This window comes from Oncorhynchus gorbuscha, linkage group LG24 (genome assembly GCF_021184085.1).
Source record: "Oncorhynchus gorbuscha isolate QuinsamMale2020 ecotype Even-year linkage group LG24, OgorEven_v1.0, whole genome shotgun sequence".
Lineage (NCBI taxonomy): Eukaryota > Metazoa > Chordata > Actinopteri > Salmoniformes > Salmonidae > Oncorhynchus > Oncorhynchus gorbuscha.
This window is the reverse complement of record NC_060196.1, coordinates 31,549,047-31,621,135: the sequence shown is the minus strand read 5'-3', so window position 1 is coordinate 31,621,135 and position 72,089 is coordinate 31,549,047. Positions and strand designations below refer to the sequence as shown.

General features: G+C 43.7%; 2 protein-coding genes across 2 annotated transcripts; both read right to left on the bottom strand.

Moving 5' to 3' along the window:
- Positions 1-16,393: 16,393 nt before the first annotated feature.
- LOC124012212 lies at positions 16,394-22,986 on the bottom strand. Its single transcript, XM_046325689.1, has 19 exons — positions 22,944-22,986; positions 22,236-22,279; positions 21,913-21,990; positions 21,714-21,779; positions 21,515-21,601; positions 21,241-21,318; positions 21,036-21,116; positions 20,831-20,917; positions 20,417-20,521; positions 20,089-20,187; positions 19,916-19,963; positions 19,722-19,802; positions 19,400-19,624; positions 19,040-19,086; positions 17,863-17,932; positions 17,686-17,775; positions 17,141-17,233; positions 16,712-16,816; positions 16,394-16,528 (listed from the first exon to the last, which is right to left on the bottom strand). The coding sequence occupies exons 4-19, from the start codon at positions 21,747-21,749 to the stop codon at positions 16,394-16,396; spliced, it is 1,467 nt and encodes a 488-aa protein (XP_046181645.1). The 5' UTR covers positions 21,750-21,779; positions 21,913-21,990; positions 22,236-22,279; positions 22,944-22,986.
- A 14,977-nt stretch (positions 22,987-37,963) lies between these two features.
- Positions 37,964-52,197, bottom strand: LOC124012211. Its single transcript, XM_046325688.1, has 20 exons — positions 52,002-52,197; positions 48,676-48,759; positions 44,509-44,625; positions 43,802-43,845; positions 43,479-43,556; positions 43,281-43,346; positions 43,082-43,168; positions 42,808-42,885; positions 42,603-42,683; positions 42,398-42,484; positions 41,984-42,088; positions 41,658-41,756; positions 41,485-41,532; positions 41,291-41,371; positions 40,969-41,192; positions 39,433-39,502; positions 39,256-39,345; positions 38,711-38,803; positions 38,282-38,386; positions 37,964-38,098 (listed from the first exon to the last, which is right to left on the bottom strand). The coding sequence occupies exons 1-20, from the start codon at positions 52,195-52,197 to the stop codon at positions 37,964-37,966; spliced, it is 1,968 nt and encodes a 655-aa protein (XP_046181644.1).
- Between the last annotated feature and the right edge of the window lie 19,892 nt (positions 52,198-72,089).

The following is a 72,089-nucleotide window of genomic DNA, read 5'->3' as shown; positions in this document are numbered from 1 at the left end:
CGACAGAGAGTATAGTCTACCTCGAGGAGGAGTGGTCCCCGGAAGGAGATCAATACTACAATCATACGACCGGTGAGGAGGAAGGGAGTTGGCTCGGGACCGACTGAAGACCGTGCGCAGATCATGATATTCCTCCGGCACTCCTGTCAAATCGCCAGGTTCCTCCTGAGAAGTAGGGACAGAAGAAATGGGAGGGATGGCAGACATTAAACACTTCACATGACAAGAAACGTTCCAGGATAGGATAGAATTACTAGACCAATTAATAGAAGGATTATGACATACAAGCCAGGGGTGACCCAAAACAACAGGTGTAAACGGTGAACGGAAAATCAAAAAAGACATAGTCTCACTGTGGTTACCAGATACTGTGAGAGTTAAAGGTAGTGTCTCAAATTTGATACTGGGAAGATGACTACCATCTAAGGCAAACATGGGCGTAGGCCTGTCTAACGGTCTGAAAGGAATGTTATGTTTCCGAGCCCATGCTTCGTCCATGAAACTACCCTCAGCCCCAGAGTCAATCAAAGCACTGCATGTAGCACCCGAACCGGTCCAGCGTAGATGGACCGACATAGTAGTACAAGATCTAGATGAAGGGACCTGAGTAGTAGCGCTCACCAGTAGCCCTCCGCTTACTGATGGGCTCTGGCCTCTTACTGGACATGAAATAACAAAATGTCCAGCAACTCCGCAATAGAGGCACAGGCGGTTGGTGATCCTCTGTTCCCTCTCCTTATTCGAGAAGCGAATCCCTCCCAGCTGCATGGGCTCAGTCTCAAAGCCAGAGGGAGATGGTTGCGATGCGGAGCAGGGAAACACCGTTGATGCGAGCTCTCTTCCACGAGCCCGGTGACGAAGATCTACCCGTCGTTCTATGCGGATGGCGAGAGCAATCAAGGAGTCCACATCTGAAGGAACCTCCCGGGAGAGAATCTCATCCTTAACCACTGCGTGGAGTCCCTCCAGAAAACGAGCGAGCAGCGCCGGCTCGTTCCACTCACTAGAGGCAGCAAGAGTGCGAAACTCAATGGAATAATCCGTTATGGACCGTTCACCTTGGCATAAGGAAGCCAGGGCCCTAGAAGCCTCCTCACCAAAAACTGAACGGTCAAAAACCCGAATCATCTCCTCCTTAAAGTTCTGGAATCTGTTAGAGCAATCAGCCCTTGCCTCCCAGATAGCTGTGCCCCATTCTCGAGCCCGGCCAGTAAGGAGTGAAATGACGAAAGCAACCCGAGCTCTCTCTAGAGTATGTGTGGGGTTGGAGAGAGAACACAATCTCACACTGCGTGAGAAAGGAGCGGCACTCAGTGGGCTGCCCGGAGTAGCAAGGTGGGTTATTAACCCTGGGTTCAGGAGGCTCGGCAGGCCAGGGAGAAACAGGTGGCACGAGACGTAGACTCTGGAACTGTCCAGAGAGGTCGGAAACCTGAGCGGCCAGGTTCTCCACGGCATGACGAGCAGCAGACAATTCCTGCTCGTGTCTGCCGAGCATGGCTCCTTGGATCTCGACGGCAGTGTAACGAGCGTCTGAAGTCGCTGGGTCCATTCTTTGGTCGGTTCCTTCTGTCATGCAGGTGAAGGAGGACCCAAACGCGACTTAACAGAAACAGAGTTTATTAATGCTCAAAAACCGAGTAACTGAAATCCTCTAGACAGTAGAGGGGAAAACGACTGGAGAAGCGGCCACAGACTGCAGGTCGCTTCGGGTAGGCGCTGGCCGTAGTCAACTGTGACACCTGCTCACACGCAGCGTCTGAAGAAGGCACAAAACACGACAGGACAGGGTGATACACAATCACGGCAAAAAACACGACAGGACAGGGCGAAACGCAATTACAGCATGGAATACAAAACAAGGAACCGATGGATCAGGAACGGATCACAAAGGAATAAATAGGGAGTCTAATCAGGGGAAAGGATCGGGAACAGGTGTGGGAAGGCTAAATGATGATTAGGGGAATAGGAACAGCTGGGAGCAGGAACGGAACGACAGAGAGAAGAGAGAGCGAGAGAGTGAAAGGGGGAGGGGGAGAGAGAGGGATAGAACCAAACAAGACCAGCAGAGGGAAACGAATAGCATGGGGAGCACAGGGACAAGACATGACAATAAATGACAAACATGACAATATGGACTTGTGGAACTGTCCATGAACAAATTAGGTGCAAAAAACTACATTTAGAGGCTGAGTCATTGTGTAAAAGCCAAGTTTACACATTTGGGGCTTATCCAAACATTGACAATGCAACTGGGTGTCCATAGGCATGATCTCACCCAAGGTAATAGATACAGTTTGTATAGCATAATAAGTTTCCTTCTTGAGACCTGAAGTATGGTCTGACCATGTGCTATTGGCTAAACCTATGCCTCATCCAGTCACTTGTTGAAAATCATTAAGCATCAGCCAATCAAGGCAGCCAACCATCTCCCATGTCCATGTCTAGCACAGTCCAAGAATAATTGACTGCTTGTTGTTTTTGGCATTACTTCACGTTTAATTGTCAAATATATTTTGTGTAAGATTCGATTCCTACTTCAAACACTTTGAAACAAGTTTCTCCAGAAGGATGCCAACACAAGGTCATGTTGCAAATTGAAATTGTCAGCCTTCTTGTTTGAGCTTCTCAGACAGCTGACTATTAGCTCTGTCAGCTTTAGCTTACATTGACCCACCAGGAAATTTGACCTTCACTGTTTGAAGGAGTGTGTCATCTGAATGTTTGAGGCCATGCCATTTTGAGCCATGGGAAGACAGTTACAGCATACAGAGCACTGGTAGGCAACTTCTTCTATTTCATTTGAATAATGTCTCCTTCTTATGGCTGTTTCACACAGGAAGTAAGACTCTGTGCAAGTAGAGATACTGGTGTGCAAAAGAGCAGAAAAGTAAATAAAAACAGTATGGGGATGAGGTAGGTAGATTGGGTGGGCTAATTACAGATGGACTATGTACAGCTGCAGCGTTGGTTAGCTGCTCAGATAGCTGATGTTTAAAGTTGGTGAGGGAAATAAAAGTCACCAGCTTCAGCAATTTTTGCAATTCGTTCCAGTCACTAGCAGCAGAGAACTGGAAAAAAAGGCGGCCAAATGAGGTGTTGGCTTTGGGGATGTGTCTGAACTAGACAAAGCCTCACACCTGAGATCCACATTACTTATTTTATCAGGGTCTATTCAAATCAGAAGAGGAGCAAATAAATCGATGCGGTGTCTGTAACCTTTCCCATGCAAAACAGACAGTTACTGATGGGTGCGGAAAATTGATATGTTTTGCAAACCCAGAAGCGTAACCATTAGATATGCAAACTTGAAGGAATACGAATGCGAGTTTCCAGAGTGATTTCCCACATACAGTCTCGGACCTACTTAACAGTCTGATGGCCTTGAGACAGAAGCTGTTTTTCAGACTCTTGGTTCCAGCTTTGATACACCTGTACTGACCTTGGCTTCTGGATGACAGCGAGGTGAACAGGCAGTGGCTTGGGTGGTTGTTGTCCTTGATGATTTTTTTGACCTTCCTGTGACATCGGGTGGTGTAGGTGTCCTGGAGGGCAGGTAGTTTGCCACCGGTGATGCGTTGTGCAGGCGCTGTTGCGCCTTCTTCACCACGCTGTCTATGTGGGTGGATCATTTCAGTTTGTCAATGATGTGTACTTCAAGGAACATAAAACCTTCCACCTTCTCCACTACTGTCCCGTCGATGTGGTTAGGGGGATGCTCCCTCTGCTGTTTTCTGAAGTCCACGATCATCTCCTTTGTTTTGTTGAAGTTGAGTGTGAGGTTATTGTCCTGACACCACTCTTCGAGGGCCCTCACCTCCTCCCTGTAGGCCATCTCGTTGGTAATCAAGCCTTCCACTGTAGTGTCATCTGCAAACTTGATGATTGAGTTGGAGGTGTGTATGGCCATGCAGTCATGGATGAACAGGGAGTACAGGAGAGGTCTGAGAACGCACCCTTTTGGCGCCCCAGTGTTGAGGATCAGCGGGGTGGAGATGTTGTTTCCTACCGTCACCACCTGGGGGTGGCCCGTCAGAAAGTGCAGGACCCAGTTGCACAGGGCGGGGTCTCGAGCATAATTATCAGTTTAGGGGGTACTATGGTGTTAAATACTGGGCTGTCATTGATGAACAGCGTTCTAACATAGGTATTCCTCTTGTCCAGATGGGTGTGATTGCAATTGCGTCGTCTGTGGACCTATTGGGGCGGTAATCAAATTGGAGTGGGTCGAGGGTGTCAGGTAGGGTGGAGGTGATATGATCCTTGTCTAGTTTCTCGAAGCAGTTCATGATGACGGAAGTGAGTGCTACGGGGGGATAGTCGATTAGCTCAGTTACCTTAGCTTTCTTGGGAAGAGGAAAAATGGTGGCCCTCTTGAAGCATGTGCGAACAGCAGACTGGGATAGGGATTGATTGAATATGTCCGTAAACACACCAGCCAGCTGGTCTGGGCATGCTCTGAGGATGCGGCTAGGGAAGCCGTTTGGGCTGGCAGCCTTGCGAGGGTTAACACATTTAAATGTTTTACTCATGTTGGCTGCGGTGAAGCAGAGCACACAGGTTTTGGCATTGTATTGTCCTCAAAATGAGGAAAGAAGTTTTTTCATTTGATCACTGTCTCTGATTGAGAATCATTCTTAGGTAGCCTTTTCCCACCTGTGTTTTGTGGGTGATTGTTTTCTGTTTTGTGTCTTCACTAGACAGGACTGTTTCGTTGTCGTTTCATACTTTCACTTTGTTGTTTTGTTATTCAGTGTTCAGTTGATTTTTAAATGTTAACATGGACACATAGCACGCTGCGCATTGGTCCGATCTTGACTACTCTTCCTCAGATGACGAGAACAATCATTACAGAATCACCCACCAACCAAGGACCAAGCAGCGTGGTATCTGGCAGCAGTGATCTCCGGACTCATTTACATGGGAGGAGATTTTGGACGGAAAAGGACCCTGAAACAGGCTGGGGAATATCGCCACCCCAAGGCAGAGCTGGAGGCAGCGAAAGCTGAGTGGCAGCGATATGAGGAGTTAGCACGGCAGCGCGACAAGCACGGGAGGCAGCCCCAAAAATGGCACACGGGGTGGCACACGGGGAGTGTGGCAGAGTCAGGTTGGAGACCTGAGCCCACTCCTCGTGCTTACCGTAAGAAGTGCAGTACTGGTCAGGCACTGTGTTATGAGGTCAAGCGCACGGTGTCGCCAGTATGCGCTCATAGCCCGGTGGGCTATAGGCCAGCCCCCCGCAAGTGCCAAGCGAGAGTGGGCATCCAGCCAGGGCGTGTTGTGCCAGCCCAGTGTGTTTGGTCTCCAGTACGCCATTTCGGCTGCCGGAGTCTCCCTTCACTGCGGTGCTGCCGGAGTCTCCCTTCACTACGGCGCTGCCGGAATCTGCCGTCCATTCGGCAAGGGTACACAGTCTGAGGTCGGCGGCGCCACTTAAGTGGGCCGAGACTATCGTGGAGTGGGGTCCACGTCCCGCGCCAGAGCCGCCACCGAGGACAAACGCCCTTCCAGACCCTCCCTATAGATTCAGGTTTGGCTGCCGGAGTCCTCACCTTTGGGGGGGGTTGTACTGTCACGTTCTGACCTTAGTTCCTTTGTTGTGTCTTTGTTTTTGGTTGGCCAGGGCATGAGTTGGGGTGGGTGGTCTAGTATGGTCCTCAATCAGAGGAAGGTGTCGTTCGTTGTCTCTGATTGAGAATCTAACTTAGGTAGCCTTTTCCCACCTGTGTTTTGTGGGTGATTGTTTTCCGTTTTGTGTCTCCACGAGACAGGACTGTTTCATTCTTTCACTTTGTTGTTTTGTTATTCAATGTTCAGTTGATTTATTAAATATTAACATGGACACATACCACGCTGCGCATTTGTCCGATTATGACTACTCTTCTTTAGATGACGAGGAGAATTGTTACAGGGCGAGGGAGGGCTTTGTATACGTCCCGGAATTTAGAGTAGCAATGATCCAGAATGCTGCCAGCACGGGTCACGCATTCGATATGATGATACAATTTATGGAGCATTGTTTTCAGATTAGTTTTGTTAAAATCCCCAGCTGCAATAAATACAGCCTCAGGACATGTGGTTTCCAGTGTACATAGATTCCAATGAAGTTCTTTCAGGGCCATCGAGTTGTCTGCATGGGGGGGATATACACTGTTGTGATTATTATCGAAGAGAATTCTCTTCGTTGATAATGCGATCGGCATTTGATTGTAAGGAATTAAAGGTCAGCTGAACAAAAGGACTTGAGTTCCTGTATGTTGTTATGAACACACCACAACTCGTTAATCATAAGGCATACACCTCCGCACTTCTTCTTAGCAGAGAGATGTTTATTTCTGTCAGCGCAATGTTTGAAGAAACCGGATGACTGTACCGACTCCGATTACTACCGATTACTACCCCGAGTGAGCCATGTTTCTGTGAAACAGAGAATGTTACCATCTCTGATGTCTCTCGGGAAGGCATCCCTTGCTCGAATTTTGTCTACCTCGTTGTCAAAAGACTGGACATTGGCGAGTAGTAATTCAGAATTCGGAATTCATGTAAACTCAAAAAGTAGGTATCTTGGCACGTACACCTGACATGGGGTTAATCCGCCTACACATTTCTGTACTGATTGAAATACTGTATTACCACTACTTTTTTAAAACCATGTCGACATTTATTTCCCAAACAACTCAACTCAACTCAAACATTCAACCTGTTAGATTCTGAGTTAAACTTGGAACATTGTTATAATCAGAAGTTAATGGTTATCTGTAGGAGCCAGATGGCTTTGGAATGTGTAGGGGAGACGGGTGGAGATCTTAGAACCTAACAATGTCACTGACGGTGAGAGGGTAATGTATAATGTTTACATTATGTCAGGATATGTTACTGTTAGCCATCAGGGATCTTATGGGAGGGATTCTCTGGGAGGAGAAGACACAGTCTGGTATCAATCACCATTACACCCTTGTGTTTGGGAGGAGTAAGCACTATGGGTAGAGGTCAGGTTAGATGAAGTGAGGAAGAACAGATATCACTAAGGTTCTGTCAAGCAACAGAGATGCATTGGCTGTTTAGATTTGGAGGAGGAGACTCATCCTAGGAGAAAGGGTTAAGTATCAGTGCTTGTTTGAAATGTCGTTGTCTGAATGCAGCTGTATTGACCCTTTGGGAAGAATTAAACATGGTTAAGCTTTTCTAGTGTCTGTTGAGTTATTTACTCTGAGATTGAGAACCTAACAGACCCAGTCACAATCATTTTTTTTTGTATTTTAATAATTTTATGCATTTTCTAACACAGGTTTAACACCTAACAAACACATCTATTATTATAATTTTTTACCCCTTTTACTCTCCAATTTCATGATATCCAATATCCAGTCTTGTCCCATCACTGCTACTCTCCTACGGACTCAGAAGAGGTGAAGGTCGAGAGCCATGCATCCTCTGAAACACGAACCCGCCGAGCTTCTTGACACACTGCTCGTGTCACCAGAAGCCAGCAGCACCAATATGTTGGAGGAAACACTGTACAGCTGGCAACTGAAGCCAGCGTGCATGCGCCCGACCACCACAAGGAGTCGCTAGAGCGCGATGGGACAAGGACATCCCAGCCGGCCAAACTCTCCCCTAACCAAGACGACGCTGGGCCAATTGTGAGTCACCTCATGGATCTCCCGGTCAAGGCCGTCTGCGACACAGCCCAGATCTGAAGTGACGCCTCAAGCAGTGATCAGAACCTTAGACCGCTACACCTCTCGGGAGGCCACTTTGTACTTATTTTAAACACTTTTTACATAAGTCAGTCCTTGTAGTTACCTCATACCCAAGCAATAATGCCTTGCATTACACCTGGGAAGAAAATTCTTCAGTTTGCTCAACTTTCCATTGGCTCAGTCATTGGCTCAACTTGTCTCATAGCCATTGGTTCAACTTCCCAAAAGGAAAACATTTAGACTTGATTTGCTGACACAGCTACAATGATGCACTTTCATGACAGGTTTAGGAACTCATATTAAAGTTTCTAGAGATCCCAACTGATGTATAGAACAATCTTAAAGTGATCTTCTTTGGTTTAGAGACAAGCATAATGAAACCTCTAACACATTACATTAATTTGACTTAGTGAAAATCTGTTGATGGACCTTATTTGCTTATCTCTTTTTCCATGTGGTTTCTTTCTTCATAGACTCCATGAAAGGATGACCGTTTCCTAATTATTTGTCAAATGATTCATTTTGTGTATGGTTTCCTCAAAATAAAGGTGGCTCAACTTACCCCTTTGGCTCAAATGACCCCACTCTCCCTTATGCAGATTTTGAATAAACATGGGGTTCAAATCATCATTGGTCATCTGAGTTTAGATTACAAGCCTCTGCTCTGATTCAAACAAGAGGGATTAAATTATCATCCTATCTAATGGATGTTGAAAGAATAATTCTGTCCAACCTGGTACAAGATGAGTAGGGCTCCCACCACACAAGAAGTAGATTATTTTAGGACTTATTGTATCCATCTATAATATTAATACAGTTGTCTATGTAATAATACTGATTGTATATTCATCAGATTTGAAAGAAGCAACATGAATTTCTGGACAACTCCATGAGCCAGTAAGTAACCCTCCTGCAGGTGCAATAAGACCTCGAGCCCATTAGAGGACAGCATTGATTTATTTTTCACAGCTATGTCTCTACTAATAGGATAACCTGTTACAGTAATGTCATATACTGTAACTGGATTGACTAGTTCATCAATGTCAAGAACAATGTCTGCATATCTAGTCTCACAATGCAAGCAGGTGATACATGCTCGCCTCCTTTCCTGCCTGAGAGAGCTGTCTTTCTGACAGCTGTTTCCTTCTGTGTATAAAACGTTGTGGTCTGAAGTTGAACAAAACAGATGACTCATAATAAGTCATCAAGACTGATAGATATAGACTATATTTTGGCCCGTAAGTCCTTAATTTTAGATATTCACTTTTAAATGGTGTACATCTAAGACAGTTATAGGAGACATATAGCTTGTAAAGGGGTAGGGAACACCATTAGAGTTTACTTGCTTTGTGATTCTGTTTCTCCTGTGGAAAGTGTTATGGTTCATGGCCAATTATTGCCTCATTCTACTACCATTGCACAACACCCACTAAGTACTACTGCTGAAATACTTCAAACTTTTTAATAAAATGTTGTTTACACATACTCTTGCACTGATATCCCCACAATCACATCGTGCGATCTTAACACACTCATAAAATAGCAAATAGAATCTTTGTAGTCAATAACAAAGCTTTTTCTGGTTCTGACCTTATCTCCTAAATTGGATTATCTGTGAAACAGCACAGTTAAAAATACATGGCAAATAGAAATCAAACTGGATGGACATCAGAAATAGATGAGAGAGGTTGACGGTAGAGGAAGGACAGGACTAAAATCAAACAAAATATAACTATTGTAAAGTAGTATATAGTATGTATAACCTGGAAGTAGAGGCCTACGTGTTATTGATCTCAGGTTTACTCCAATTATGGGGAGGGGTGGTAGGGTTAGAAATTAATAAAGGAAAATATATATGAAATATATATATATGCGTTTGTGTGTATGTATACGTATGTAGTTGATGTCGGAAGTTTACATACACTTAGGTTGGAGTCTTTAAAACTTTGCATGACACAAGTAATTTTTCCAACAATAGTTTACATACAGATTATTTCACTGTATCACAATTCCAGTGGGTCAGAAGTTGACATACACTAAGTTGACTGTGCCTTTAAACAGCTTGGAAAATTCCAGAATATGATGCCATGGCTTTAGAAGCTTCTGATAGGCTAATTGACATAATTTGAGTCAATTGGAGGTGTACCTGTGGATGTATTTTAAGGCCTATCTTCAAATGCAGTGCCTCTTTGCTTGACATTATTTTTAAAAAATCAGCCAAGTCCTCAGAAAAACTATTGTAGACCTCCACAAGTCTGGTTCATCCTTGGGAGCAGTTTCCAAAGGTACCACGTTCATCTGTACACACAATAGTATGCAAGTATGAACACCATGGGACCACGCAGCCGTCATACCACTCTTGTCTCCTAGAGATGAATGTACTTTGGTGCGAAAAGTGAAAATCAATCCCAGAACAACAGCAAACAACCGTGTGAAGATGCTGGAGGAAACCAGTACAAAAGTATCTATAACCATAGTAAAAACGAGTCCTATATCGACAATAACCTGAAAGGCCGCTCGGCAAGGGAGAAGCCACTGCTCCAAAACCGCCATAAAAGCCAGACTACGGTTTGCAACTGCACGTGGGGACAAAGATTGTACTTTTTGGAGAAATGACCTCTGATCTGATGAAGCAAAAATAGGACTGTTTGGCCATAATGATCATCGTTATGTTTGGAGGAAAAAAGGGGAGGCTTGCAAGCCAAAGAACACCATCCCAACCGTGAAGCACGGGGTGTCATGTTCATTGTAATGAGGATGTCATGTTTTGTCATTGGTTATCATGTCTTGTCTCTGTGCTTCCCTTCTATTCGTTTCCCTCTGCTGGTCTTATTAGGTTGAGGTGGGCGTGGGAGCCATTCTATCCCAGCGCTTCCATTCTGACGATAAGGTCCATCCTTGCGCTTATTTTTCTCATCGCCTGTCGCCATCGGAACGCAACTATGATGTGGGTAACCGCGAACTGCTCGCCATCCGCTTAGCCCTAGGCGAATGGCGACAGTGGTTGGAGGGGGCGACCGTTCCTTTTGTCGTTTGGACTGACCATAAGAACCTTGAGTACATCCGTTCTGCCAAACGACTTAATGCACGTCAAGCTCGTTGGGCGTTGTTTTTCGCTCGTTTCGAGTTCGTGATTTCTTATCGCCCGGGTAATAAGAACACCAAGCCTGATGCCTTATCCCGTCTCTTTAGTTCTTCTGTGGCTTCTACCGACCCCGAGGGGATTCTCCCTGAAGGGCGTGTTGTCGGGTTGACTGTCTGGGGAATTGAGAGACAGGTAAAGCAAGCACTCACTCACACTGCGTCGCCGCGCGCTTGTCCTAGTAACCTTCTTTTCGTTCCTGTCTCTACTCGTCTGGCTGTTCTTCAGTGGGCTCACTCTGCCAAGTTAGCTGGCCACCCCGGCGTTCGGGGCACGCTTGCTTCTATTCGCCAGCGGTTTTGGTGGCCTACTCAGGAGCGTGACACGCGCCGTTTCGTGGCTGCTTGTTCGGACTGCGCGCAGACTAAGTCAGGTAACTCTCCTCCTGCCGGTCGTCTCAGACCGCTTCCCATTCCTTCTCGACCATGGTCTCACATCGCCTTAGACTTCATTACCGGTCTGCCTTCGTCTGCGGGGAAGACTGTGATTCTTACGGTTGTCGATAGGTTCTCTAAGGCGGCACATTTCATTCCCTCGCTAAGCTTCCTTCCGCTAAGGAGACGGCACAAATCATCATTGAGAATGTGTTCAGAATTCATGGCCTCCCGTTAGACGCCGTTTCAGACAGAGGTCCGCAATTCACGTCACAGTTTTGGAGGGAGTTCTGTCGTTTGATTGGTGCTTCCGTCAGTCTCTCTTCCGGTTTTCATTCCCAGTCTAACGGTCAAGCAGAAAGGGCCAATCAGACGATTGGTCGCATATTACGCAGCCTTTCTTTTAGAAACCCTGCGTCTTGGGCAGAACAGCTCCCCTGGGCAGAATACGCTCACAACTCGCTTCCTTCGTCTGCTACCGGGCTATCTCAGTTTCAAAGTAGTCTGGGTTACCAGCCTCCTCTGTTCTCGTCCCAGCTCGCCGAGTCCAGCGTTCCCTCCGCTCAGGCATTTGTCCAACGTTGTGAGCGCACCTGGAGGAGGGTGAGGTCTGCACTTTGCCGTTGCAGGGTGCAGACTGTGAGAGCCGCCAATAAACGTAGGATTAAGAGTCCTAGGTATTGTCGCGGCCAGAGAGTGTGGCTTTCCACTCGTAACCTTCCCCTTACGACAGCTTCTCGTAAGTTGACTCCGCGGTTCATTGGTCCGTTCCGTGTCTCCCAGGTCGTCAATCCTGTCGCTGTGCGACTGCTTCTTCCGCGACATCTTCGTCGCGTCCATCCTGTCTTCCATGTCTCCTGTGTCAAGCCCTTTCTTTGCGCCCCCGTTCATCTCCCCCCCCCCCCCGTCCTTGTCGAGGGTGCACCTATTTACAAGGTACGTAGGATCATGGACATGCGTTCTTGGGGACGTGGTCACCAGTACTTAGTGGATTGGGAGGGTTACGGTCCTGAGGAGAGGAGTTGGGTTCCATCTCGGGACGTGCTGGACCGTTCGCTGATTGATGATTTCCTCCTTTGCCGCCAGGATTCCACCTCGAGTGCGCCAGGAGGCGCTCGGTGAGTGGGAGGGTACTGTCATGTTTTGTCATATATTGTCTTGTCCTTGTGCTTTCCCTTCTGTTCGTTTCCCCCTGCTGGTCTTATTAGGTTCGTTCCCTTTTTCTATCCCTCTCTCCCCCTCCCCTCTCTCTCTTCTCTCTATCGTTCCGTTCCTGCTCCCAGCTGTTCCTCATTCTCCTAACTCACTCATTTACTCTTTTCACACCTGTCCCCTATTTTGCCCTCTGATTAGAGTCCCTATTTCTCCCCTTGTTTTCCGCTTCTGTCCTTGTCGGATCCTTGTATGATGTTCGCTGTGCTGTGTCCTTGTCTCGCCCTGTCATGTTTTGTCTCCTTCAGATGCTGCGTGTGAGCAGGTGTCTTAGTCTGCTACGGTCGGTGCCTTCCCGAAGCAACCTGCAGTCAATGGTCGAGTCTCCAGTCTGTCCTCGTTACTACGAGTGGAATTAAGTTTTTTCCTGTTTTGTTTTCTTCTTGATTTTTCCAGGATTATTACTTTTGTCATATACTGGAATAAAGACTCTGTTTTCGTTAAGTCGCTTTTGGGTCCTCATTCACCAGCATAACAATGATAATTGTGTGTCTGCAACGTTCTCACTCATCATTATTGACGATTAATTAGTAGTCACTGGGTGAATTGGTACACCAGCCAGTGTAACTAATAACTTCACAATGCTCAAAGGGATATTTAATGTCTGCTTTTTTTTACCCATCTACCAATAGGTGCCCTTCTTTGTGAGGCATTGGAAAACCTCCCTGGTCTTTGTGGTTTAATCTGTGTTTGAAGTTCACTGCTTGATTGGGGGACCTTACAGATAATAGGGAGGAGGACAGAGGTCAGAGACCTGGCAGTGTGGTACCAGGACAACAACCTCTCTCTCAATGTGAGTAAGGCAAAGGAGCTGATTGTGGACTACAGGAAATGGCGGGCCAAACAGGCCCCCTATTAACATCGACGGGACTGAAGTGGAGCGGCTCGAGAGTTTCAAGTTCCTTGTTGTCCACATCACCAACAAACTATCATGATGCAAACACACCAAGACAGATGTGAAGAGGGCACAACAACACGTTTTCCCCCTCAAGAGACTGGAAATATTTGACATGGGTCCCCAGATCCTCAAGAGGTTCTAGAGCGGTGCCATCGAGAGCATCCTGACCATAAGGCGCTACAGAGGGTAGTGTGTATGGACCAGTAAATCACTGGGGCCAAGCTTCCTGACATCCAGGACCTATAAACTTGGCGGTGTCACAGAAAGGCCCAGTCATAGACTGTTCTCTCTGGTACCGCATGGCAAGTAGTGGCGGAGAGCCAAGTCTAGGACCAAAAGGTTTCTTAACAGCTTCTACCCCCAAGCCATAAGCCTGCTGACTATCTATGCATAGTCACTTTACAAATGACCTTGACTATCCCGCACATTGACTCGGTGCTGGTACCCCCTGTATATAGCCTCGTTATTGTTATGTACATTTCATTTGATTTTAGTTAGTTTGTTTAGTAAATATTTTATCAACTTTATTTCTTGAACTTCATTGTTGGTTAAGAGCTTTTAAGTAAGCATTTCACTATAAGGTCTACTATACCTGTTGCATTCGGCGCATGTGACAAATCAAATTGATTTGATAATTGTATGTGTAGGGTACAGAGATGAGGTAGTCATTGAAAAATCATGTTAAACACCATTATTGCACACATGGAACTTATTATCTGACTTCTGTGATAGAAAAATTACACATTTACCTGATTTGTTTGATATTAATAGTTACCAATTAACACTTAACAAATAGGAGGATATTTCTGTTCTGTTAGTGTCTGTGTTTTTATTGTCTCCAGTTCCCTGCAGCTAATCTGGGCGTATGGTCACTGGAGATGGCTTGAGCTGACAACTCAGTGCGTGGCCATGCACGCCTCCAACTCAATCATCAAGTTTGCAGACGACACTACAGTGGCAGGCTTGATTACCAACAATGATGAGATGGCCTACAGGGAGGAGTTGAGGGCCCTCGGAGTGTGGTGTCAGGAAAATAATCTCACACTCAACGTCAACAAAACAAAGGAGACAATCGTGGACTTCAGGAAACAGCAGAGTGAGCACCCCCCTATCCACATCGACGGGACAGTAGTGGAGAAAGTTTTAAGTTCCTCGGCGTATACATCACGGACAAACTGAAATGGTCCACCCACACAGACAGCGTGATGAAGAAGGCGCAACAGCGCCTCTTCAACCTCTGGAGGCTGAAGAAATTTGGCTTGTCAACGAAAACACAAACTTTTACAGATGTGCAATCGAGAGCATCCTGTCGGGCTGTATCACTGCTTGGTACAGAAACTGCTCCTCCCACAGCCGTAATGCTCTCCAGAGGGTAGTGAGGTCTGCACAACATATCACTGGGGGCAAACTACCTGCCCTCCAGGACACCTACACCACTCGATGTAACAGAAGGCCAAACAGATCATCAAGGCCATCAGACTGTTAACTTCTCTAGGGTAGGGGGCAGCATTCGGAATTTTGTATGAAAAGCGTGCCCAAATTAAACTGCCTGCTACTCAGCCATAAAAGCCAGAATATGCATATAATTAGTAGATTTGGATAGAAAACATTCTGAAGTTTCTAAAACTGTTTGAATGATGTCTGTGAGTATAACGGAACGCATATGGCAGGCAAAAACCTGAGAAGAAAAATCCAACCAGGAAGTGGGAAATCTGGGGTTTGAAGTTTTTCAAGTCATTGCCTATCGAATATACAGTGTCTATGGGGTCATATTGCACTTCTTAAGGCTTCCACTAGATGTCAACAGTCTTTGATGCTTCCACTGTGAAGGAGGGGGAATGGGAGCTGAATGAGTCAGACTGTTACGTTCTGACCATAGTTCTTGTGTGTTTTCCTTGTTTTAGTGTTGGTCAGGACGTGAGCTGGATGGGCATTCTATGTTGTGTGTCTAGTTTGTCTGTTTCTGTGGTTGGCCTGATATGGTTCTCAATCAGAGGCAGGTGTTAGTCATGGTCTCTGATTGGGAACCATATTTAGGTAGCTAGTTTTGTGTTGGGGTTTGTGGGTGATTATTTCTGTGTCTGTGTTAGTTTCAACACACAGGACTGTTTTCGGTTTTCACATTTATTGTTTTGTATATTTGTAGTGTTTTCTCGGTATTCGTCTTAATTAAAGATGTTTAACCCTAACCACGCTGCGTTTTGGTCCGCCTCTCCTTCCCAGGAAGAAAGCCATTACACAGACATCTGCCAGAGTGGCATGAGCTGATCACGCACGTTCACGTGAGAGTTAGCTTGCGTTCCACTGCATTTCTACAGACAAAGGAATTCTCCGGTTGAAACATTATTGAAGATTTATGTTAAAAACATCCTAAAGATTGATTCTATACATTGTTGACGTGTTTCTACGGACTGTAACGGAACGTTTTGACTTTTCGGCTGCTCGTGCCTCATGAATTTGGAATACTGGGCTAAACACGAGAACAAAAAGGAGGTATTTGGACATAAATGATGGACATAGAACGCTAGCGACCCACATTCCCTAGTGAGGTTAAGCAGCCATCACTAACATTGAGTGGCTGCTGCCAACATACTGACTCAAATCTCTAGCCACTTAAATAATAAAAAATTGGATGTAATAAATGTATCACTGGTCACTTTAAACAATGCCACTTTATATAATGTTTACATACCCTACATTACTCATCTCATATGTATATACTGTACTATACAATCTACTGCATCTTGCCAATGCCACATGGCCATCGGTCATCCATATAATTACATGTACATATTCTTATTCATTCCTTTACACTTGTGTGTGTATAAGGTAGTTGTTTTGAAATTGTTAGATTACTTTTTAGATATTACTGCACGGTCGGAACTAGAAGCACAAGCATTTCGCTACACTCGCATTAACATCTGCTAACCATGTGTTTGTGACCAATAAAATGTGCATTGATTTGATTTGACATGATGTAAAAATAGTTTGAGATTGACAGATAATGTTTAAATGCAAAATACTTTATTTTGTGTTTGGGATCCTTGGCTGTTTGGGACCCTTAATCCAGGCTGGACAGGAGGAAGTCAACCTGCATTTCTAGATTCTCCATCACCTGCCACGAGAGCCTTTGTGGGCTTTCATAGACGGACTCATCGAGGTTGAAGATGGAGTCCAACAACGCCTTCATCTGATCCTGAAGACAACAGACACATCATCAACAAATAGATTATGACCAGCTACAAAGATAAGGATGACAAACCATCACACACAGTTAGAGAGGGAGAGAGAGAGAGAGAGAGAGAGAGAGAGAGAGAGAGAGAGAGAGAGAGAGAGAGAGAGAGAGAGACGGTAAATAAATAAATAAATGAATATGCACCTTAATGAGAAGGTAGAAGTTCCCAGCAGACTCTGTCCAGGCTCCTCCAGGAGGGCGAATCCTCATCATCACTTCCATGAGCAGATAAAAGAAGCTACCAGGCCTCTGGAGTAGGAACAGGGGACATGAGTGAGTGTCTACAGACCTGGTATGGCTACAGTGTGGATGGGGTAGATAAACAACAGGATGTTTACATTATTAGGGTCACTTACAGATGTTGGAAGAGATGTTTTTCCCTCAAGAAGGCTCAGTAGAACGAATTCATAAAATACATCCGTGAAATTGATGTGGTTGATCTGAAGTCAAACAAATAAGATAATTACATATTTTTCATTGACAAGCACTTTAGAAAGTCTCATTGAGTAGATGTTGGATGAGCAGACGGTGCCTGCAGCTAACGCTCAAGCTTGCATGTAAACCTACTCCTACAAGAGCCATCTCCAGCTCTAGTTGCTCCCTGTTTGCTGGCTCATTAATGAAGTTCACCAGGATGTCGTAGGTCTGCTGAAACTGCCTCACATCCTCAAAACAAAACAATCATAAAATTCCTTAGAACTTGGATCATAAACTCAAAGCTTCATGTCTGTAATTCAGAGGGCCTCTGATTGTTTGGCTTGTAAGACATTGGAACTTTTCAACTAAACCTTATGAATCACTATTGCCTAAATGTAAGCCACTGGGCAAAGACTGGTTGAATCAACTTTGTTTCCTTGTCATTTCAACAACAACAATGTAATGTGATGATGTTGAATAAACATGGAAAACTGATTGGAATTGAAAAGAGTTATCAACATATTTTTTTCACCAAACTCTTAACCTAAGTCCAATGACATGGTACATTTCTTTGATTGAATTCACATTAGTTGACAACTCAACCAAATGTAACTAAACACGACACACTGAAATTACATCTGTGCCCAGTGGGAACTATATATCTGGTCTGATGAATGTTGTACAATTATTTGAATGGTTACCTGCTGGTTGAGCTCGGACAGTCCACTCAACACCATCCTCCCAGCGTGGGTGAGGTAATTAAGGGAGGTACTGTCTGAGGATGTCAGAGTCTGTGAGAACAAGACAGTACATTTAGAAATGGTACAGAAATGTACATCAAATGAAATTCAAAAGGTGGTAAATTCACACTTTCTCACCTCCATAGCACGTCGGATACCAGCCAACCTCAGAGAGAAGTTGCTTGTCCCTTGGTTTCCAAAGTAACTCCTGTAAATAGAAATGTTTAGTAGAAAATGTGCAACATAAGAAGCTAAAGCATACATTAATGCCATGAGATGAAGATATCCTTTTATGTTAGCCTATGTTACAACTGCAGGATTTAGAAAAACCATACCAATGTAGGATCTTAATTTGATCACTCGTTTGTTGCTGAGACACTTGTAGTGTATTTTAGTTTTAAAAAGTCTTTTAAGGTTTGTAATTACAGACTTGATTTGCGCTAACGAAAAATCTATCAACCCCTACAAAAATGTAAATTATAATCCACATAATAACAAATATTTCCTATGCCAAGAGTTTGCCAAAAGTGTGCAAAGCTGTTGTCAAGGCAGAGGGTGACTATTTGAAGAATCAAACCTAAAATATATTTTGATTCCATGTGTTCTTTCATAGTTTTGATGTCTTCACTATTATTCTACAACGTAGAAAAGAGTAAAAATAAAGAAAACCCTTGAATCAGTAGTTGTTTGAAAACTTTTGAACGGTAGTGTATATAAAGTGTTTCAACTCTATATCTGAAATTCTAATGGTGTCTTCTTTTTTAAGACTATATCCATGTGTGTGAGATGTATACTTTTGTTTCAAGGTAGATTTGTTTAAGACTACTAAGAAACACTGTGTGTGACTGTCACACCCTGACCATAGAGAGCCTTTTTATTCTCTTTTTTGGTTAGGTTGGGGTGTGACTAGGGTGGGTAATCTAGGTTGTTTTTTTCTATGTTGGCCTGGTATGGTTCCCTATCAGAGGCAGCTGTTTATCATTGTCTCTGATTGGGAATCATATTTAGGCAGCCATTTCCCCTCTGTGTTTTGTGGGATCTTGTTTTTGTGTTGTTGCCTTTGAGCACTCCAGATCATAACGTTTAATTTATTCTTTATTGTTTTTGTGCGGTTCACTTCAAATAAAAGATGTCGAACCGATTTCACGCTGCGCTTTGGTCCGAGTGTTCTGATGACGATCCTGACAGTGACCCTGATTTAGCCCACTGCAGTAAAAGGTTATTAAGGTCCTACATCTGTATAACTACAATATAGGGGCAGATTATTTCAAAGCAAATGTTTTTACTATAGATGAACACATGAAAGCAAACTCACCACAGCTGGGGCACATCTGCAACATTATGTTGCTCCTCCACAAACTCCTAAAACAGACATCACATTAACATCAACTCTGGGCTCCCAAGGTAAGTCAGTTAAGAATATGTTCTTAACTAACTTACATAGACAAGTAAATAAAAATAAATACTAAACTGCATTTCACCTGCAACTGAAGAGGACAAAACATTCAGTGACATCATAACAATACTTTCATCCTGACCTAAAAACTTGACAAACCTGTTGAAACCAAAACACTGAGCTTGGAACACAATGACACTGAGACACACACCTGTACACACAAGTACAAATGTCAGGAAAACAAATAAAAAGGGTTATTGACTGTAGAAAGAGTTTTACCTGAGGAGTGCTGTCAGGGGTCTGGTCCTGGGTGAAGTGGTAAGGTGGAGGGGAAGGGAACGGGGGAGGCGGAGGGGGAGGTGGAGAATCCTGGGGGAACTGCTGAGAGGAGCCAGAGGACGGCTCATGAGGGGTGGTGATAATGTCAGAGGTAGAGAACTGATACGTCATCATGTCATCCCCCCTCTCCTGGAACCCCTCCACTGTGGTGGAGATATCCACCTGCTATTTAACAAACAACACCGTCAGCCCAACCACAATGTTGAAAACCCTCAACCAAACACTGAAATAAATCCTACCACAGAGAAACAACGAGGCATACCTGGGCGTCCTCATAATAGGTGAACTCTGACCTCCTCTTGACGAGGCAAGACCTGAGTCCATGGATCCTTCTACCAAGGTACTAAAAATGAGGATAGAAATTTAAATGTATCATTTCATTTTGTCAACATTTATTAAAATAGGTAAATGGACATTTGCCACTTTCCATTTTCTTTTATGAGTGTTTGACTGTACCTTAATACCAGTCACCTCCTTGTTGGTGAGGACCACCTGGACATTACCCTTGCAAAGAATCACATTGGAAAAATTACATTTCATTAAGGAAATATAAGTAGCCCTATATTTGGTGCATCATTTGACACAAATCAGGTGCATTTGAGATGAAAGATCAGTTGAGAATCTCTCACCCATGGGTCCAGGATTTTTTCCTGAATGACTCTGCTCCACCACAGCTGTTTCTCCACTCCCCTCACAATGCACAGGTGATGCATGTCCTCTTCGTTTTGCTATAAGGAAAAAACGGCTTCAGTCTGCACACCTCTCTGTATATTTTAGATTTCTATATCATTTGGCAGGTGATCACCACTGGCAGTGATATAGAGCCCACACAATGTTCGTACAACAACTTTCCTCTAGGTTTCAATTAGGACCAGACATACAAAAGAAACCCCAGAGACAAATGGGAGTTAAAACACACAGGTGTGTTCATAAATGTTAAGAATATGTCTGAAGTACCTGCACTCGTCCATAACGGATCATCCAGGTATGGAAATGAAACGAACCCCAGTTCCCAACCAGCTGCATCTTCTCAAAGGGAAAACCAGAGTCTTCACTATTTGGCTGCAAAACAAAGACATCCCCTAATTGTAGAGCTTTCTCTGTGATTATTAACAAACAGACCAAGGAATTAAAGCCAGACAGGGCTGCTGCCCAACCTCCTCATCCATATACTAAGGAACAAGACAGGATCAATTTATGAGTCAGTTTGAATGATAGACTGGTGGCCTATAGGAGTGACAGACTGGTATATGGAGGATCTCAAAAGGAGGCCACTGCATTATAGATTCTGAAAGGGTTGACAGTTGAACTACACAGGTCTGTGTTCAAATGTTAAGGAAACATCTGAAGTATCTGCACATGAATGGCTACCTGTTCAGTTTGAGAAGTCAGTTCCTCCCACACCATCCTCCCTACAGGAGTGAAACAGATGAAAATCGGCTGCTCCATCATGAAAATCTGTGAACAATAAGAAACAGCTTTAAAGACGTCAAAGTATTAATCTACCATAGTGGATACTGAAGGTAATTATCCCTATTAGATCACATGAGCATTGGTTAATTTTCGGCATGGTTACCTGTGTATTTAATACTGACATCTCTCTCACCAGCGTGTTCCCAGCATGGGTTAGGTAATACGTTGGCTGCAGTTTGACAGGCTATAACAAAAGGGAATATGTTTACAGAAATGCATTTCCATACGTTTTTTTCTTCTTCAGAGATCATTATGTTTATGTTTAAGCCCCCCTAAAGACCAGAGAGTATCAGCATGGATGGACTCACGGCACTTGAAACCCACTGAGGTCCAGACCAAGGAATTAAAGCCAGACCGGGCTGCTGCTGAACCTCCTCATCCACATACTAAGGAACAAGACAGGATCAATTTAAGAGTCCGTTTGAATGATAGACTGGTAGCCTAAAGGAGTGACAGATGTATAGGGAGGATCGCAAGTGGTGGCCACTGATTATAGATGATAAAAGATTTGGCAGTTGAACTACACAGGTCTGTGTTCTAAGGTTGAGGAAACATCTGAGGTACCTGCATATGAATGGCTACCTGTTCAGTTTGAGAAGACAGTTCCTCCCACACCAACCTCCCTACAGGATTGAAACAGATGAAAATAGGCTGCTCCATCATGAAAATCTGTGAGAAAATGAGGGAAAGGACAACAAAGTATTTCACGACCATAGTGGATACTGAAGGTAATCATGCCTATTAGAAAATATGATCTTTGTCCAATAATCTGCATGGTTACCTGTGTGTTTAACACTGCCAGCTCTCTCACTATCATCCTCCCAGCAAGGGTAAGGTAATAAGTCAGCTGCAGTTGTAAAAAACATGGAATATGTTTACAGAAATGTATTCCCATATTGTTCTTCAGAAAACGTCATGTGTGTGTTTAAGTTACATAGACAAGAGTGAAGACAAGAGAGTATCAGTACTGTTGGACTTACAGAGCTGGGAACCCACAGAGGTCCAGACCAAGGGACTAAAGCCAGACAGGGCTGCTGCCCAACCTCCTCATCCACAAACTAAGGAATAAATCAGGATCCATTTTCAAGTCAGTAAAATTACAGTTTGAATGTCAGATTGTTATTGAACCAGTCCTGATAATGAAGCAGTATTGTTATAGCCTGGGTGCCAGGCGGTTTCAGCGGTTTTTTCTGACAACTCCTTATGGGATTGTCATGCAAATATCATTTTGCCACGATGGAATTGGCAAGAGAGCAGAAACCGACCGGTACCCAGACTATTGATAGGCCTACAGTATTCTTACCTGAACAAGGACTGGGTCCTCTTGGTCCAGGGTGGGATCATGATCTTTATGAATAAACAATAAAGGATTATTTTCTCTAAGTTGAAGAAATACTACAAGACACCAAACATCTGTCCATGTAGTTAGGCTGAACTTATAATTGAATTGTGTTTATATTGTATGATATCACATTGTATTTATGTGTCTGCATAATGTTCCAATATCATCAATTAAACCTAAAGAAAAGGTTTGGTTTCAGAGGAGCATGTTCGTTTGTTGTTGTTAATAGTGGAATTACTAGCCATCATCATGTCATCAAATCAGTCCTAAATGGCACCCTATTCCCTATTTATAGCACTACTATTAACCAGAGCCTTTTGACCATATTACTATGGGCCCTGGTAAAAAAAAATAGGGAATAGGGTATAAGGTGCTCTTCATATCATTCATTAAAATGCCTTCATTTGTATGTCATGTTCAAGGGAAACAATGTTTAAAAACTTTCTATTGAACATTCCATACAAATAAAGGCATTTTAATTAATTTTATGAAGAGTGCCTTGGTCCTCCTTTCTTTTAGACGGCCAATTTACCCCTTTTACCAAAGAGCACCTTCTGTCTACCAAAAGCTTCTATTGTGTACCTTAGCAGCGCTTCCCTTCCTCCTTTTTTTCTACATGTTTATACTGTCAGTATTGCTATTTAGACATTGTAAAATATGTAAATGTACCCTCTTCAAAGGTGACAACACGGTCCACGATCTCCAAGGTGGCCGGTTCATCCTCAAGGACGCCGTAATATTTGTTATGAAAGTAGACTGCCGAACCCGTCGCGATCACCAGGCCAGCTGCACACAGAAGCGGCCGCTCGCGGAGCAATCTCAGCGTGGTCGCTTTCAAAAAACTACTGAATGTAGGCCTACTCATTATCGCCCTTCATGCTGCTGTGATTTGACCGAGTTCAAGACCATATGACACTTTCTTAGAATTAAATTGTTTTATAGGGAACCATTAATACGTCAAATTATTCCATTCGGAATGGTTGGCAATGTCACAATGGGAGGAACATGTTTACCAAACTGATTAAAAAACACTCAACAGTTACATCAATTAAATTGCATTTTGGGGATGATTTGGGAGTTTATAAAATTGTGAACCATGGTTTAGAGAGCAGTGGGATTAGAGCAGTTTAGCAAATACATATGTCTCTAACACCGAGTAGAAAAAGGGGCTGCGCCACAATACATAATGCGCTCTCCATGGTTCTGAAAAGGAACGTTCTTTCCTGCATTCATCATCTTCCTGTTCAAGGTCGAGCCCACTCACTGAACCACTCTCACTTTCACATTCGATTTGTCAAAGCATTCAACTTCCACGCGTGGGACTAAAACATAAATCAAATTAAGATCCTAAATCTGCATCAAAACATCCTGTGTAGAGGGGTGGGGGATTGTGGCAGATATCACAGGTAATCAGCCTTTGTAGATCTGAATATGAAGAAGAGACAGTTGAAAGGGGATGAGCCGAAAATATGGACTTGTGGAACTGTCCATGAACAAATTAGGTGCAAAAAACTACATTTAGAGGCTGAGTCATTGTGTAAAAGCCAAGTTTACACATTTGGGGCTTATCCAAACATTGACAATGCAACTGGGTGTCCATAGGCATGATCTCACCCAAGGTAATAGATACAGTTTGTATAGCATAATAAGTTTCCTTCTTGAGACCTGAAGTATGGTCTACCCATGTGCTATTGGCTAAACCTATGCCTCATCCAGTCACTTGTTGAAAATCATTAAGCATCAGCCAATCAAGGCAGCCAACCATCTCCCATGTCCATGTCTAGCACAGTCCAAGAATAATTGACTGCTTGTTGTTTTTGGCATTACTTCACGTTTAATTGTCAAATATATTTTGTGTAAGATTCGATTCCTACTTCAAACACTTTGAAACAAGTTTCTCCAGAAGGATGCCAACACAAGGTCATGTTGCAAATTGAAATTGTCAGCCTTCTTGTTTGAGCTTCTCAGACAGCTGACTATTAGCTCTGTCAGCTTTAGCTTACATTGACCCACCAGGAAATTTGACCTTCACTGTTTGAAGGAGTGTGTCATCTGAATGTTTGAGGCCATGCCATTTTGAGCCATGGGAAAACAGTTACAGCATACAGAGCACTGGTAGGCAACTTCTTCTATTTCATTTGAATAATGTCTCCTTCTTATGGCTGTTTCACACAGGAAGTAAGACTCTGTGCAAGTAGAGATACTGGTGTGCAAAAGAGCAGAAAAGTAAATAAAAACAGTATGGGGATGAGGTAGGTAGATTGGGTGGGCTAATTACAGATGGACTATGTACAGCTGCAGCGTTCGGTTAGCTGCTCAGATAGCTGATGTTTAAAGTTGGTGAGGGAAATAAAAGTCACCAGCTTCAGCAATTTTTGCAATTCGTTCCAGTCACTAGCAGCAGAGAACTGGAAAAAAAGGCGGCCAAATTAGGTGTTGGCTTTGGGGATGTGTCTGAACTAGACAAAGCCTCACACCTGAGATCCACATTACTTATTTTATCAGGGTCTATTCAAATCAGAAGAGGAGCAAATAAATCGATGCGGTGTCTGTAACCTTTCCCATGCAAAACAGACAGTTACTGATGGGTGCGGAAAATTGATATTTTTTGCAAACCCAGAAGCGTAACCATTAGATATGCAAACTTGAAGGAATACGAATGCGAGTTTCCAGAGTGATTTCCCACATACAGTCTCGGACCTACTTAACAGTCTGATGGCCTTGAGACAGAAGCTGTTTTTCAGACTCTTGGTTCCAGCTTTGATACACCTGTACTGACCTTGGCTTCTGGATGACAGCGAGGTGAACAGGCAGTGGCTTGGGTGGTTGTTGTCCTTGATGATTTTTTTGACCTTCCTGTGACATCGGGTGGTGTAGGTGTCCTGGAGGGCAGGTAGTTGTGCAGGCGCTGTTGCGCCTTCTTCACCACGCTGTCTATGTGGGTGGATCATTTCAGTTTGTCAATGATGTGTACTTCAAGGAACATAAAACCTTCCACCTTCTCCACTACTGTCCCGTCGATGTGGTTAGGGGGATGCTCCCTCTGCTGTTTTCTGAAGTCCACGATCATCTCCTTTGTTTTGTTGAAGTTGAGTGTGAGGTTATTGTCCTGACACCACTCTTCGAGGGCCCTCACCTCCTCCCTGTAGGCCATCTCGTTGGTAATCAAGCCTTCCACTGTAGTGTCATCTGCAAACTTGATGATTGAGTTGGAGGTGTGTATGGCCATGCAGTCATGGATGAACAGGGAGTACAGGAGAGGTCTGAGAACGCACCCTTTTGGCGCCCCAGTGTTGAGGATCAGCGGGGTGGAGATGTTGTTTCCTACCGTCACCACCTGGGGGTGGCCCGTCAGAAAGTGCAGGACCCAGTTGCACAGGGCGGGGTCTCGAGCATAATTATCAGTTTAGGGGGTACTATGGTGTTAAATACTGGGCTGTCATTGATGAACAGCGTTCTAACATAGGTATTCCTCTTGTCCAGATGGGTGTGATTGCAATTGCGTCGTCTGTGGACCTATTGGGGCGGTAATCAAATTGGAGTGGGTCGAGGGTGTCAGGTAGGGTGGAGGTGATATGATCCTTGTCTAGTTTCTCGAAGCAGTTCATGATGACGGAAGTGAGTGCTACGGGGGGATAGTCGATTACCTTAGCTTTCTTGGGAAGAGGAAAAATGGTGGCCCTCTTGAAGCATGTGCGAACAGCAGACTGGGATAGGGATTGATTGAATATGTCCGTAAACACACCAGCCAGCTGGTCTGGGCATGCTCTGAGGATGCGGCTAGGGATGCCGTTTGGGCTGGCAGCCTTGCGAGGGTTAACACATTTAAATGTTTTACTCATGTTGGCTGCGGTGAAGCAGAGCACACAGGTTTTGGCATTGTATTGTCCTCAAAATGAGGAAAGAAGTTTTTTCATTTGATCACTGTCTCTGATTGAGAATCATTCTTAGGTAGCCTTTTCCCACCTGTGTTTTGTGGGTGATTGTTTTCTGTTTTGTGTCTTCACTAGACAGGACTGTTTCGTTGTCGTTTCATACTTTCACTTTGTTGTTTTGTTATTCAGTGTTCAGTTGATTTTTAAATGTTAACATGGACACATAGCACGCTGCGCATTGGTCCGATCTTGACTACTCTTCCTCAGATGACGAGAACAATCATTACAGAATCACCCACCAACCAAGGACCAAGCAGCGTGGTATCTGGCAGCAGTGATCTCCGGACTCATTTACATGGGAGGAGATTTTGGACGGAAAAGGACCCTGGAAACAGGCTGGGGAATATCGCCACCCCAAGGCAGAGCTGGAGGCAGCGAAAGCTGAGTGGCAGCGATATGAGGAGTTAGCACGGCAGCGCGACAAGCACGGGAGGCAGCCCCAAAAATGGCACACGGGGTGGCACACGGGGAGTGTGGCAGAGTCAGGTTGGAGACCTGAGCCCACTCCTCGTGCTTACCGTAAGAAGTGCAGTACTGGTCAGGCACTGTGTTATGAGGTCAAGCGCACGGTGTCGCCAGTATGCGCTCATAGCCCGGTGGGCTATAGGCCAGCCCCCCGCAAGTGCCAAGCGAGAGTGGGCATCCAGCCAGGGCGTGTTGTGCCAGCCCAGTGTGTTTGGTCTCCAGTACGCCATTTCGGCTGCCGGAGTCTCCCTTCACTGCGGTGCTGCCGGAGTCTCCCTTCACTACGGCGCTGCCGGAATCTGCCGTCCATTCGGCAAGGGTACACAGTCTGAGGTCGGCGGCGCCACTTAAGTGGGCCGAGACTATCGTGGAGTGGGGTCCACGTCCCGCGCCAGAGCCGCCACCGAGGACAAACGCCCTTCCAGACCCTCCCCTATAGATTCAGGTTTGGCTGCCGGAGTCCTCACCTTTGGGGGGGGGGTTGTACTGTCACGTTCTGACCTTAGTTCCTTTGTTGTGTCTTTGTTTTTGGTTGGCCAGGGCATGAGTTGGGGTGGGTGGTCTAGTATGGTCCTCAATCAGAGGAAGGTGTCGTTCGTTGTCTCTGATTGAGAATCTAACTTAGGTAGCCTTTTCCCACCTGTGTTTTGTGGGTGATTGTTTTCCGTTTTGTGTCTCCACGAGACAGGACTGTTTCATTCTTTCACTTTGTTGTTTTGTTATTCAATGTTCAGTTGATTTATTAAATATTAACATGGACACATACCACGCTGCGCATTTGTCCGATTATGACTACTCTTCTTTAGATGACGAGGAGAATTGTTACAGGGCGAGGGAGGGCTTTGTATACGTCCCGGAATTTAGAGTAGCAATGATCCAGAATGCTGCCAGCACGGGTCACGCATTCGATATGATGATACAATTTATGGAGCATTGTTTTCAGATTAGTTTTGTTAAAATCCCCAGCTGCAATAAATACAGCCTCAGGACATGTGGTTTCCAGTGTACATAGATTCCAATGAAGTTCTTTCAGGGCCATCGAGTTGTCTGCATGGGGGGGATATACACTGTTGTGATTATTATCGAAGAGAATTCTCTTCGTTGATAATGCGATCGGCATTTGATTGTAAGGAATTAAAGGTCAGCTGAACAAAAGGACTTGAGTTCCTGTATGTTGTTATGAACACACCACAACTCGTTAATCATAAGGCATACACCTCCGCACTTCTTCTTAGCAGAGAGATGTTTATTTCTGTCAGCGCAATGTTTGAAGAAACCGGATGACTGTACCGACTCTGATTACTACCCCGAGTGAGCCATGTTTCTGTGAAACAGAGAATGTTACCATCTCTGATGTCTCTCGGGAAGGCATCCCTTGCTCGAATTTTGTCTACCTCGTTGTCAAAAGACTGGACATTGGCGAGTAGTAATTCAGAATTCGGAATTCATGTAAACTCAAAAAGTAGGTATCTTGGCACGTACACCTGACATGGGGTTAATCCGCCTACACATTTCTGTACTGATTGAAATACTGTATTACCACTACTTTTTTAAAACCATGTCGACATTTATTTCCCAAACAACTCAACTCAACTCAAACATTCAACCTGTTAGATTCTGAGTTAAACTTGGAACATTGTTATAATCAGAAGTTAATGGTTATCTGTAGGAGCCAGATGGCTTTGGAATGTGTAGGGGAGACGGTGGAGATCTTAGAACCTAACAATGTCACTGACGGTGAGAGGGTAATGTATAATGTTTACATTATGTCAGGATATGTTACTGTTAGCCATCAGGGATCTTATGGGAGGGATTCTCTGGGAGGAGAAGACACAGTCTGGTATCAATCACCATTACACCCTTGTGTTTGGGAGGAGTAAGCACTATGGGTAGAGGTCAGGTTAGATGAAGTGAGGAAGAACAGATATCACTAAGGTTCTGTCAAGCAACAGAGATGCATTGGCTGTTTAGATTTGGAGGAGGAGAATCATCCTAGGAGAAAGGGTTAAGTATCAGTGCTTGTTTGAAATGTCGTTGTCTGAATGCAGCTGTATTGACCCTTTGGGAAGAATTAAACATGGTTAAGCTTTTCTAGTGTCTGTTGAGTTATTTACTCTGAGATTGAGAACCTAACAGACCCAGTCACAATCATTTTTTTTTGTATTTGAATAATTTTATGCATTTTCTAACACAGGTTTAACACCTAACAAACACATCTATTATTATAATTTTTTACCCCTTTTACTCTCCAATTTCATGATATCCAATATCCAGTCTTGTCCCATCACTGCTACTCTCCTACGGACTCAGAAGAGGTGAAGGTCGAGAGCCATGCATCCTCTGAAACACGAACCCGCCGAGCTTCTTGACACACTGCTCGTGTCACCAGAAGCCAGCAGCACCAATATGTTGGAGGAAACACTGTACAGCTGGCAACTGAAGCCAGCGTGCATGCGCCCGACCACCACAAGGAGTCGCTAGAGCGCGATGGGACAAGGACATCCCAGCCGGCCAAACTCTCCCCTAACCAAGACGACGCTGGGCCAATTGTGAGTCACCTCATGGATCTCCCGGTCAAGGCCGTCTGCGACACAGCCCAGATCTGAAGTGACGCCTCAAGCAGTGATCAGAACCTTAGACCGCTACACCTCTCGGGAGGCCACTTTGTACTTATTTTAAACACTTTTTACATAAGTCAGTCCTTGTAATTACCTCATACCCAAGCAATAATGCCTTGCATTACACCTGGGAAGAAAATTCTTCAGTTTGCTCAACTTTCCATTGGCTCAGTCATTGGCTCAACTTGTCTCATAGCCATTGGTTCAACTTCCCAAAAGGAAAACATTTAGACTTGATTTGCTGACACAGCTACAATGATGCACTTTCATGACAGGTTTAGGAACTCATATTAAAGTTTCTAGAGATCCCAACTGATGTATAGAACAATCTTAAAGTGATCTTCTTTGGTTTAGAGACAAGCATAATGAAACCTCTAACACATTACATTAATTTGACTTAGTGAAAATCTGTTGATGGACCTTATTTGCTTATCTCTTTTTCCATGTGGTTTCTTTCTTCATAGACTCCATGAAAGGATGACCGTTTCCTAATTATTTGTCAAATGATTCATTTTGTGTATGGTTTCCTCAAAATAAAGGTGGCTCAACTTACCCCTTTGGCTCAAATGACCCCACTCTCCCTTATGCAGATTTTGAATAAACATGGGGTTCAAATCATCATTGGTCATCTGAGTTTAGATTACAAGCCTCTGCTCTGATTCAAACAAGAGGGATTAAATTATCATCCTATCTAATGGATGTTGAAAGAATAATTCTGTCCAACCTGGTACAAGATGAGTAGGGCTCCCACCACACAAGAAGTAGATTATTTTAGGACTTATTGTATCCATCTATAATATTAATACAGTTGTCTATGTAATAATACTGATTGTATATTCATCAGATTTGAAAGAAGCAACATGAATTTCTGGACAACTCCATGAGCCAGTAAGTAACCCTCCTGCAGGTGCAATAAGACCTCGAGCCCATTAGAGGACAGCATTGATTTATTTTTCACAGCTATGTCTCTACTAATAGGATAACCTGTTACAGTAATGTCATATACTGTAACTGGATTGACTAGTTCATCAATGTCAAGAACAATGTCTGCATATCTAGTCTCACAATGCAAGCAGGTGATACATGCTCGCCTCCTTTCCTGCCTGAGAGAGCTGTCTTTCTGACAGCTGTTTCCTTCTGTGTATAAAACGTTGTGGTCTGAAGTTGAACAAAACAGATGACTCATAATAAGTCATCAAGACTGATAGATATAGACTATATTTTGGCCCGTAAGTCCTTAATTTTAGATATTCACTTTTAAATGGTGTACATCTAAGACAGTTATAGGAGACATATAGCTTGTAAAGGGGTAGGGAACACCATTAGAGTTTACTTGCTTTGTGATTCTGTTTCTCCTGTGGAAAGTGTTATGGTTCATGGCCAATTATTGCCTCATTCTACTACCATTGCACAACACCCACTAAGTACTACTGCTGAAATACTTCAAACTTTTTAATAAAATGTTGTTTACACATACTCTTGCACTGATATCCCCACAATCACATCGTGCGATCTTAACACACTCATAAAATAGCAAATAGAATCTTTGTAGTCAATAACAAAGCTTTTTCTGGTTCTGACCTTATCTCCTAAATTGGATTATCTGTGAAACAGCACAGTTAAAAATACATGGCAAATAGAAATCAAACTGGATGGACATCAGAAATAGATGAGAGAGGTTGACGGTAGAGGAAGGACAGGACTAAAATCAAACAAAATATAACTATTGTAAAGTAGTATATAGTATGTATAACCTGGAAGTAGAGGCCTACGTGTTATTGATCTCAGGTTTACTCCAATTATGGGGAGGGGTGGTAGGGTTAGAAATTAATAAAGGAAAATATATATGAAATATATATATATGCGTTTGTGTGTATGTATACGTATGTAGTTGATGTCGGAAGTTTACATACACTTAGGTTGGAGTCTTTAAAACTTTGCATGACACAAGTAATTTTTCCAACAATAGTTTACATACAGATTATTTCACTGTATCACAATTCCAGTGGGTCAGAAGTTGACATACACTAAGTTGACTGTGCCTTTAAACAGCTTGGAAAATTCCAGAATATGATGCCATGGCTTTAGAAGCTTCTGATAGGCTAATTGACATAATTTGAGTCAATTGGAGGTGTACCTGTGGATGTATTTTAAGGCCTATCTTCAAATGCAGTGCCTCTTTGCTTGACATTATTTTTAAAAAATCAGCCAAGTCCTCAGAAAAACTATTGTAGACCTCCACAAGTCTGGTTCATCCTTGGGAGCAGTTTCCAAAGGTACCACGTTCATCTGTACACACAATAGTATGCAAGTATGAACACCATGGGACCACGCAGCCGTCATACCACTCTTGTCTCCTAGAGATGAATGTACTTTGGTGCGAAAAGTGAAAATCAATCCCAGAACAACAGCAAACAACCGTGTGAAGATGCTGGAGGAAACCAGTACAAAAGTATCTATAACCATAGTAAAAACGAGTCCTATATCGACAATAACCTGAAAGGCCGCTCGGCAAGGAGAAGCCACTGCTCCAAAACCGCCATAAAAGCCAGACTACGGTTTGCAACTGCACGTGGGGACAAAGATTGTACTTTTTGGAGAAATGACCTCTGATCTGATGAAGCAAAAATAGGACTGTTTGGCCATAATGATCATCGTTATGTTTGGAGGAAAAAAGGGGAGGCTTGCAAGCCAAAGAACACCATCCCAACCGTGAAGCACGGGGTGTCATGTTCATTGTAATGAGGATGTCATGTTTTGTCATTGGTTATCATGTCTTGTCTCTGTGCTTCCCTTCTATTCGTTTCCCTCTGCTGGTCTTATTAGGTTGAGGTGGGCGTGGGAGCCATTCTATCCCAGCGCTTCCATTCTGACGATAAGGTCCATCCTTGCGCTTATTTTTCTCATCGCCTGTCGCCATCGGAACGCAACTATGATGTGGGTAATCACGAACTGCTCGCCATCCGCTTAGCCCTAGGCGAATGGCGACAGTGGTTGGAGGGGGCGACCGTTCCTTTTGTCGTTTGGACTGACCATAAGAACCTTGAGTACATCCGTTCTGCCAAACGACTTAATGCACGTCAAGCTCGTTGGGCGTTGTTTTTCGCTCGTTTCGAGTTCGTGATTTCTTATCGCCCGGGTAATAAGAACACCAAGCCTGATGCCTTATCCCGTCTCTTTAGTTCTTCTGTGGCTTCTACCGACCCCGAGGGGATTCTCCCTGAAGGGCGTGTTGTCGGGTTGACTGTCTGGGGAATTGAGAGACAGGTAAAGCAAGCACTCACTCACACTGCGTCGCGCGCGCTTGTCCTAGTAACCTTCTTTTCGTTCCTGTCTCTACTCGTCTGGCTGTTCTTCAGTGGGCTCACTCTGCCAAGTTAGCTGGCCACCCCGGCGTTCGGGGCACGCTTGCTTCTATTCGCCAGCGGTTTTGGTGGCCTACTCAGGAGCGTGACACGCGCCGTTTCGTGGCTGCTTGTTCGGACTGCGCGCAGACTAAGTCAGGTAACTCTCCTCCTGCCGGTCGTCTCAGACCGCTTCCCATTCCTTCTCGACCATGGTCTCACATCGCCTTAGACTTCATTACCGGTCTGCCTTCGTCTGCGGGGAAGACTGTGATTCTTACGGTTGTCGATAGGTTCTCTAAGGCGGCACATTTCATTCCCCTCGCTAAGCTTCCTTCCGCTAAGGAGACGGCACAAATCATCATTGAGAATGTGTTCAGAATTCATGGCCTCCCGTTAGACGCCGTTTCAGACAGAGGTCCGCAATTCACGTCACAGTTTTGGAGGGAGTTCTGTCGTTTGATTGGTGCTTCCGTCAGTCTCTCTTCCGGTTTTCATTCCCAGTCTAACGGTCAAGCAGAAAGGGCCAATCAGACGATTGGTCGCATATTACGCAGCCTTTCTTTTAGAAACCCTGCGTCTTGGGCAGAACAGCTCCCCTGGGCAGAATACGCTCACAACTCGCTTCCTTCGTCTGCTACCGGGCTATCTCAGTTTCAGAGTAGTCTGGGTTACCAGCCTCCTCTGTTCTCGTCCCAGCTCGCCGAGTCCAGTGTTCCCTCCGCTCAGGCATTTGTCCAACGTTGTGAGCGCACCTGGAGGAGGGTGAGGTCTGCACTTTGCCGTTGCAGGGTGCAGACTGTGAGAGCCGCCAATAAACGTAGGATTAAGAGTCCTAGGTATTGTCGCGGCCAGAGAGTGTGGCTTTCCACTCGTAACCTTCCCCTTACGACAGCTTCTCGTAAGTTGACTCCGCGGTTCATTGGTCCGTTCCGTGTCTCCCAGGTCGTCAATCCTGTCGCTGTGCGACTGCTTCTTCCGCGACATCTTCGTCGCGTCCATCCTGTCTTCCATGTCTCCTGTGTCAAGCCCTTTCTTTGCGCCCCCGTTCGTCTTCCCTCCCCCCCCCGTCCTTGTCGAGGGTGCACCTATTTACAAGGTACGTAGGATCATGGACATGCGTTCTTGGGGACGTGGTCACCAGTACTTAGTGGATTGGGAGGGTTACGGTCCTGAGGAGAGGAGTTGGGTTCCATCTCGGGACGTGCTGGACCGTTCGCTGATTGATGATTTCCTCCTTTGCCGCCAGGATTCCTCCTCGAGTGCGCCAGGAGGCGCTCGGTGAGTGGGAGGGTACTGTCATGTTTTGTCATATATTGTCTTGTCCTTGTGCTTTCCCTTCTGTTCGTTTCCCCCTGCTGGTCTTATTAGGTTCGTTCCCTTTTTCTATCCCTCTCTCTCCCCCTCCCTCTCTCTCTTCTCTCTATCGTTCCGTTCCTGCTCCCAGCTGTTCCTCATTCTCCTAACTCACTCATTTACTCTTTTCACACCTGTCCCCTATTTTGCCCTCTGATTAGAGTCCCTATTTCTCCCCTTGTTTTCCGCTTCTGTCCTTGTCGGATCCTTGTATGATGTTCGCTGTGCTGTGTCCTTGTCTCGCCCTGTCATGTTTTGTCTCCTTCAGATGCTGCGTGTGAGCAGGTGTCTTAGTCTGCTACGGTCGGTGCCTTCCCGAAGCAACCTGCAGTCAATGGTCGAGTCTCCAGTCTGTCCTCGTTACTACGAGTGGAATTAAGTTTTTTCCTGTTTTGTTTTCTTCTTGATTTTTCCAGGATTATTACTTTTGTCATATACTGGAATAAAGACTCTGTTTTCGTTAAGTCGCTTTTGGGTCCTCATTCACCAGCATAACAATGATAATTGTGTGTCTGCAACGTTCTCACTCATCATTATTGACGATTAATTAGTAGTCACTGGGTGAATTGGTACACCAGCCAGTGTAACTAATAACTTCACAATGCTCAAAGGGATATTTAATGTCTGCTTTTTTTTACCCATCTACCAATAGGTGCCCTTCTTTGTGAGGCATTGGAAAACCTCCCTGGTCTTTGTGGTTTAATCTGTGTTTGAAGTTCACTGCTTGATTGGGGGACCTTACAGATAATAGGGAGGAGGACAGAGGTCAGAGACCTGGCAGTGTGGTACCAGGACAACAACCTCTCTCTCAATGTGAGTAAGGCAAAGGAGCTGATTGTGGACTACAGGAAATGGCGGGCCAAACAGGCCCCCTATTAACATCGACGGGACTGAAGTGGAGCGGCTCGAGAGTTTCAAGTTCCTTGGTGTCCACATCACCAACAAACTATCATGATACAAACACACCAAGACAGATGTGAAGAGGGCACAACAACACGTTTTCCCCCTCAAGAGACTGGAAATATTTGACATGGGTCCCCAGATCCTCAAGAGGTTCTAGAGCGGTGCCATCGAGAGCATCCTGACCATAAGGCGCTACAGAGGGTAGTGTGTATGGACCAGTAAATCACTGGGGCCAAGCTTCCTGACATCCAGGACCTATAAACTTGGCGGTGTCACAGAAAGGCCCAGTCATAGACTGTTCTCTCTGGTACCGCATGGCAAGTAGTGGCGGAGAGCCAAGTCTAGGACCAAAAGGTTTCTTAACAGCTTCTACCCCCAAGCCATAAGCCTGCTGACTATCTATGCATAGTCACTTTACAAATGACCTTGACTATCCCGCACATTGACTCGGTGCTGGTACCCCCTGTATATAGCCTCGTTATTGTTATGTACATTTCATTTGATTTTAGTTAGTTTGTTTAGTAAATATTTTATCAACTTTATTTCTTGAACTTCATTGTTGGTTAAGAGCTTTTAAGTAAGCATTTCACTATAAGGTCTACTATACCTGTTGCATTCGGCGCATGTGACAAATCAAATTGATTTGATAATTGTATGTGTAGGGTACAGAGATGAGGTAGTCATTGAAAAATCATGTTAAACACCATTATTGCACACACAGAACTTATTATGTGACTTCTGTGATAGAAAAATTACACATTTACCTGATTTGTTTGATATTAATAGTTACCAATTAACACTTAACAAATAGGAGGATATTTCTGTTCTGTTAGTGTCTGTGTTTTTATTGTCTCCAGTTCCCTGCAGCTAATCTGGGCGTATGGTCACTGGAGATGGCTTGAGCTGACAACTCAGTGCGTGGCCATGCACGCCTCCAACTCAATCATCAAGTTTGCAGACGACACTACAGTGGCAGGCTTGATTACCAACAATGATGAGATGGCCTACAGGGAGGAGTTGAGGGCCCTCGGAGTGTGGTGTCAGGAAAATAATCTCACACTCAACGTCAACAAAACAAAGGAGACGATCGTGGACTTCAGGAAACAGCAGAGTGAGCACCCCCCTATCCACATCGACGGGACAGTAGTGGAGAAAGTTTTAAGTTCCTCGGCGTATACATCACGGACAAACTGAAATGGTCCACCCACACAGACAGCGTGATGAAGAAGGCGCAACAGCGCCTCTTCAACCTCTGGAGGCTGAAGAAATTCGGCTTGTCAACGAAAACACAAACTTTTACAGATGTGCAATCGAGAGCATCCTGTCGGGCTGTATCACTGCTTGGTACAGAAACTGCTCCTCCCACAGCCGTAATGCTCTCCAGAGGGTAGTGAGGTCTGCACAACATATCACTGGGGGCAAACTACCTGCCCTCCAGGACACCTACACCACTCGATGTAACAGAAGGCCAAACAGATCATCAAGGCCATCAGACTGTTAACTTCTCTAGGTAGGGGCAGCATTCGGAATTTTGTATGAAAAGCGTGCCCAAATTAAACTGCCTGCTACTCAGCCATAAAAGCCAGAATATGCATATAATTAGTAGATTTGGATAGAAAACATTCTGAAGTTTCTAAAACTGTTTGAATGATGTTTGTGAGTATAACGGAACGCATATGGCAGGCAAAAACCTGAGAAGAAAAATCCAACCAGGAAGTGGGAAATCTGGGGTTTGAAGTTTTTCAAGTCATTGCCTATCGAATATACAGTGTCTATGGGGTCATATTGCACTTCTTAAGGCTTCCACTAGATGTCAACAGTCTTTGATGCTTCCACTGTGAAGGAGGGGGAATGGGAGCTGAATGAGTCAGACTGTTACGTTCTGACCATAGTTCTTGTGTGTTTTCCTTGTTTTAGTGTTGGTCAGGACGTGAGCTGGATGGGCATTCTATGTTGTGTGTCTAGTTTGTCTGTTTCTGTGGTTGGCCTGATATGGTTCTCAATCAGAGGCAGGTGTTAGTCATGGTCTCTGATTGGGAACCATATTTAGGTAGCTAGTTTTGTGTTGGGGTTTGTGGGTGATTATTTCTGTGTCTGTGTTAGTTTCAACACACAGGACTGTTTTCGGTTTTCACATTTATTGTTTTGTATATTTGTAGTGTTTTCTCGGTATTCGTCTTAATTAAAGATGTTTAACCCTAACCACGCTGCGTTTTGGTCCGCCTCTCCTTCCCAGGAAGAAAGCCATTACACAGACATCTGCCAGAGTGGCATGAGCTGATCACGCACGTTCACGTGAGAGTTAGCTTGCGTTCCACTGCATTTCTACAGACAAAGGAATTCTCCGGTTGAAACATTATTGAAGATTTATGTTAAAAACATCCTAAAGATTGATTCTATACATTGTTGACGTGTTTCTACGGACTGTAACGGAACGTTTTGACTTTTCGGCTGCTCGTGCCTCGTGGAATACTGGGCTAAACACGAGAACAAAAAGGAGGTATTTGGACATAAATGATGGACATAGAACGCTAGCGACCCACATTCCCTAGTGAGGTTAAGCAGCCATCACTAACATTGAGTGGCTGCTGCCAACATACTGACTCAAATCTCTAGCCACTTAAATAATAAAAAATTGGATGTAATAAATGTATCACTGGTCACTTTAAACAATGCCACTTTATATAATGTTTACATACCCTACATTACTCATCTCATATGTATATACTGTACTATACAATCTACTGCATCTTGCCAATGCCACATGGCCATCGGTCATCCATATAATTACATGTACATATTCTTATTCATTCCTTTACACTTGTGTGTGTATAAGGTAGTTGTTTTGAAATTGTTAGATTACTTTTTAGATATTACTGCACGGTCGGAACTAGAAGCACAAGCATTTCGCTACACTCGCATTAACATCTGCTAACCATGTGTTTGTGACCAATAAAATGTGCATTGATTTGATTTGACATGATGTAAAAATAGTTTGAGATTGACAGATAATGTTTAAATGCAAAATACTTTATTTTGTGTTTGGGATCCTCGGCTGTTTGGGACCCTTAATCCAGGCTGGACAGGAGGAAGTCAACCTGCATTTCTAGATTCTCCATCACCTGCCACGAGAGCCTTTGTGGGCTTTCATAGACGGACTCATCGAGGTTGAAGATGGAGTCCAACAACGCCTTCATCTGATCCTGAAGACAACAGACACATCATCAACAAATAGATTATGACCAGCTACAAAGATAAGGATGACAAACCATCACACACAGTTAGAGAGGGAGAGAGAGAGAGAGAGAGAGAGAGAGAGAGAGAGAGAGAGAGAGAGAGAGAGAGAGAGAGAGAGACGGTAAATAAATAAATAAATGAATATGCACCTTAATGAGGAGGTAGAAGTTCCCAGCAGACTCTGTCCAGGCTCCTCCAGGAGGGCGAATCCTCATCATCACTTCCATGAGCAGATAAAAGAAGCTACCAGGCCTCTGGAGTAGGAACAGGGGACATGAGTGAGTGTCTACAGACCTGGTATGGCTACAGTGTGGATGGGGTAGATAAACAACAGGATGTTTACATTATTAGGGTCACTTACAGATGTTGGAAGAGATGTTTTTCCCTCAAGAAGGCTCAGTAGAACGAATTCATAAAATACATCCGTGAAATTGATGTGGTTGATCTGAAGTCAAACAAATAAGATAATTACATATTTTTCATTGACAAGCACTTTAGAAAGTCTCATTGAGTAGATGTTGGATGAGCAGACGGTGCCTGCAGCTAACGCTCAAGCTTGCATGTAAACCTACTCCTACAAGAGCCATCTCCAGCTCTAGTTGCTCCCTGTTTGCTGGCTCATTAATGAAGTTCACCAGGATGTCGTAGGTCTGCTGAAACTGCCTCACATCCTCAAAACAAAACAATCATAAAATTCCTTAGAACTTGGATCATAAACTCAAAGCTTCATGTCTGTAATTCAGAGGGCCTCTGATTGTTTGGCTTGTAAGACATTGGAACTTTTCAACTAAACCTTATGAATCACTATTGCCTAAATGTAAGCCACTGGGCAAAGACTGCTTGAATCAACTTTGTTTCCTTGTCATTTCAACAACAACAATGTAATGTGATGATGTTGAATAAACATGGAAAACTGATTGGAATTGAAAAGAGTTATCAACATATTTTTTTCACCAAACTCTTAACCTAAGTCCAATGACATGGTACATTTCTTTGATTGAATTCACATTAGTTGACAACTCAACCAAATGTAACTAAACACGACACACTGAAATTACATCTGTGCCCAGTGGGAACTATATATCTGGTCTGATGAATGTTGTACAATTATTTGAATGGTTACCTGCTGGTTGAGCTCGGACAGTCCACTCAACACCATCCTCCCAGCGTGGGTGAGGTAATTAAGGGAGGTACTGTCTGAGGATGTCAGAGTCTGTGAGAACAAGACAGTACATTTAGAAATGGTACAGAAATGTACATCAAATGAAATTCAAAAGGTGGTAAATTCACACTTTCTCACCTCCATAGCACGTCGGATACCAGCCAACCTCAGAGAGAAGTTGCTTGTCCCTTGGTTTCCAAAGTAACTCCTGTAAATAGAAATGTTTAGTAGAAAATGTGCAACATAAGAAGCTAAAGCATACATTAATGCCATGAGATGAAGATATCCTTTTATGTTAGCCTATGTTACAACTGCAGGATTTAGAAAAACCATACCAATGTAGGATCTTAATTTGATCACTCGTTTGTTGCTGAGACACTTGTAGTGTATTTTAGTTTTAAAAAGTCTTTTAAGGTTTGTAATTACAGACTTGATTTGCGCTAACGAAAAATCTATCAACCCCTACAAAAATGTAAATTATAATCCACATAATAACAAATATTTCCTATGCCAAGAGTTTGCCAAAAGTGTGCAAAGCTGTTGTCAAGGCAGAGGGTGACTATTTGAAGAATCAAACCTAAAATATATTTTGATTCCATGTGTTCTTTCATAGTTTTGATGTCTTCACTATTATTCTACAACGTAGAAAAGAGTAAAAATAAAGAAAACCCTTGAATCAGTAGTTGTTTGAAAACTTTTGAACGGTAGTGTATATAAAGTGTTTCAACTCTATATCTGAAATTCTAATGGTGTCTTCTTTTTTAAGACTATATCCATGTGTGTGAGATGTATACTTTTGTTTCAAGGTAGATTTGTTTAAGACTACTAAGAAACACTGTGTGTGACTGTCACACCCTGACCATAGAGAGCCTTTTTATTCTCTTTTTTGGTTAGGTTGGGGTGTGACTAGGTGGGTAATCTAGGTTGTTTTTTTCTATGTTGGCCTGGTATGGTTCCCTATCAGAGGCAGCTGTTTATCATTGTCTCTGATTGGGAATCATATTTAGGCAGCCATTTCCCCTCTGTGTTTTGTGGGATCTTGTTTTTGTGTTGTTGCCTTTGAGCACTCCAGATCATAACGTTTCATTTATTCTTTATTGTTTTTGTGCGGTTCACTTCAAATAAAAGATGTCGAACCGATTTCACGCTGCGCTTTGGTCCGAGTGTTCTGATGACGATCCTGACAGTGACCCTGATTTAGCCCACTGCAGTAAAAGGTTATTAAGGTCCTACATCTGTATAACTACAATATAGGGGCAGATTATTTCAAAGCAAATGTTTTTACTATAGATGAACACATGAAAGCAAACTCACCACAGCTGGGGCACATCTGCAACATTATGTTGCTCCTCCACAAACTCCTAAAACAGACATCACATTAACATCAACTCTGGGCTCCCAAGGTAAGTCAGTTAAGAATATGTTCTTAACTAACTTACATAGACAAGTAAATAAAAATAAATACTAAACTGCATTTCACCTGCAACTGAAGAGGACAAAACATTCAGTGACATCATAACAATACTTTCATCCTGACCTAAAAACTTGACAAACCTGTTGAAACCAAAACACTGAGCTTGGAACACAATGACACTGAGACACACACCTGTACACACAAGTACAAATGTCAGGAAAACAAATAAAAAGGGTTATTGACTGTAGAAAGAGTTTTACCTGAGGAGTGCTGTCAGGGGTCTGGTCCTGGGTGAAGTGGTAAGGTGGAGGGGAAGGGAACGGGGGAGGCGGAGGGGAGGTGGAGAATCCTGGGGGAACTGCTGAGAGGAGCCAGAGGACGGCTCATGAGGGGTGGTGATAATGTCAGAGGTAGAGAACTGATACGTCATCATGTCATCCCCCCTCTCCTGGAACCCCTCCACTGTGGTGGAGATATCCACCTGCTATTTAACAAACAACACCGTCAGCCCAACCACAATGTTGAAAACCCCTCAACCAAACACTGAAATAAATCCTACCACAGAGAAACAACGAGGCATACCTGGGCGTCCTCATAATAGGTGAACTCTGACCTCCTCTTGACGAGGCAAGACCTGAGTCCATGGATCCTTCTACCAAGGTACTAAAAATGAGGATAGAAATTTAAATGTATCATTTCATTTTGTCAACATTTATTAAAATAGGTAAATGGACATTTGCCACTTTCCATTTTCTTTTATGAGTGTTTGACTGTACCTTAATACCAGTCACCTCCTTGTTGGTGAGGACCACCTGGACATTACCCTTGCAAAGAATCACATTGGAAAAATTACATTTCATTAAGGAAATATAAGTAGCCCTATATTTGGTGCATCATTTGACACAAATCAGGTGCATTTGAGATGAAAGATCAGTTGAGAATCTCTCACCCATGGGTCCAGGATTTTTTCCTGAATGACTCTGCTCCACCACAGCTGTTTCTCCACTCCCCTCACAATGCACAGGTGATGCATGTCCTCTTCGTTTTGCTATAAGGAAAACGGCTTCAGTCTGCACACCTCTCTGTATATTTTAGATTTCTATATCATTTGGCAGGTGATCACCACTGGCAGTGATATAGAGCCCACACAATGTTCGTACAACAACTTTCCTCTAGGTTTCAATTAGGACCAGACATACAAAAGAAACCCCAGAGACAAATGGGAGTTAAAACACACAGGTGTGTTCATAAATGTTAAGAATATGTCTGAAGTACCTGCACTCGTCCATAACGGATCATCCAGGTATGGAAATGAAACGAACCCCAGTTCCCAACCAGCTGCATCTTCTCAAAGGGAAAACCAGAGTCTTCACTATTTGGCTGCAAAACAAAGACATCCCCTAATTGTAGAGCTTTCTCTGTGATTATTAACAAACAGACCAAGGAATTAAAGCCAGACAGGGCTGCTGCCCAACCTCCTCATTCATATACTAAGGAACAAGACAGGATCAATTTATGAGTCAGTTTGAATGACAGACTGGTGGCCTATAGGAGTGACAGACTGGTATATGGAGGATCTCAAAAGGAGGCCACTGCATTATAGATTCTGAAAGGGTTGGCAGTTGAACTACACAGGTCTGTGTTCAAATGTTAAGGAAACATCTGAAGTATCTGCACATGAATGGCTACCTGTTCAGTTTGAGAAGTCAGTTCCTCCCACACCATCCTCCCTACAGGAGTGAAACAGATGAAAATCGGCTGCTCCATCATGAAAATCTGTGAACAATAAGAAACAGCTTTAAAGACGTCAAAGTATTAATCTACCATAGTGGATACTGAAGGTAATTATCCCTATTAGATCACATGAGCATTGGTTAATTTTCGGCATGGTTACCTGTGTATTTAATACTGACATCTCTCTCACCAGCGTGTTCCCAGCATGGGTTAGGTAATACGTTGGCTGCAGTTTGACAGGCTATAACAAAAGGGAATATGTTTACAGAAATGCATTTCCATACGTTTTTTTCTTCTTCAGAGAACATTATGTTTATGTTTAAGCCCCCCTAAAGACCAGAGAGTATCAGCATGGATGGACTCACGGCACTTGAAACCCACTGAGGTCCAGACCAAGGAATTAAAGCCAGACCGGGCTGCTGCTGAACCTCCTCATCCACATACTAAGGAACAAGACAGGATCAATTTAAGAGTCCGTTTGAATGATAGACTGGTAGCCTAAAGGAGTGACAGATGTATAGGGAGGATCGCAAGTGGTGGCCACTGATTATAGATGATAAAAGATTTGGCAGTTGAACTACACAGGTCTGTGTTCTAAGGTTGAGGAAACATCTGAGGTACCTGCATATGAATGGCTACCTGTTCAGTTTGAGAAGACAGTTCCTCCCACACCAACCTCCCTACAGGATTGAAACAGATGAAAATAGGCTGCTCCATCATGAAAATCTGTGAGAAAATGAGGGAAAGGACAACAAAGTATTTCACGACCATAGTGGATACTGAAGGTAATCATGCCTATTAGAAAATATGATCTTTGTCCAATAATCTGCATGGTTACCTGTGTGTTTAACACTGCCAGCTCTCTCACTATCATCCTCCCAGCAAGGGTAAGGTAATAAGTCAGCTGCAGTTGTAAAAACATGGAATATGTTTACAGAAATGTATTCCCATATTGTTCTTCAGAAAACGTCATGTGTGTGTTTAAGTTACATAGACAAGAGTGAAGACAAGAGAGTATCAGTACTGTTGGACTTACAGAGCTGGGAACCCACAGAGGTCCAGACCAAGGGACTAAAGCCAGACAGGGCTGCTGCCCAACCTCCTCATCCACAAACTAAGGAATAAATCAGGATCCATTTTCAAGTCAGTAAAATTACAGTTTGAATGTCAGATTGTTATTGAACCAGTCCTGATAATGAAGCAGTATTGTTATAGCCTGGGTGCCAGGCGGTTTCAGCGGTTTTTTCTGACAACTCCTTATGGGATTGTCATGCAAATATCATTTTGCCACGATGGAATTGGCAAGAGAGCAGAAACCGACCGGTACCCAGACTATTGATAGGCCTACAGTATTCTTACCTGAACAAGGACTGGGTCCTCTTGGTCCAGGGTGGGATCATGATCTTTATGAATAAACAATAAAGGATTATTTTCTCTAAGTTGAAGAAATACTACAAGACACCAAACATCTGTCCATGTAGTTAGGCTGAACTTATAATTGAATTGTGTTTATATTGTATGATATCACATTGTATTTATGTGTCTGCATAATGTTCCAATATCATCAATTAAACCTAAAGAACAGGTTTGGTTTCAGAGGAGCATGTTCGTTTGTTGTTGTTAATAGTGGAATTACTAGCCATCATCATGTCATCAAATCAGTCCTAAATGGCACCCTATTCCCTATTTATAGCACTACTATTAACCAGAGCCTTTTGACCATATTACTATGGGCCCTGGTAAAAAAAAATAGGGAATAGGGTATAAGGTGCTCTTCATATCATTCATTAAAATGCCTTCATTTGTATGTCATGTTCAAGGGAAACAATGTTTAAAAACTTTCTATTGAACATTCCATACAAATAAAGGCATTTTAATTAATTTTATGAAGAGTGCCTTGGTCCTCCTTTCTTTTAGACGGCCAATTTACCCCTTTTACCAAAGAGCACCTTCTGTCTACCAAAAGCTTCTATTGTGTACCTTAGCAGCGCTTCCTTCCTCCTTTTTTTCTACATGTTTATACTGTCAGTATTGCTATTTAGACATGGTAAAATATGTAAATGTACCCTCTTCAAAGGTGACAACACGGTCCACGATCTCCAAGGTGGCCGGTTCATCCTCAAGGACGCCGTAATATTTGTTATGAAAGTAGACTGCCGAACCCGTCGCGATCACCAGGCCAGCTGCACACAGAAGCGGCCGCTCGCGGAGCAATCTCAGCGTGGTCGCTTTCAAAAAACTACTGAATGTAGGCCTACTCATTATCGCCCTTCATGCTGCTGTGATTTGACCGAGTTCAAGACCATATGACACTTTCTTAGAATTAAATTGTTTTATAGGGAACCATTAATACGTCAAATTATTCCATTCGGAATGGTTGGCAATGTCACAATGGGAGGAACATGTTTACCAAACTGATTAAAAAACACTCAACAGTTACATCAATTAAATTGCATTTTGGGGATGATTTGGGAGTTTATAAAATTGTGAACCATGGTTTAGAGAGCAGTGGGATTAGAGCAGTTTAGCAAATACATATGTCTCTAACACCGAGTAGAAAAAGGGGCTGCGCCACAATACATAATGCGCTCTCCATGGTTCTGAAAAGGAACGTTCTTTCCTGCATTCATCATCTTCCAGTTCAAGGTCGAGCCCACTCACTGAACCACTCTCACTTTCACATTCGATTTGTCAAAGCATTCAACTTCCACGCGTGGGACTAAAACATAAATCAAATTAAGATCCTAAATCTGCATCAAAACATCCTGTGTAGAGGGGTGGGGGATTGTGGCAGATATCACAGGTAATCAGCCTTTGTAGATCTGAATATGAAGAAGAGACAGTTGAAAGGGGATGAGCCGAAAATATGGACTTGTGGAACTGTCCATGAACAAATTAGGTGCAAAAAACTACATTTAGAGGCTGAGTCATTGTGTAAAAGCCAAGTTTACACATTTGGGGCTTATCCAAACATTGACAATGCAACTGGGTGTCCATAGGCATGATCTCACCCAAGGTAATAGATACAGTTTGTATAGCATAATAAGTTTCCTTCTTGAGACCTGAAGTATGGTCTACCCATGTGCTATTGGCTAAACCTATGCCTCATCCAGCCACTTGTTGAAAATCATTAAGCATCAGCCAATCAAGGCAGCCAACCATCTCCCATGTCCATGTCTAGCACAGTCCAAGAATAATTGACTGCTTGTTGTTTTTGGCATTACTTCACGTTTAATTGTCAAATATATTTTGTGTAAGATTCGATTCATACTTCAAACACTTTGAAACAAGTTTCTCCAGAAGGATGCCAACACAAGGTCATGTTGCAAATTGAAATTGTCAGCCTTCTTGTTTGAGCTTCTCAGACAGCTGACTATTAGCTCTGTCAGCTTTAGCTTACATTGACCCACCAGGAAATTTGACCTTCACTGTTTGAAGGAGTGTGTCATCTGAATGTTTGATGCCAAGCCATTTTGAGCCATGGGAATACAGTTACAGCATACAGAGCACTGGTAGCCAACTTCTTCTATTTCATTTGAATAATGTCTCCTTCTTATGGCTGTTTCACACAGGAAGTAAGACTCTGTGCAAGTAGAGATACTGGTGTGCAAAAGAGCAGAAAAGTAAATAAAAACAGTATGGGGATGAGGTAGGTAGATTGGGTGGGCTATTTACAGATGGACTATGTACAGCTGCAGCATTCGGTTAGCTGCTCAGATAGCTGATGTTTAAAGTTGGTGAGGGAAATAAAAGTCTCCAGCTTCAGCAATTTGTGCAATTCGTTCCAGTCACTAGCAGCAGAGAACTGGAAAAAAAGGCGGCCAAATGAGGTGTTGTCTTTGGGGATGTGTCTGAAGTAGACACACTACTTATTTTATCAGGGTCTATTCAAATCAGAAGAGGAGCAAATAAATCGATGCGGTGTCTGTAACCTTTCCCATGCAAAACAGACAGTTACTGATGGGTGCGGAAAATTGACATTTTTTGCAAACCCAGAAGCGTAACCATTAGATATGCAAACTTGAAGGAATACGAATGCGAGTTTCCAGAGTGATTTCCCACATACAGTCTCTGACCTACTTAACAGTCTGATGGCCTTGAGACAGAAGCTGTTTTTCAGACTCTCGGTTCCAGCTTTGATACACCTGTACTGACCTTGGCTTCTGGATGACAGCGAGGTGAACAGGCAGTGGCTCGGGTGGTTGTTGTCCTTGATGATTTTTTTGACCTTCCTGTGACATCGGGTGGTGTAGGTGTCCTGGAGGGCATGTGGTTTGCCCCCGGTGATGCGTTTTGCAGACGGTTGTATGCGGAGCAGTTACCGTACCAGGCAGTGAAACAACCCAACAGGATGCTCTCGATTGTGCATCTGTAAAGGTCTTTGAGTGTTTTCAACCTCCTGAGGTTGTTTTCAACCTCCTGAGGTTGTTTTCAACCTCCAGAGCCGCCATCGAGGACAAATCTAACTTAGGTAGCCTTTTCCCACCTGTGTTTTGTGGGTGATTGTTTTCTGTTTTGTGTCTTCACGAGACAGGACCGTTCCATTCTTTCACTTTGTTGTTTTGTTATTCAATGTTCAATTGATTTATTAAATATTAACATGGACACATACCACGCTGCGCATTTGTCCGATCATGACTACTCTTCCTCAGATGACGAGGAGAATTGTTATAGGGCGAGGGAGGGCTTTGTATACGTCCCGGAATTTAGAGTAGCAATGATCCAGAATGCTGCCAGCACGGGTCACGCATTCGATATGATGATAAAATTTATGGAGCATTGTTTTCAGATTAGTTTTGTTAAAATCCCCAGCTGCAATAAATACAGCCTCAGGACATGTGGTTTCCAGTGTACATAGATTCCAATGAAGTTCTTTCAGGGCCATCGAGTTGTCTGCATGGGGGGGATATACACTGTTGTGATTATTATCGAAGAGAATTCTCTTAGTTGATAATGCGATCGGCATTTGATTGTAAGGAATTATAGGTGACCTGAACAAAAGGACTTGAGTTCCTGTATGTTGTTATGAACACACCACAACTCGATAATCATAAGGCATACACCTCCGCACTTCTTCTTAGCAGAGAGATGTTTATTTCTGTCGGCGCAATGTTTGAAGAAACCGGGTGACTGTACCGACTCTGATTACTACCCCGAGTCATCATGTTTCTGTGAAACAGAGAATGTTACCATCTCTGATGTCTCTCGGGAAGGCATCCCTTGCTCAAATTTTGTCTACCTCGTTGTCAAGAGACTGGACATTGGCGAGTAGTAATTCAGAATTCGGAATTCATGTAAACCCAAAAAGTAGGTATCTTGGCACGTACACCTGACATGGGGTTAATCCGCCTACACATTTCTGTACTGATTGAAATACTGTATTACCACTACTTTTTTTAAACCATGTCGACATTTATTTCCCAAACAACTCAACTCAAACATTCAACCTGTTAGATTCTGAGTTAAACTTGGAACATTGTTATAATCAGAAGTTAATGGTTATCTGTAGGAGCCAGATGGCTTTGGAATGTGTAGGGGAGACGGGTGGAGATCTTAGAACCTAACAATGTCACTGACGGAGAGAGGGTAATGTATAATGTTTACATTATGTCAGGATATGTTACTGTTAGCCATCAGGGACCTTATGGGAGGGATTCTCTGGGAGGAGAAGACATAGTCTGGTATCAATCACCATGACACCCTTGAGTTGGGGATGAGTAAGCACTATGGGTAGAGGTCAGGTAATATGAAGTGAGGAAGAACAGATATCACTAAGGTTCTGTCAAGCAACAGAGATGCATTGGCTGTTTAGATGTGGAGGAGGAGACTCATCCTAGGAGAAAGGGTTAAGTATCAGTGCTTGTTTGAAATGTCGTTGTCTGAATGCAGCTGTATTGACCGTTTGGGAAGAATTAAACTTGGTTAAGCTTTTCTAGTGTTCATTGAGTTATTTACTCTGAGAGGTAGAACCTAACAAACCCAGTCACAATTACTTTTTGTATTTGAATCATTTTATGCATTTTCTAACACAGGTTTAACAACTAACAAACCCTTCAATTTTTCAAATGTATTTTGTACTTTTTTTAACCCCTTTTACTCCCCAATTTCATGATATCCAATATCCAGTCTTGTCCCATCGGTGCTACTCCCCTACGGACTCGGGAGAGGTGAAGGTCGAGAGCCATGCATCCTCTGAAACACGACCCCGCCAAGCTTCTTGACACACTGCTCACCTAAGCAGGAAGCCAGCAGCACCAATGTGTAGGAGGAAACACAGTACAGCTGGCGACCAAAGCCAGAGTGCACGCGTCCGGTCGCTACAAGGAGTCTTAGAGCACGATGGGACAAGGACATCCGAGCCGGCCAAACTCTCCCCTAACTCAGACGACGCTGGTTCAACTTACCCCAAGGAAAACATTTTGACATTATTAGCCGACACAGCTACAATGATGCACTTTCATGACAGGTTTAGGACCTCATATTAAAGTTTCTAGAGATCCCAACTGATGTATAGAACAATCTTAAAGTGATCTACTTTGGTCTAGAGACAAGCATAATGAAACCTCTCACACAATAAATTACTTTGACTTGGTGAAAATTTGTTTATGGACCTTACTTGCTTATCTCTTTTCCATGTGGTTTCATTCTTCATAAACTCCATGAAATGATGACCGCTTCCTAAATATTTGTCAAATGGTTCATTTTGTGTATGGTTTTATCAAAACGAGGGTGGCTCAACTCACCCCTTTGGCTCAAATTACCTCACTCTTCCCTATGCAGATTTTGAAAAAAATATGGGGTTCAAATCATCATTGGTCATCTGAGATTTGATATAAGCCTCTGCTCTGATTCAAACAAGAGGGATTAAATGATCATCCTATCTAATGGATGTTGGAAGGATAATTCTGTCCTACCTGAGACAAGATGAGTAGGGGTCCCACCACACAAGAAGTAGATTATTTTAGGACTTTTATTGTAGCCTTCTATAATATTAATACAGTTGTCTATGTAATAATACTGATTGTATATTCATCAGATTTGAAAGAAGCAACATTAATTTCTGGTCAACTACAAGAGCCAGTAATTAACCCTCCTGCAGGTGCAATAAGCCCTCTAGCCCATTAGAGGACAGCATTGATTTATTTTTCACAGTTATATCTACTGATAGGATAACCTGTTACAGTAATGGCATATACTTAACTGGATTGACAAGTTCATCAATGTCAAGAACAATGTCTGCATATCTAGTCTCACAATGCAAGCAGGTGATGCATGCTCGCCTCCTCATAATAATGACTCACAATAAGCCATCAAGCCTGATAGATATAGACTATATTTTGGCCAGTAAGTCTTTTAATTTGAGATATTCACTTTCAAATGGTGTACATCTAAGACAGTTATAGGAGACACATAGCTTGTAAAGGGGTAGGGAACACAATTAGAGTTTACTTGCTTTGTGATTCTGTTTCTCCTGTGGAAAGTGTTATGGTTCATGGCATAATAAAGGAAAATATTTATATGAAATATATATATATGTAAATATATATATATATATATATATATATATATATATATATATATATATATATATATATATATATATATATATATATACACATGTGTTTGTGTGTATGTATACGTATGTACAGTTGAATTCGGAAGTTTACATACACTTAGGTTGGAGTCATTAAAACTTGTTTTTCAACCACTCCACAAATTTCTTGTTAACAAACTATAGTTTTGGCAAGTCGGTTAGGACATCTACTTTGTGCATGACACAAGTCATTTTTCCAACAATTGTTAACAGACAGATTATTTCACTTTCACATAATTCACCGTATCACAATTCCAGTGGGTCAAAAGTTTTACACACTAAGTGACTGTGCCTTGAAAGAGCTTGGAAAATTCCAGAAAATTATTTCATGGCTTTAGAAGCTTCTGTTCGCATAATTGACATCATTGGAGTCAATTGGAGGTGTACCTGTGGATGTATTTAAAGGCCTACCTTCAACCTCAGTGCCTCTTTGCTTGACATTATGGAAAACTCAAAAGAAATCAGCCAAGACCTCAGAAAAACTATTGTAGACCTCCACAAGTCTGGTTCATCCTTGGGAGAAATTCCCAAACGCCTGAAGGTACCACATTCATCTGTACAAACAAGAGTACGCCAGTATAAACACCATGGGACCACGTAGCTGTCATACCGCTCAGGAAGGAGACACGTTCTGTCTCCTTGAGTTGAACGTACTTTGGTGCGAAAAGTGCAAATCAATCCCAGAACAACAGCAAAGGACCTTGTGAAGATGCTGGAGGAAACAGGTAGAAAAGTATCTATATCCACAGTAAAAGGATGCCTATGTTGACATAACCTGAAAGGCCACTCAGCAAGGAAGAAGCCACTGCTCCAAAACAGCAAGAAGAAGCTAGACTACGATTTGCAACTGCACATGGAGACAAAGATTGCACTTTTGGAGAAATGTCCTCTGATCTGATGAAACAAAAGTAAAACTGTTTGGCTATAATGACCAGCTTTATGTTTGGAGGAAAAAGGGGAGTCTTGCAAGCCGAAGAACACTCTCCCAACTGTGAAGCACAGGGTGGCAGCATCATGTTGGGGGGTACTTTGCTGCAGGAGGGACTGGTGCAATTCACAAAATAGATGGCATCATAAGGGAAGGAAAATTATGTGGGTATATTGAAGCAACATCTCAAGACATCAGTCAGGAAGTTAAAGCCTGGTCGCAAATGGGTCTTTCAAATGGACAATGACCCCAAGCATACTTCCAAAGTTGTGACAAAATGGCTTAAGGACAACAAAGTCAAGCTATTGGAGTGGCCATCACAAAGCCCTGACCTCCATCCTACAGACAATTTGTGGGCAGAACTGAAAAATCTCTGTCAGGAGGAATGGGCCAATATTCACCCAATTTATTGTGGGAAGCTTGTAGAAGGCTACCCGAAACATTTGACCCAAGTGAAACAAACTTCTGTCCCGATGGGAATGTGATGAAACAAATTAAAGATGGAATAAATCATTCTCTCTACTATTATTTTGACATTTCACATTAAAATAAAGTGGTGATCATAACTGACCTAAGACAGAGAATTTTTACTAAGATAAAATGTCAGGAATTGTGAAAAACGGATTTTAAATGTATTTGGCTAAGGTGTATGTAAACGTCCGACTTCAACTGTAGCTTCAGTCCGGACTACATACAGTTCTTCAAAAATAAAAAGAAGGAAGGGAGGCGCTGCTAAATTACAGAATAGTAAGTTTTGGTAGACAGAAGGTGCTCTTTGGTAAAAGGGGTAAATTGCCTATCAAAAAGAAAGGAGGCCCAAGGCACTCTTCATATAATTAATTCAAATGCCTTCATTTATGTGGAATATTTAATGGAAACAAAGTTTAAAAACTTGGGAGTTTTATCAAAGTACACCCTCGTTCTACCAAAACCTTCTATTGTGTACCTTAAAAGCACTTCAAATCAAATCAAATCAAATTTTACACGTTTATACAGTCAGTATTGCTATTTAGACAGTGTAAAATATGTAAATGTACCCTCTTCAACAGTGACAACACGGTCCACGATCTCCACGGTGGCGGGTTCATCCTCACCGACGCCATAATATTTGTTATGAAAGTAGGCTGCCGAACCCGTCACGATCACCAGGCCAGCTGCACACAGAAGCGGCCGCTCGCGGAGCAATCTCAGCGTGGTCGCTTTCAAAAAGCTACTGAACGTAGGCCTACTCATTATCGCCCTTCATACTGCAGTGTTTTGACAGAGTTCAAGACCATCTTACACTTTCTTGGAGTTTTATAAGGAACAATTAATACGTAAAATAATTCCATACACCGTGGTTGGCAATGTCATAATGGGATGAACAATGTTTACCAAACTGATTAAAAAACACTCAACATTGTCATCAATTAAATTGCATTTTGGGGATGAGTTTATAAAATTGTGAACTTTGAACCATGGTTTAAAGAGCAGTGGGAGTAGAGCAGTTTAGGAAATGCATATGGCTCTAACTCGGAGTAGAAAACGGGGCTGCGGCACAATGCAAAAGGAACATTCTTTCCTGCATTTATCATCTCCCTGTTCTAGGCCGAGCCCACTCACAGAGCCACTCTCATTTTCACATTCAAGGTGTCATAGCGTTCAACCCCCCCCCCCCCCCAACACACACACACATAAATCAGCCGAGACAGCCTGCTCTTCTCATCTCTTGTTACTTCTGCTCTGCTGGTTCTACAGTATCTGAACGTGTTTTACAGTTGATTGATCATTTGGATGATTCATATCCAATGTGAAATGCTGATTGTGTCATATTTATAATGTAGGCCTAGTAACCCATGTGTCATAACCAAACCCTAATCCACACAAGCTCTGGCTGTATAGTCGGCAACAATAAGACATCCAAGGAGGGTGGCTGTTCAGGAAAACCAGCAGACCAACACAAATCCTAATTAGAGAAAACTAATTAGAGGCTAAAATACAGAAAATGGCAGCCAATTTAAATCTAATGCATATTTTAGGTTAGGGTTTTAATAAGGAAGTACTCCGACAAAATCGATTGTCGCTATAAAAAACATTAGGATGCATATTGTTGGTCAAAGTGGTCGAAGCATGGGGACGTGAATTGTAGTGGTCCTCGCTAATTTTAGGAAAGGGACATCTTCCTGACCAACAGGAAGTCTGGTCAGTCTGTGAAAGTTAGAAATCTTACGACAGTCATTGACAGTCGTTACTCTGACCAAAAATAATCAAAGCAGGTTGAGGAATCAAGGTGATTGGATTATATAGCTACGGTGGTGCCATGGTTCCAAAAGTGCTGGTGATAAAATTAACATAAGCTATTACTGGCACATACAAAACTAAACAAAAAGCCTATGATCAGGCATAACCATGTTTGGAGTTTTAGAAACGCTGTTAAAACTCTTTTGGGATAGGGGCAGCATTTTCACTTTTGAATGAATAGCATGCCCAGAGTGACCTGCCTCCTACTCTGTCCCAGATGCTAATATATGCATATTATTATTAGTATTGGATAGAAAACACTCTACAGTTTCTAAAACTGTTTGATTGATGTCTGTGAGTATAACAGAACTCATATTGCAGGCGAAAACCTGAGAAAAATCCAACCAGGAAGTGGGACATCTGATGTTTATAGTTTTTCAAAGCTTGGCCTACCAAATACACAGTGTCTATGGAGTCAAGTTGCACTTCCTATGGCTTCCACTAGATGTCAACCGTCTTTAGAAAGTTGAATGAGGATTCTACTATAAAGGAGGGGCTCATGAGACCTGTTTGAGTCAGTGGTCTGGCAGAGTGCTTTGGTCTCATGACGCGCGCTCCCAACAGAGTTACCTCTCGTCTCAGTGCTTTTCTTCAGACATAGGAATTCTCAGGTTGGAACATTATTGATGTTTTATGTTAAAAACATCCTAAAGATTGATTCAATACATCATTTGACATGTTTCTAAAGGACTGTAATGGAACCTTTTGAGTTTTTGTCTGGACGAAGTGCCTGCGCCTCATGAAGATGGATTACTGGGCTGAACACGCTAACAACAAGTGGCTATTTGGAAATAAATGATGGACTTTATGGAACTTTATGGAACAAATCAGACATTTATTGTCGAACTTGGATTCCTGGGAGTTCCTTCAGATGAAGATTATCAAAGGTAAGGGAATATTTATGGTGTTATTTCTAGCTTCTGTTGACTCCAAAATGGCGGATATTTCTCTGTCTGTTTTGGGCTCTGAGCGCCGACTTTTTCCATAAAGTTTTTTTGAAATCTGACACATCGGTTGCATTAAGGAGAAGTCTATCTTTAATTCTGTGAATAACAGTTGTATCTTTTATCAATGTTTATTATGAGTATTTCTGCAAAATCACCCGATGTTTTGGAATCACAACATTACTGCACGTAACGCGCCAATGTAAACTGAGATTTTTGGATATAAATGTGCACATTATCGAACAAAACATACATGTATTGTGTAACATGATGTCCTATGAGTGTCATCTAATGAAGATCATCAAAGGTTAGTGATTAATTTTATCTATATTTCTGCTTTTTGTGACTCCTATCTTTGGCTGGAAAAATGGCTGTAACTTGGCTATGACCTAAGATAATCATATGTTGTGCTTTCGCTGTAAAACATTTTTTAAATCGGACACGATGGGTAGATTAACAAGATGTTTATCTTTCATTTGCTGTACTGGACTTGTTAATGTGTCAAAGTTAAATATTTCAAATAAATATTTTTGAATTTGCCTTTTCAGTGGAATGTTGTCGAGGGGTTCCGCTAGCGGAACGCCTGCCCTAGAAAGGTTCAACCAAACAGTCTGTAATCTATTGCACAATGTTTGATGTCCCCATTGATAAAATGACATTTTACTCTAATTTGTCAGATGTGTTATAGTTTACAATAGGCTACTTACTAGACCTTCAGCTTTTATCAAAGCATTCCATTGCTTGTATAAACTCCAAGCAAGGGTGCTGTTTCTATTTCAGGAGGGGTGGAGGGATAGTGTTGATTTTCAACCACCAGAGCCTCCACTACATTACCTTGAACATACACTGAAAGAGCATCCTGGGGAAAGACATATTCAGGGTAATTAGCCTTGTGGACATAATTTAACTCAACCATCCACAACTCAAGTCAGGGAGCCACGTTGTCTGATAGGTTCTCTCTCTGGTAGCCTATTTCATTGAACACAATGGCAACAGTGACCAACAGAACTACACAGTGCCTCTTCTCCTTCCAGGAGACAAACTGAATCATAGCCAGTATAGCCTGTCATTGCTGCTAGATAGCCATGTAAATACAAATCTCATTTGAGGTCGTGCATAGGCTGCTGTTTAATGTAATCAATAATACTTTTTTTTTTACTATTCTTGGCGATACTTTCTTCGTACTCGATTCAGAAGAAACGTGTCTCTTATGAATGTCTGTGTGCAGTTGCAGGTGGTACTCCAAGAAACAGAATATTCAGAAAAATATTAAATCCACTTTTTGTATGTGGTGAGAAATGCTTCTTGCATGTGTGTAGATCTTTGTTTTGGTCACACTGTTTGACATCATTTAGGCTACTTCTACAAGTGGCCACAGACCCTTCCCATAGAAACGACTAGTTTCTGCAAAGATGTTGGGAAATCCGAGACGTGCAGCAGCTCAGATGATGAGGAACCCCCTTGCACTGTGCAAAAAGTGGATTACATTTTTTTCCTGTATTTTTTTTTTTTGGAGTAGGCTACCACCTGCAACTGCACACAGATGTTGTCATGCAGGTGATAGAGGACCCAAAAGCGACTTAACAGAAACAGAGTTTATTCAAGTCCAAACAGGGAATAACAGAAATCCTCTAGTCTGTAGAGGGGAATAACAAGAGAAGCGGCCACAGACTGCAGGTCGCTTCGGGTAGGCGCAGGCCGTAGTTGACAGAGACACCTGCTCACACGCAGCATCTGATGAAGGCAAAAAACACGACAGGACAGGGCGAAACACAATCACAGCACGGTGAATACTAAACAAGGAACCGACGGGACAGGAACGGAACACAAAGGAATAAATAGGGACTCCAATCAGGGGAAAGGATCGGGAACAGGTGTGGGAAGACTAAATGATGATTAGGGGAATAGGAACAGCTGGGAGCAGGAACGGAACGATAGAGAGAAGAGAGAGGGAGGGGGAGAGAGAGGGATAGAAAGAGGGAAAGAACCTAATAAGACCAGCAGAGGGAAACGAATAGAATGGGGAGCACAGGGACAAGACATGATAATAAATGACAAACATGACAGTACCCCCCCACTCACCGAGCGCCTCCTGGCGCACTCGAGGAGGAATCCTGGCGGCAACGGAGGAAATCATCGATGAGTGAACGGTCCAGCACGTCCCGAGACGGAACCCAACTCCTCTCCTCAGGACCGTAACCCTCCCAATCCACTAAGTATTGGTGACCCCGTCCCCGAGAACGCATGTCCATGATCTTATGTACCTTGTAAATAGGTGCGCTCTCGACAAGGACGGGAGGGGGAGGGAAGACGAACGGGGGTGCGAAAAAGGGCTTAACACAGGAGACATGGAAGACAGGATGGACGCGACGAAGATGTTGCGGAAGAAGCAGTCGCACAGCGACAGGATTGACGACCTGGGAGACACGGAACGGACCAATGAACCGCGGAGTCAACTTACGAGAAGCTGTCGTAAGAGGAAGGTTGCGAGTGGAAAGCCACACTCTCTGGCCGCAACAATACCTTGGACTCTTAATCCTGCGTTTATTGGCGGCTCTCACCGTCTGTGCCCTGTAACGGCAAAGTGCAGACCTCACCCTCCTCCAGGTGCGCTCACAACGTTGGACAAACGCTTGAGCGGAGGGAACGCTGGACTCGGCAAGCTGGGATGAGAACAGAGGAGGCTGGTAACCCAGACTACTCTGAAACGGAGATAACCCGGTAGCAGACGAAGGAAGCGAATTGTGAGCGTATTCTGCCCAGGGGAGCTGTTCTGCCCAAGACGCAGGGTTTCTGAAAGAAAGGCTGCGTAGTATGCGACCAATCGTCTGATTGGCCCTCTCTGCTTGACCGTTAGACTGGGGATGAAACCCGGAAGAGAGACTGACGGACGCACCAATCAAACGACAGAACTCCCTCCAAAACTGTGACGTGAATTGCGGGCCTCTGTCTGAAACGGCGTCTAACGGGAGGCCATGAATTCTGAATACATTCTCAATAATGATTTGTGCCGTCTCCTTAGCGGAAGGAAGTTTAGCGAGGGGAATGAAATGTGCCGCCTTAGAGAACCTATCGACAACCGTAAGAATCACAGTCTTCCCCGCAGACAAAGGCAGACCGGTAATGAAGTCTAAGGCGATGTGAGACCATGGTCGAGAAGGAATGGGGAGCGGTCTGAGACGACCGGCAGGAGGAGAGTTACCCGACTTAGTCTGCGCGCAGTCCGAACAAGCAGCCACGAAACGGCGCGTGTCACGCTCCTGAGTCGGCCACCAAAAGCGCTGGCGAATAGACGCAAGAGTGCCTCGAACACCGGGATGACCAGCTAACTTGGCAGAGTGAGCCCACTGAAGAACAGCCAGACGAGTGGAAACAGGAACGAAAAGGAGGTTACTAGGACAAGCGCGCGGCGACGCAGTGTGCGTGAGTGCTTGCTTAACCTGTCTTTCAATTCCCCAGACTGTTAACCCGACAACACGCCCATAAGGAAGAATCCCCTCGGGATCAGTAGAAGCCACAGAAGAACTAAACAGACGGGATAAGGCATCAGGCTTGGTGTTCTTGCTACCCGGACGGTAAGAAATCACAAACTCGAAACGAGCGAAAAACAACGCCCAACGAGCTTGACGGGCATTAAGTCGTTTGGCAGAACGGATGTACTCAAGGTTCTTATGGTCTGTCCAAACGACAAAAGGAACGGTCGCCCCCTCCAACCACTGTCGCCATTCGCCTAGGGCTAAGCGGATGGCGAGCAGTTCACGGTTACCCACATCATAGTTGCGCTCAGATGGCGACAGGCGATGAGAAAAATAAGCGCAAGGATGAACCTTATCGTCAGACTGGAAGCGCTGGGATAGAATGGCTCCCACGCCTACCTCTGAAGCGTCAACCTCGACAATGAATTGTCTAGTGACGTCAGGAGTAACGAGGATAGGAGCGGACGTAAAACGTTCTTTTAGAAGATCAAAAGCTCCCTGGGCGGAACCGGACCACTTAAAACACGTCTTGACAGAAGTAAGAGCTGTGAGAGGGGCAGCAACTTGACCGAAATTACGAATGAAACGCCGATAGAAATTAGCGAAACCTAAAAAGCGCTGCAACTCGACACGTGACCTTGGAACGGGCCAATCACTGACAGCTTGGACCTTAGCGGAATCCATCTGAATGCCTTCAGCGGAAATAACGGAACCGAGAAAAGTAACGGAGGAGACATGAAAAGAGCACTTCTCAGCCTTTACGTAGAGACAATTCTCTAAAAGGCGCTGTAGAACACGTCGAACGTGCTGAACATGAATCTCGAGTGACGGAGAAAAAAATCAGGATATCGTCAAGATAGACAAAAACAAAAATGTTCAGCATGTCTCTCAGAACATCATTAACTAATGCCTGAAAAACAGCTGGCGCATTGGCGAGACCGAACGGCAGAACCCGGTACTCAAAATGCCCTAACGGAGTGTTAAACGCCGTTTTCCACTCGTCCCCCCTCTCTGATGCGCACGAGATGGTAAGCGTTACGAAGGTCCAACTTAGTAAAGCACCTGGCTCCCTGCAGAATCTCGAAGGCTGATGACATAAGGGGAAGCGGATAACGATTCTTAACCGTTATGTCATTCAGCCCTCGATAATCCACGCAGGGGCGCAGAGTACCGTCCTTCTTCTTAACAAAAAGAACCCCGCCCCGGCCGGAGAAGAAGAAGGCACTATGGTACCGGCGTCAAGAGACACAGACAAATAATCCTCGAGAGCCTTACGTTCGGGAGCCGACAGAGAGTATAGTCTACCTCGAGGAGGAGTGGTCCCCGGAAGGAGATCAATACTACAATCATACGACCGGTGAGGAGGAAGGGAGTTGGCTCGGGACCGACTGAAGACCGTGCGCAGATCATGATATTCCTCCGGCACTCCTGTCAAATCGCCAGGTTCCTCCTGAGAAGTAGGGACAGAAGAAACGGGAGGGATGGCAGACATTAAACACTTCACATGACAAGAAACGTTCCAGGATAGGATAGAATTACTAGACCAATTAATAGAAGGATTATGACATACTAGCCAGGGATGACCCAAAACAACAGGTGTAAACGGTGAACGGAAAATCAAAAAGAAATAGTCTCACTGTGGTTACCAGATACTGTGAGGGTTAAAGGTAGTGTCTCAAATCTGATACTGGGAAGATGACTACCATCTAAGGCGAACATGGGCGTAGGCTTCTCTAACTCTCTGAAAGGAATGTCATGTTTCCGAACCCATGCTTCGTCCATGAAACAACCCTCAGCCCCAGAGTCTATCAAGGCACTACATGTAGCACCCGAACCGGTCCAGCGTAGATGGACCGACAAAGTAGTACAGGATTTTGATGGAGAGACTTGAGTAGTTGCGCTCACCTGTAGCCCTCCGCTTACAGATGAGCTCTGGCTTTTACTGGACATGAATTAACAAAATGTCCAGCAACTCCGCAATAGAGGCACAGGCGGTTGGTGATCCTCCGTTCCCTCTCCTTAGTCGAGATGCGAATCCCTCCCAGCTGCATGGGCTCAGTCTCAAAGCCAGAGGAGGGAGATGGTTGCGATGCGGAGCAGGGAAACACCGTTGATGCGAGCTCTCTTCCACGAGCCCGGTGACGAAGATCTACCCGTCGTTCTATGCGGATGGCGAGAGCAATCAAAGAGTCCACATCTGAAGGAACCTCCCGGGAGAGAATCTCATCCTTAACCACTGCGTGGAGTCCCTCCAGAAAACGAGCGAGCAGCGCCGGCTCGTTCCACTCACTAGAGGCAGCAAGAGTGCGAAACTCAATAGAATAATCCGTTATGGACCGTTCACCTTGGCATAAGGAAGCCAGGGCCCTAGAAGCCTCCCCACCAAAAACTGAACGGTCAAAAACCCGAATCATCTCCTCTTTAAAGTTCTGGAACTTGTTAGAGCAATCAGCCCTTGCCTCCCAGATAGCTGTGCCCCATTCTCGAGCCCGGCCAGTAAGGAGTGAAATGACGTAAGCAACCCGAGCTCTCTCTCTAGAGTATGTGTTGGGTTGGAGAGAGAACACAATCTCACACTGCGTGAGAAAGGAGCGGCACTCAGTGGGCTGCCCGGAGTAGCAAGGTGGGTTATTAACCCTAGGTTCTGGAGGCTCGGCAGGCCAGGAAGTAACAGGTGGCACGAGACGTAGACTCTGGAACTGTCCAGAGAGGTCGGAAACCTGAGCGGCCAGGTTCTCCACGGCATGGCGAGCAGCAGACAATTCCTGCTCGTGTCTGCCGAGCATGGCTCCTTGGATCTCGACGGCAGTGTAACGAGCGTCTGAAGTCGCTGGGTCCATTCCTTGGTCGGTTCCTTCTGTCATGCAGGTGATAGAGGACCCAAAAGCGACTTAACAGAAACAGAGTTTATTCAAGTCCAAACAGGGAATAACAGAAATCCTCTAGTCTGTAGAGGGGAATAACAAGAGAAGCGGCCACAGACTGCAGGTCGCTTCGGGTAGGCGCAGGCCGTAGTTGACAGAGACACCTGCTCACACGCAGCATCTGATGAAGGCAAAAAACACGACAGGACAGGGCGAAACACAATCACAGCACGGTGAATACTAAACAAGGAACCGACGGGACAGGAACGGAACACAAAGGAATAAATAGGGACTCCAATCAGGGGAAAGGATCGGGAACAGGTGTGGGAAGACTAAATGATGATTAGGGGAATAGGAACAGCTGGGAGCAGGAACGGAACGATAGAGAGAAGAGAGAGGGAGGGGGAGAGAGAGGGATAGAAAGAGGGAAAGAACCTAATAAGACCAGCAGAGGGAAACGAATAGAATGGGGAGCACAGGGACAAGACATGATAATAAATGACAAACATGACAGATGTTTATAAGATAGACATTTCTTCTGAGGTTAGGGGTCTATAATTGTCAAATGAATGTGTTTGATTTAATAACCAGCCTAATCTAACTATCTTGATCATTCATCTGGACTCTTCACTGTCATCATCAAAATACTACACACTTTTAATTCCCTAGGAATATTATTATAGCAACTGGTTGCTAAGGGAAACGAGACACCACCATTATTCTCTTGTTGGAATGAGAGGGAGTGAGATTTGAGAAGTGCATGAGGAGGGGTGGGAAGGTGAGAAGACAGAGCGTGGTTGATATTCCACCAAATGGATAAGAGGCAGACAAAGTTTGGCACATTTATGCTTTCAGTGGTTGACGGACATGAATGACGCAGTTTTTAGGGTAGTAAGGTAACACAAATGAATAACTCAGTATTAATTATACACTGCGCGAAACCACCACAAAGGCACAAGTCTGCATGACGATTTTTGCGTAAAGCAAGGAAGCGCGGGAGAGCGGACTTGTAGCCTGGCAGGTATGTTCTGCTTTTTTGAATAAAGCTAGCCAAAAAGCTAAAACAAGTTTTAGGGTATTATTCATTTCGTACAGCTAACTAAATACATTAAGATATCTAACAGCAATGTTGTTGTGGGCTTTCAAATGTAATTCATTTCAACCAGGAGCCTATAATGGATGAAGTCAGCTTTTCAGTCAGTCCTATCATTTGTTTGGAAAATAGGTTGTTATGAAAAGACACACATTTGCAATAATTGTTAGGTCTATGTCATTAGCCCAAAATGTACTTATACAACTACAGAAACATTCCCTCTGACATAGCCAGAGGCATCCTAGGCTACAGTGACATAATATTGTAATATACACGCTTTGTTCTACAGTACCATTTTAAGTCAAAGAACAGGGTTCTCTCCCATCAAATCTTACCTCGGTCTCTATCACAGACATGCACGACCAAGGAAGATAGGATACATAGAAAAATATCAAAAACAGAGAGAGATAAGGTGCAAGAGACAAAGGAAGATAGTAAACAGCAGGAGGGCAAGGATTGGAGAGCACTCCGTTCTGGAAATGCCAGAGTGCATCAGTACAGGAGCTACGCCTAGTTTGATGTAAGGAGGTAGCCTACTCAATTGCTTCTCCAGTGTGAGGGAGATGAGGCCAAACCAGGGACCTTGCACGTGATCAGACCTGTTGAAGGTGGGGTTCATGTGCTAATATAAGTATGAAAGTGTGAGTATGTTTAGTAAGTATGAGAACGTATCAATGTAAACACATTGTCATTTGAGTTTGGACACAATGTACTAGTATCATCCAGATATATCGGTGCATTTGTTTAAAATATGTTTAATCATGAATTCAAAGTAACAAAACTGTGTGTGTGTGTGTGTGTAAGAGAGAGGCAGCTTAAAAAAAGACCTAATGAAATTCTACAGCGGGATGTGATGGAATGAGGGTTGCATTGCAGTCCAATCATGCAGGGAGTTCAGATCTATTCCAAAACTGATTATATCTGTTAAGACTTCCGTCGAAGTCGGTTCCTCTCTTTGTTCGGGCGCCGTTCGGCGGTCGACGTCACCGGTCTTCTAGCCATCGCCGATCCACCTTTCATTTTCCATTTGTTTAGTCTTGTTTTCCCACACACCTGGTTCCCCCCATGTCTATGTGTGGAATTGTTTGTTGTAAAGTGTATGTGTACTTCAGACTGGTTTGCGACGGGTTATTTCAACACATGTTTTGTTGTTCTGGGTGCCCTTGGTTTTGCATCAATAAACTGCTCCGGTTATGACCCAGTTCTGCTCTCCTGCGCCTGACTTCCCTGCAGCCAGTCACGCACCTCTTACAATATCTTATCTTCAATGTCTGACAGAAATCTTCAAATACAGGTAGAGACATTTTGAAAGACTTTTAGGAAATTTGGATAGATTATTATTTTATTTTTTAAGAAAAAAAAGTTGAAAAAAGGGAATTGACCTTACATGTAGTTGACCATGACACTTCTCAGGCAATGGTAGTGATATTGATATATCTTATATCTTATATGATATATGTTTTACTTCAAATACTTTATTTAAATACAAAGTACTGTGCACCAACGTACTGTACTTGGTTTTATTGCTCAAGACACACAACATTACTATTAATCTGTTCTTTACATGGCGTTTGAAAACACCTTAGTATCACACATATACAATTATCCTATACAGTTATTCAATGAGGGATATACTGCATTTATCACTCAGATTAAGTTGTCATCAGAGGCCTATAAGTATGAGAACAGAGTATGGGGAGGACAGAGTGCCAGAGGCAGATTGGGGCAGAGTATTTAATTAAGTGTCAAACCTCATTCCTCCTGTTACACTTCTGTATTCCTTCTTCATATTTCTCCTGTCCTCACATATCAGCCTCAGGGCATGTTAATCTCTGAGCAACGTCGTACATGACCTGAGAGCTAGATAACACCTTTACCTTGTTAGATGCATCACAACTGTGGCCATAGCTGGTCATATTCAGGGCCTGAAAACATTGTCACGTGAAGAGAAATGAGGTTGTTCCTCTTCCAGGCTAACTCCATTCATCTTAATGCTGGACACTTGTAGCCTAAGTGACAGCGGCCATTACCCCCACAGATACGCTAGGCTAATAGCACCAGTGACGCACGGCAGTGCAACGCTACTGTATCCCTCACAGGGCTCGAGTACGGCTAAGAAGGTCAACCAAAAGCAGTCATACAGTACAGCGTCTGCTAAATGGCATATATTATTATTATTATTATTTACCACAAGAGTAGCATAAACGTGGGGGCTTGAAAGGAAAGGGATGTGAACCCAATTATGTACTCAAGATGTATTACTGTGGCACAAAATGAGATGTAGTGGAATAGGGGTTGTCGGCTCAACCCTCACCTGGGGGTCCCAATGATTCTGTGGTTCATCAAAACAAATGTACAGTGGGGATTTAGCCTAATAACGTCAGTATTCACTGCATTCTGGTTAAAACCATTTTGATAATTGTTTTTGTCACGCCTGCTCTTGCTCCCGCTCCCCTCCCTGGCGCTCAAGGGCGCCAGGCTGCCCGTCATTACGCACACCTGTCGCCATCATTAGGCACATCAGTGAAATATTTGTTGATTGCCCCTTCTATATCTGTCTGTTCCTCAGTATGTTCCCCATGTCAGCACTGATGTCGTTATGTTTTCCCCTGGCCAGATACTGTCCTTGTTTGTTTCTTGTCTGTTATCCATTAAATGTTCACTCTCTGTACTTGCTTCTCGTCTCCCAGCATCGGTCCTTACAATGTTGAAATTCTCATCTAAATGCTGAGTTTACAAACTGACATAAACACAACACTTGGTGTAGAGTGAAAGCATTCTAGGTTTTTACATACCACATTGGAAGCGTAACAATCCCTGAAAGAAGTGTGAGGCGCAAGCCACTTAATCCAGTGTTCACGGACGAGAGCCGCACATATTGTTTTCTTGAAAATAGAACATGATTTTATATTCACAGCTCGCAGTTCTGCATCACTCAAATGGCCATTGTAGCAGGTTTCGTTGACCGCAGTCGAAGTGTAGTATCACTATACATACAGAAGTCATTGATAGTCTGAATATTGTTCAATTCACTGTGCTCTCCATAGCATTGTGTTGCCCACATTGTCCATCCTAACCTCTGAATTATTCACAGCTTTTTCATGATCTTTTATCTGTAATTGGCACATGAAGACTACAAAATCGTAAGATGCACATTCATCCCAGGTAGTGGACATTTTCTAGGTATTGTTGTTTCACATTTCACCGATTGTCATTTCATATGGTGTTGTTGTGCATATCGACCATGAGCCATGAACCGCAGTGGAATTTATAGGCGAAACAAAGAGATGTTTATCTCAGCATGTCTAAAGAGCAGCCCTATCTCATATGAGAAACTCAAATGCTGATACGTTTTAACATTTGAATTCACTGGACTGAAGTATGGATGTCATATTATGAAAAAATATGGTTGACACAGAATCAGCTATGTTTGTTCTCGAATCATCCAGAAATGCTAAAGTTAATAATATGAATAAATCACAGACACCACTCGCCATTATAGAAACCTGTGTCTCTCTCTTTTTTCCAAGTGTAAATACTGACTGCAGATGGATATGTATTCCCCTCTCTCTCTCTCTCTCTGTCTCTCTGTCTCTTTAGCAGTGGGAGAGATAAGAGTAATCAAATTCCAGTCATGTCAATGTATTGTGGGATGTCAAGAATGTGAAGTAGATGGTCGGTCACCATTCTCATAGTCTATGCTTTCTGTTGTGGCACTAAATACATGTTCTCTCAGACTGTTGAGATGGATGGAAGCCTGCTTGTTTTCTGCATTGAAAAGTTTTGTACGGGCCGCCAAAGTGTTTTTTCAGGCCACCTATGTCCAAATAGTAAAAAATATATACAGTATTATTATTATTAGAAAATAATTTTTACGATGGTAAAACTTTTACATTTTTTTTACCCCATTTTCTTGGTATTCAATTGTTAGTAGTTACAATCTTGTCTCATCGCTACAACTCCCGTACGGGAACTGGAGAGAGAGACGAAGGTCGAAAGCCATGCGCCCTGCAAAACACATCCCAACCAAGCCACACTGCTTCTTAACACAGCGCGTATCCAACCCGGAAGCCAGCCGCACCACCGTGCACCTGGCGACCTGGTTAGCATGCACTGTGCCCGGCCTGCCACAGGAGTTGCTAGTGCACGATGAGACAAGGATATCCCTACCGGCCAAACCCTCCCTAACCTGGACGACACTAGGCCAATTGTGCGTCGCCCCACTCTGTCGCAGCCGGCTGTGACAAAGCCTGGGCGCAAACCCAGAGTCTCTGGTGGCATGCAGTGCCATGCAGTGCCCTAGACCACTGCGCCACCCGGGAGGCCCCAGTAAAACTTTTTCAATGTTAACTTCAACAACTAAAACCCAATATAAATTATGTAGAAAAGATAATGGACCTAAATATTTTTAAAAATAAGATAACCTTCAAGACCAAACAATTACCAAAATTAAAGTCAGGGAGAATCTAAAATACTACTACAGTGCCTTGCGAAAGTATTCGTCCCCCTTGAACTTTGCGACATTTTGGCACATGAAAAATTGGGCGTGCAAAATTATTCAGCCCCCTTAAGTTAATACTTTGTAGCGCCACCTTTTGCTGCGATTACAGCTGTAAGTCGCTTGGGGTATGTCTCTATCAGTTTTGCACATCGAGAGACTGAATTTTTATGGCCTTTATGGAAGAGTGGCAGGAAGAAAGCATTTCGTAAAGATATCCATAAAAAGTGTCGTTTAAAGTTTGCCACAAGCCACCTGGGACACACACCAAACATGTGGAAGAAGGTGCTCTGGTCAGATGAAACCAAAATGGAACTTTTTGGCAACAATGCAAAACGTTATGTTTGGCGTAAAAGCAACACAGCTCATCACCCTGAACACACCATCCCCACTGTCAAACATGGTGGTGGCAGCATCATGGTTTGGGCCTGCTTTTCTTCAGCAGGGACAAGGAAGATGGTTAAAATTGATGGGAAAATGGATGGAGCCAAATACAGGACCATTCTGGAAGAAAACCTGATGGAGTCTGCAAAAGACCTGAGACTGGGACGGAGATTTGTCTTCCAACAAGACAATGATCCAAAACATAAAGCAAAATCTACAATGGAATGGTTCAATAATAAACATATCCAGGTGTTAGAATGGCCAAGTCAAAGTCCAGACCTGAATCCAATCGAGAATCTGTGGAAAGAACTGAAAACTGCTGTTCACAAATGCTCTCCATCCAACCTCACTGAGCTCGAGCTGTTTTGCAAGGAGGAATGGGAAAAAAATTCAGTCTCTCAATGTGCAAAACTGATAGAGACATACCCCAAGCGACTTACAGCTGTAATCGCAGCAAAAGGTGGCGCTACAAAGTATTAACTTAAGGGGGCTGAATAATTTTGCACGCCCATTTTTCAGTTTTTGTTTTGTTAAAAAAGTTTGAAATATCCAATAAATGTCGTTCCACTTCATGATTGTGTCCCACTTGTTGTTGATTCTTCACAAAAAAATACAGTTTTATATCTTTATGTTTGAAGCCTGAAATGTGGCAAAAGGTCACAAAGTTCAAGGGGGCCGAATACTTTCGCAAGGCACTGTATATGTGTGTGAAAGACATTTCATTACAGGTAAGACATTTCACTTGTTTAGCATTTCACTTTACTATAGCATAGTCTGTTTGTAACTCCATTCACTGCTTGTATCTGTATAGTCCATTTTTTTTGCATTAATGGTCTTGCCTAGCTTAATGTTCCGGTCGGTAGCTAGCTAGCACTCAATCACTCATGTGGCTGCTAGCATGTCTTAAAAAGGGACATGGGGGAAGCACTACACTATTTTTTCCTAATCTTTAGACATGTTCTTAAATGTAGCTTTGTAATGGACTAAAACAAGCAGACAACACGAAAATTGCATTTGGAAAGGTCAAGTTTCTGCTCTAACCTAGGTAACCACAGGTTGTTTTCCCCACAGGTGGGCAGGGCCGTGATGTTCTATCTAATACCGACTGGGAGTATAGGAGAACCCTTTGAAGAACTCCTTTTGGTTGCAGGTAGAACCCTTTTGGGTTCCATGTAGAGCCCTTTCTACAGAGGGTTCAACATGGAACCCAATAGGATTCTACCTGGAACCAAAAAGGGTTATTCTATGGGGACAGGCGAAGAACCCTTTTGGAAACCTTTCTTCTAAGAGTGTAGATGACAAACCTCACACGCATCAACTCTGCTTTAAGGAGCAGAGGGGTCAAATATTGAAGATGTCACTCTGTCACACCATGGGTTTATGAGTCAGCGTTGACAAAATATCATTTGGACTGAGAACTTTGATGGATTACCTGGCAAGAAGCCCATGAGGGGCCCCTGAAAGGCAGACAGAGGCGAGAGAGGCGCTGCATTGGGTGACATAGAGACAGAGGAGTAGAGTTATGAAGAAATAGGCAGGGAATACAGAGGGGTATATTGCATTGGGGTAAGACGTTACCAGATGAATAGATAAAGGCATAGACTGACGGGGATGGGGAAGTTTAAATGAAACGACAGACAGTGCTCAAGTAGAGAGGCAGACAAACAAACAGACAGACAAGGGAGAGAGACGTAGGGGCAAAAAACAAAGAGAGGGACAGTTTCACAGAGAGACAAACAGAACAATTCATATAAATAAACAGGCAAACGTAGACGTAAACAGAGGAAGTCAAACAGGACCAAAGAGATAAAAAACCATTTACAGTGATAGAAGAAGACAAGCATAGACTTACAAACAGACAAAACAGAGACAAGAGTTACAGAGAGAGTGGGCCAGACATAAACATGAAGCTGCACAGGGCTGTTTGGCCGTTCGGGGACGCGCCCAGGTGGCCTGTGGTGCCTGCTTATGTCTACGACTCGCTGGCAACCCCCATTCCCCTCCAGTCCCCCATCACCATGACGCCACGGAGCGTGACCATGGATCAGAGACTGGCTGGCCTCAGCGGAGTGGCCCCAGCTTTACCAGCAGTGACATCTGCATAACTAAGCAGCCACACACGCACGGGCACACTCGGGAGCTATGGGAAAAGCCAGTCGTCATAGCACGATTTCGCCTACACCCACCTGCCTGTGCAATCACCACCTGCTCGTGCTCCTGTTGCGCCCAGAGAGTTATTATGAATCCTTAAAAGGTCAGACTTCTGTCACCTGCTGTTTTGTAAGCTGGATCTCGTTGGCCCTTTGATGATGAAACGCTATGAAGTGAGGCTTGTTGCTTAAAACCTCTTAATTCAACTGTTGCAGATGGATAATTAATATTTATATTTGTCCCTGCTAAAATGTATAGCTTAAGAGTTAGTTATAATTCCAAGTGTCTGCAATAAAAAAGTACTGGCCATGTTTTGTGACCTCTAGGGCTATATCCCTATATCTCCCTATCCCTATATCTACAGCAAATATCATTCATTGCTCCCGGGTTAACAATGTTTATCTCCCAAGCTTTGATGTAAATGTCCAGAAATACAATTCTCTGCAATGTAATATATGACATGTATTTTTCGCATCTCCATACTAATATACTTGCATCTCAGTCACAGCTCAACACCCCTGTGATTATTTAATTGCGATCACAGCAATTGCTCGGTTGTCACTCTCATCCTTTCCTACTTGCTTCTCTTCCTATTATTATTATCACAAACCACACACTGCATCAAAACGCTGCACCCTTCACAATTCACACCTTGCTCAGAGACTCACATAGTGACACACGCTGGGTTGTTGCTGAAGTGAAGGCAGACGGCTTTACAGTTGGTCCAACCCTCGACCTGAGAGGAAGGCACTCTTTTCTCGGTCCTCACAGTGGACTAATGAGGTCTTAGTGCTAACCCCCATGCCACTGTACTTGCCCCCTCACACAGAATGGCTAGGGGATACTGAGCAGGAGAAACGAGGGGGAACTTGAAGGTGCCGTTTGGGAGGAATAACCCTAGCAGGGAGGAGAAAAGGAGGAAAAACGTGTTGAATTTCATATATTTTCTTGTCAGTTGGAGGTTAACTCCTGAAGGAGGTGAGAACAGTGCTTTTAAAAGAACTACAATAAATGTTGTTACCTGAAACTCTTTTTGGAGACATTAAAGATGATCATTAAGTAATTTAAAAAGGTTGATTTATTTTATTTGAGTCCAGGGTATCTTTCATAAGGGAGCCCTGCACCAGTGCTCCTGCACATTGGCTAACCGGGCTATCTGAATTGTGTCCCGCCACCCGCCACCCACCACCCACCAACCCCTCTTTTACGCTACTGCTACTCTCTCTCTCTCATCATATATGCATAGTCACTTGAACCATATCTACATGTACATACTACCTCAATCAGGTCTGACTAACCGCTGTCTGTATGTAGCCTCACGACTTTTATAGCCTCGCTACTGTATATAGCCTGACGTTTTTAATATCGTTTTATTTCTTTACTTACCTATGGTTCACCTAACACATTTTTTACACCATTGGTTAGAGCCCGTAAGTAAGCAATTCACTGTAAGGCCTACACCTGTTGTATTCGGCGCACGTGACAAATAAAACTTTGACTTGATTTGAAATACAATTTCATGAGACAAAAACTGAAAACATAGAAAAAAGAGAATGTATTTGTCCACTTTCCCCTTACACACTCCTTTTGGTTTTCCACAGGCGCCAGCAGCGACGCCATCCCTCTACCTACCAAACCGAGAAGCATTCCTAACCCTCAGTGCTTGTGTGACGGGTGGAGGGGGCGAAGAAGATGGATGAGGATTTCCTGAGCAGTACTCTGACTGCCTCTGAATCAGACCTGTCCTCGTCCTCTTTCTTGACATTAGAGGCGAAGGCAGCCTTCATCTTTGTCCTCATTCTCTTCCTCGTCCTGGGTCTCCTGATTGTGCGCTGCTTCCGTATCTTACTCGACCCTTACCGCAGCATGCCCTCCTCTACCTGGACTGACTACATGGAGAAGGACACCTTTGATTACCGTATTGCCTGAGGGGTCCTTCCTTATCAAAGGCTTCTGCATTGCCTGAGCGGTTGGTGACCAGAGCGGTTGCATCCAAGAGAACTAACTAAGAGAACTTCAACGTGTCAGCACAATGAAAAACCTTTGCTTGAGGAGCTCTACTATGAGGCAGGGACAACGGCAGTGGGAGGTTATTAACCTCTGCCACAAGGGGATCACAGTGTTTCCTGAGCCCTTAAACATTTCAGATATACTGCAATGCCAGAGGGGTCCTTCACTGGGGCTACAAGGGTAGCTGGTGTATTGCCCGAGGGACAGTCTACAGTAACTGAAAAAGAAAATCTGTTTTCCTCTTGGAACAGGGGGAGCCTCCTGAAGCAAGCGATATAACTAATCCAGTGACTGAGCACAGCTTAATCACAGAGAAGTCCATCTTTTTGTACACAGGCCTTTCAGATTTGTGTTCTAAAATGGCCTAGGTTGACTGTACTTAGTCAGTCACACACACACACACACACACACACACACACACACACACACACACACACACACACACACACACACACACACACACACACACACACACACACACACACACACACACACACACACACACACACACACACACACACACACACACACACACACACACAATCATACTACACCGGCTCCGACGCTCGTCTTATGTGGCAGGTCTTGCAAACTATCAGACTACAAAGGGAAGCACAGCTGCGAGCTGCCCAGTGACACGAGCCTACCAGATGAGCTATGCTCACTTCGAGGCAAGCAACACTGAGGAATGCATGAGAGCACCAGCTGTTCCAGACGACTGTGTGATCACGCTCTCCGTAGCCGACATGAGTAAGACCTTAAACAGGTCAACATACACAAGGCTGCGGATCCAGACGGATTACCAGGACGTGTGCTCTGGGCATGTGGTGACCAACTGGCAGGTGTCTTCACTGACATTTTCAACATGTCCCTGATTGAGTCTGTAATACCGATATGTGTCAAGCAGACCACCATAGTCACTGTGCCCATGAACACAAAGGCAACCTGCCTAAATGACTACAGACCCATAACATTCACGTTCATAGGCATGAAGTGCTTTGAAAGGCTGGTAATGACTCACATCAACACCATTATCCCAGAAACCCTAGACATACCCCAATTTGCATACCACCCAAACAGATCCACAGATGATGCAATCTCTATTGCACTCAACACTGCCCTTTCCCACCTGGACAAAAGGAACACTTATGTGAGAGTGCTATTCATTGACAATAGCTAAGCATTCAACACCATTGTACTCTCAAAGCTCATCACTAAGCTAAGCTAACTAAGCTAACTAAGGATCCTGGGACTAAACACCTCCCTCTGCAACTGGATCCTGAAATTCCTGACGGGCCTCCCCAAGGTGGTGAGGGTAGGTAGCAACACATCTGCCACGCTGATCCTCAACACTGGAGCCCCCCAGGGGTGCGTGCTCAGTACCCTCCTGTACTCACCCACGACTGCAAGGCTAGGCACAACTCC

What these genes read in the sequence shown, in the direction of transcription:
- LOC124012212 (XM_046325689.1), bottom strand. Translation starts at nt 21,749, where the DNA reads ATGATAGTGAGAGAGCTGGCAGTGTTAAACACACAG. An exon ending in CCCCTGACAGCACTCCTCAG is followed by an intron (nt 19,087 to 19,399) that starts GTAAAACTCTTT and finishes TGTCTGTTTTAG; the next exon opens with GAGTTTGTGGAGGAGCAACA. An exon ending in ACTTCTACCTTCTCATTAAG is followed by an intron (nt 16,529 to 16,711) that starts GTGCATATTCAT and finishes TGTTGTCTTCAG; the next exon opens with GATCAGATGAAGGCGTTGTT.
- LOC124012211 (XM_046325688.1), bottom strand. Translation starts at nt 52,197, where the DNA reads ATGAGTAGGCCTACGTTCAGTAGCTTTTTGAAAGCGACCACGCTGAGA. An exon ending in TGTTGTCACCTTTGAAGAGG is followed by an intron (nt 43,846 to 44,508) that starts GTACATTTACAT and finishes TTATTCATAAAG; the next exon opens with ATCATGATCCCACCCTGGAC. An exon ending in GTATCCGACGTGCTATGGAG is followed by an intron (nt 39,346 to 39,432) that starts GTGAGAAAGTGT and finishes TTGTTCTCACAG; the next exon opens with ACTCTGACATCCTCAGACAG.